The sequence below is a fragment of the Arachis hypogaea genome, chromosome 20 (genome assembly GCF_003086295.3).
Source record: "Arachis hypogaea cultivar Tifrunner chromosome 20, arahy.Tifrunner.gnm2.J5K5, whole genome shotgun sequence".
Classification (NCBI taxonomy): domain Eukaryota; kingdom Viridiplantae; phylum Streptophyta; class Magnoliopsida; order Fabales; family Fabaceae; genus Arachis; species Arachis hypogaea.
In genome coordinates, this window is record NC_092055.1 from 11,884,181 (window position 1) to 11,956,269 (window position 72,089).

Genomic DNA, 72,089 nt, shown 5'->3' on the forward strand with positions numbered 1-72,089 from the left:
ATTAAAAGGAAATCAAAATCCAATAATATTGGATCAACATAAAAGAGGCATACAAAGAAAAATTAACAAGAGAAAATAGGAGAATTAAGACAATACAACAAGGAATTATAAAGAAGACAGGATAAAAACAAGGAATTAAACCTAGATCTAGGAGAATTTGACCTAATCCTAACCTAATTCTAGTGAGAAGAGGGAGCCTCTCTCTCTAGAAACTAACTACATGCTTCCTAGTTTAAAACTAATTGCTCCCCCCTTGCTCAATCTTCAATTCTACATGAAATACTCTCAGAAACGAGTTGGATTTGGGCCTGGGAAGCTCAGAAATCGCCCCCAGCGTTTTCACTTTAATGAGGTCACGTGATCAGCGTCACGCGTGCGCGTGGGTGACGCGTGCACGTCGCTGACCAAAATTCCTCCTCATGCGTACGCGTGGGTGACGTGTATGCGTGGCTTGCCAATCTTCAACTCACGCGTGCGTGTGGATGACGCGTGCACGTGGTCCTTAATTCTCCAAATGCTTATTTCTTCATGAATTCTCCACTTTGCATGCTTTTCTCTTCACTTCTTCCATTCAATACTTGCCTTATGAACCTGAAATCACTCAACAAATACATCAAGGCATCGAATGGAATTAAAGTGAATTAAAATCACCAATTTAAGGGCCTAAAAAGCATGTTTTTACACTTAAGCACAAATTAAGGGAGAATTACAAAATCATGCTATTTCATTGAATAAATGTGAGAAAATGTGATAAAATTCCCTAAATTAAGCACAAGATAAACCACAAAATTGGGGTTTATCATTCAGCTAAACACGCTGAATCATTCATGCAAAGAGAAGAACACAACCCTCACTCAAAGATTCAAATCCAAATAACTTTTGATCCGGAGCTCCGATAGCTGCACCGTTTGTGGCCACGCTTCCGTAGCGACGAGCTCTACAAAGCCCAGGACTTAATTTGGTAATGAAGCTACAGTTCCAGTTTCAATTTCCTCTTCTCTAATTCGAAAATTATGTACTTTAGGTGTTGAGGCTTTTGGTTAATTTGATGTTTTAGGGTTAAATTAACTTGAAGAATTAGTGGACTTTTGTTTGATTGAGGCACATTCAAGGTAAGGATCCTCAAACCCTAGTGAATCCCTTAATTAATTATGATTGGGTATTGAGTGTATATGTATGGATATAATGATGTGAAATAGTTAGTGTGTATATGTGATATGGAGCAAGATTGTGAAGATGGAAGCTTGATTGAGTCTTTGGACGCTGAATTTTTGTGGTGAAGCTTGTAAACTTGCTTAGTTGGGTTATCTTTGGATTATACGAGGAAATCGGCTAAGATATGGTTTCGGTTTCTCGTATCTAAAATATAATGTATCGTGAAAACTTAGATTAGTGACCGTAGATAGGAATTGAATTGTTGACGTTGTTGTTGGTTGAGATTGTGTAATATTTATGTTGGTTAGTGATTTTGGAGGTTAAATTTGAGGCTCTTATGAATTAGGTGTGTGACCTTGTATATGACATTGGTTGGTATGTATAAAGATTAGTGAATTTTGAAGTTGTTATTGGTGCCATATTTGTTGTATTGTTGAGATTACATTTGTTAGAGATAATTGATTAGGCATATTGAAATACTGTCGTGAACTTGAATTATTGAACTAAAATTGATGGAAGTGGTGAATTGATGAGTTGTGGGAGGAATAAGAAGGATTGAAATATGATTAGGCAGTGCTTGATGCTGTTATGGTAAGGTTTGGTTTGGTTTTTGAAAGGTTTGAAATTGGTGTGTTTTGAAAGTTGAGGTTTGTAAACTATCATTTTTTACCAATTTTGGCAGAGTATAACTTGGCTTCCGGACCTCCAATTTTTATCAAACTTATCTAGAAAGAAAATTTGGTTCGAGAGGTTTACACTGTTCGAAGAACGGATGAAAAATTTTTTAAAATGAAAAAGTTATGCGCGTCAGAACTTTAGTGTGCAAAGCTGAAATTCTGCAATATTTGAACATTTTAGCCACCCTGTATAACTCGCGTACGTAAGCTCTCATTTCGGGCTGCACTCCTCGCGTACGCGAACAAGTGTATGCGTACGTGAGAGGTCAAATTTTGTAGGGGTGCGTACGTGAAAATTGACAAACGACGCGAGCTCTCGTTTCGGGTTGCACTCCTCGCGTACGCGAGCAGAAGTCGCGTATGCGAGCCCCTATTTTACCAAAACATTGATTTTTATTTCTAAATGCATTCCTCCAGCTTTCAAAACCCTTTTAACTCTTGTTTAAAGCTTGGTAGGTCGACCTTGAGTAATGAAGTATAATTAGGGTTGTGAGGAAGGTAACTTGTTGATGAAGAAAGGGGTAAAGTAAATGATGATGAATGAGGAAGTGTTGTAATATTATATATGCTGTGAGGGGTGGCTAAGTTCATGATGTATAATGATGTGATGATAAATGAATGAATGTATGGTTGAGATACCTGGGTAGTAGCAAGGATTGTGGTTCGTCTCACTTGCTCCAAGTCAATGCTTGAGATTTGATAATAATGATGATTGTTTTAGACAGAATAAATGTATGTTTGAGATACCTGGGCAGTAACAAGGATTGTGGTTCATCCCGCTTGTTCCAAGTCAGTGATTGTGATGCCTGGGTAGTAGCAACAGTAGTGGATTATTTCACTTGCTCCAGGTTGAGCTTTTACACACCCGCCTGGGTAGTAGCAGCAGTAGTGGTTTAATTCCACTTGCTCTGGGTTAAGCGGGTAGTAGCAAGGGGGTTGTAGCTCATACCCACTTGCTCCGCAATGGGTGTTTCTATCCATGGTTAGCTACCAGAACGTGTCGGGTTGGCTATATAACCGACAGATGATATCATCAGCTATGGGACAGGCATGCATCATATGAATTTGTGTTTCTTGTTTGATTTTGCATTAATTGGGCTTGCTTATGTGATTATTATGCCTACTTGCTAAATTTGCTACTTGCTGTAATTGTATTCTACTTGTGTTTGCTTTGTCTGTATTTTGGTTGTCTGTACTATGGAGTTCTGGAGGAACGGAGGAAGGTGAGAAGCTAAAGGATCAAGTTAGGTTGAGTTAGAATTTTGAACCCTTAGCTACCCCACTTTGTTTATGGCGTATTTATGGTTTTAAAGAATAGTTTTAAGTTTGAATCTTTTGTCGAAAGTTCTAGGATTGCCTTTGGCTTTCTTGGAACATTATATGTTAGAGATGTGGGCAATGTTACCATGCTGAGAACCTCTGGTTCTCATCCCATACATATTTTGTGGTTTTCAGATGTAGGACATGAGGCACCTCGCTGAGGCATACTGGGAGCTTCTTACAGCGAAGACCTTTTGTATTTTGGGACTTATTTTGGATTGATGTATATATGTAGATACTTATTATCTCCACTATTTATGTATATGATGCTTTATCCCTCTTAGAAGTTGATTTGGAGAAACAGGTTATGTAATCTGTATTTTGGGTTCTTTTGAGATTCTCATGTATATATATGTGTATATATTTATATGCTCTGTCCGGTTTTAACTTCGCGAGCCAGGTCAGAAGCTTTGTTATCTATATCTTGGAACTCCATTGTATATACACATGTTTTGTTTTACTCTTACCTTGCTTCGGTTATGCTAACGTTTACGTGAGTGTTGCGCTTTTTGGTTTAACATTTTGTTTTAACTTTTCTTCAAAGGCTCCTTGATAAAATTTTCTTTCAACTATATTAAATATATACTTTTACTTTTAGAGGTCGTAATACCTCACCACCTCAGTTTTATGACTTAAGCATAAGATTAAGTGTGGTAGGGTATTACATTATGGTATCAAAGCGGTTCGTTCCTGTAGAGCCAGAGAGATGGACTGACTATGCTTCTGTGCATACACTATGAGTGTGTCTATGTGCTATTAGGATATCTAACTAATATATATGGCATAAACGTTCATGAGCATGCATTTGGGACTTTGAAGCACTAGACTTGCGATATTGAGACTGATCACCTTGATATCAATTGTTTGGTGTGTATAGGAACTAGATGGCACCTCGTGGACGCGGTCGTGGCCGTGGGAGAGGTCGAACTAATTGTGAAGAACTTGAAACCAATACGAATAAGCCAGTTAACTTCATGGCTGCTTTGGAGAATATGGCTGCTGCGATGCAGGCCACTGCCAAAGCACTTGGGCAACAGATGAACAATGGTAATGGGGGGAATGGCAGAAATCAAAATCAGGGCCCGATGACACTGGCAACTTTATTGAAAGTCAATCCACCGATATCCAGAGGGACCACTAATCCGACTGAAGCTGATAACTGGTTTCAGGCAATGGAATGAGCATTACAAGCATAATTGGTGCCTGAAGATCAGTGCATTGAATTCGCATCTTATCAGCTTATAAGGAAAGCACTGCATTGGTGGCGGGGAATGTGATGCCTTTTGCAGCAGGGCGATAATGTTATATCTTGGGAAGCTTTCTAGACGAAATTTTACAAGGAATACTTTCCTAATTCAAGTATGGACGACTAAAGAACTCGAATTGCTACAGTTGAAGCAAGGCGCAATGTCAGTGGCTGAATATAACTTCTCATTATCTTAATTTTCCAAATTTTAAAATTAAAATAAAAATTATTTTTCCACAAATTAACTCTAGGTTGACTAAATTCTAATTGATCCTCTAGAATCTCAAGCATTTCTTAAGTACTTTTTCCACACAACCTACACTTGGTGCGAACATCGAACTTTTACCCACTTGGACGTTCCTCCGACCAAACCACAAAAATATTTTCTTGTTAAAGAATAACTTAACGTATTTTTTGGCTAACAATAACAATTTCAATATACTTTTTATTAGAATTTCCCTTGTTTAACTAGAATATTCTAAAATGGTGTTAAACATATCTTAAAATATTTTTAAGGATTCACTGATAAAAATTTATTTCATTCATTAAAGTCTTCATTTCAACTAATTAAAAATACATATGCAGATTTTCTTCCTAATCTGCATAATATAAGTCAAAATAGGTTATTTTATTCATAAATGAAAATAAAATTATATGATCATCAAAGTAAATAATAGCAACAACTTCCTCAATTTATTCATAAATATTAGCAATTTATGAGGCAATTTGAAAATGTGGTTGACTTAGATCAATCCTCAACATGTCCAAGATACGTGTGATTTACTCATAGAAAATATATGAATAGTTATATATAAAAATAACTTTACTTGCAAACAAATTTCATCAAATTTTTTTCTCTACACATGATATTAAACAAAATGTTGATATAGACATTTAACAAATTCGTTCCAATGACAATTTGACAAACTTGTTCACAAAAGCTCTATCTACTTTGATTGTTCAGAAGTTAGGACACAAAATTAAAATGCATCAACTAAGAAATATCAAGTGATGTAGTTATCAGAAAAAGTAATACGAAATGTATTTTTTTTAACCGTAATTTTTGTCCTAAACTTGATTTTTTCTTGTAAAATTTTTGACGAGCTAACTTATGCAAATATATTACAAGATAGTGTATTCTTTTTTCTTTATTAATTTTTTTTCTTTAGAGCTTTTCTTTAGTAACATCTTAATGAAGCGTTAGTCTAATACTTGAGAATATCTAAGAAGTGTTACCGTTGAGTTTGAAAATTTAATTCTTGATTAAAGATGATGAATAAACATTATTGGATCATTATAATTTGTTTGGTTTAGTGTGTAGGAGAATAAGTTAAGCAAAAATGGTCCAAGAAGCTTAAGATGCAACCCAAACCAAATTTGGCCCATCTATGCACACAAGATGACCCAAACATTAAGCTAGTACACATATAACTTGGCCAAATATAATTTCAGCTACACAACTCCAATCTGATCCAAGAAAGGAATATGGATAAACTAAGAAAGAAAGAAAGAATTAAGTCCAAACCCTTCCAAGCCCATTCAGTGATCTCAAAACCAAATCCATACAAGTCACTAAGTCATCAATAGGGTAAACAAAATATTCAATTCATTTAAACCCTTTCTCAATTCCACCAAACTCTCTCTCTCTCTCTCTCTCTCTCTCTCTCTCTCTCTCTCTTCTTTTTCTACCTTTTCACATCAAAGCTCAGAAACAAGAAAGAAGAAAATGAAAAGAACTGAAGCTAGATTTTGGTGAAGAACAAAAAGTGTGTTACCAAGTTCAAGCAAGTTTTAGGGCTACAACAAAAGGGAGGATTGCATCCGATTAGAGCATCTTAGAAGCTATTGTTCTCATTCGTGCTACACCAAGGGACCATAAAGAAGTTTGTTGAGCCTCTAGCACAAATCAAGCAACCATGGAGAAAGTGAAGTCAAACATGCTCAAAAGCTCATCAACAACCATAAATCAAACTTGGAGCCAAAGAAAAGATTCACGGTCGAGATCAAAGGAACTTGAAGAAAAAGGATGAAAGAGAAGGTAAGTTTCATGTCAAAGATTTGGCCTTCTCTCTCTCTGTTCTGAGGACGCCGCTGCAAAGTTTGATACTGGAGAAGACGACAGCAAAAAGGTTGAAATTGCTTCAACTTTGGAAGCTTCACTCTTCTATAATAAGGGTGAACGACCAAAGGTGTTGAAAGCAAGAGAGAAAAACAGAGCACTGAGTTCGGTTCTCATAGCTACCTAAGCTATTCTAAGTTCTTCTCCTTCATGGGTCTCATGTTGTATTTTCTTTTTCTCAATTTAGTCTGTCTGAATCTCATTGAAAAAGGCAAACATGGTGAGGTTTGTTAGAAAAAGTCAATGAGAGAAAAAAGACAGTGAGTTAAACTTGGAGAAAAAGTCATAGTTATCTCAGAATTTTTGTATGTTTTTCTGTTTTATATCATGATCCTGTGGGAATTCTCTTACCGGTTGGGTTCGCACTTGGCTGTTGAAAGCTAGGTTGAGTCCTAGTCAAATTCAGATTGGGTTAGAATCTGGATTTGTCCCAAATAGGATTAGGTAGATCCTAGGAAAAATTGGTGAATGTAATCCATTGAAAAACAGTGAAATTTTGTCATAGTTGTGATGAAGACTGGATGTAGGCTACATTGCACTAGGTAGCTGAACCAGGATACATCTATGTACAATTCTCTATTCTCTACTCTATCTCTGTTTCTGTAATTTAGGAAACAAAAAGAAAATATCTCCTAATACGACAGGAGACAAAACAAAATATCTCCTCAAATTCCATTGGTAAAGCTAAGTTAAAAAGTCATCGAAAAAAGAAACCAATACTTAACTCCCCTTATTTTAGCCACTGATAACCATCAGTTACAAATCTATTTTTATAGATATCCTATTATGTAACTATATTATATGAGCATGGGGTGTAGAATTAAAAAACAAATTGTGTTATTATTGTTAAATTCATATAGGTTATTTGATAGATATTTCAGAAGTCTTTTAGTTATCTTTTTATGTTAGTTTTAATGTTTTAAGAGTTCATAAGTCATATATAGCCATTAGTGAGTCTTTAATTATATTTTCAATACTTAGTGGGTTTTATTGTTTAATGAATTAGGAAGAAGTTCCATTTAATTTTCCTAAAGAAGTTTTTAATGGTTAGTCATTGTTTTTAATATACTGGAGCAATAAATATTTAATAGATTATTTAATAGCATGTCATCTATTTAGCACTATATAAAGAGACTCTATTAGATATGTAAGAATCATATTATAAAATTATCAAATATAATTCTTGTGTTTTCTTTTGTTGTGAGAATTTCTTTTGTTCTCGTATAAAAAATAAATTATGATCTTATCAATTTATTTGTGGCGATCATATTGATCTTATCAAGATAATTTGTAGCGATCATGTAATTTTATCAAGAAATCTTGTGGCGATTGTTTTGATTTTATCAAGGCAACTTGTAACGATTAAAATCAAGATTTTTCGTTCACATTTTCATCTTGTTTTTAGTGTGGCATCTATATCATTTATTAATTAAAAATCTAAAAAAAAAAAACTTCGTTTTTTCGCTACAATACTTATCATTGTATTTATTATTTAAATTAAAAGAACAAATTAAAAATATAACTTAATTAAAATATTAAAAATTAAATCATTGACTATAAATAATCTCTTTAATTATTCTCTACATTTTTATTACTTAAAAACATCTCTTATTCTCATCGTTCTCTCCCATCTTCTCTTTTCCTTAAACCCACCCTTTGTTTTCGTAACAAACTTTTAATAAACGTTTATTACTTTATTTCAAGATTAAAAGAATATATTCCTAGAAATTATATTCTCAAAATTATTGTATTTGAAAATGTTATATCTGGGTCCCAAAACTTTTGTTTATTTAGTAGCACAATTGGTTGATAGTTGGTGTTTATATTCCGAAGAATAAATTATAAACATGTTCATTCATTATACATATACAGATTTCAAACTTCCAAATTATCCACAATATCAATAAAAGATAGAATTCTTTAATAATTATATAATAACAATTGAAATATATAATAATTATTTTATAATTAATTTTTATTTTGTCAACATAAGGCAAGGATCGGAACACCGAAATCTTTGAAGGGATGAAGACAATAGCACCCACAATTTTGGCGTTGGCTTCAAAGATCCACCATGGGATCTATGAGAGTAGAATCTGACAGCATTTTTGAGGAACCTTTCCCTAGTTTTTCTTTTCCTCTTGCTGTGTTTCATTTGGGAGAACCTCAATTCTTTTTCTTATTTCACTTTGGACATTATTGTATTTTAATTTTTTTTTACCAAGTAATGTAATTTTACCTTATCTTTGGAAAGAAAAAACATCTAAATATCAAATACCAACTTTTTGGTATGGGAATAAAAATTTCAACTCTTAACAAGGAACAAATTATTTATAAGAATTAGAATTTAAAACTTCAAACTGATATAAAAATAATATATTTCTATAAACAATTTCCATAAATAAATTAAAATCCTTTGAAACAGATGCCCACTTAACAATAAGATAAAAATTAATGAAAGAATAAAATTAAACTCAAAATTAAAATGTTTGAAAATATTAGGCTTAGAATTAAAACGAAGTACAAGAATTGGATAGTTGGTAAAATTGAGAGCCAGTTGAGAGTAAAAATATCATGATTATTGGAAAATTGATACCAAAAGCAAGCATGAGATTAGATTACGTGGTAATGGTTTCAAATTAGAGGGTCAAAATATCATGATTACCGGAAATTTTGGGCAAATAAAAGAACTTGAAAAATAGTAGGTCATCAAACAACCATCGAGCAAAATATTAATAGAGGAAAATTTTACCCCGCCTCTAATTATTTTGCTAATTATCATTTCGTCTTTTATCGATTGAAAAATGATATTACAACTCTTAACGATTAATTTTGTCAGACATTCTACCTCTTTTGTTAATATTTTTGTCCAAAACTAACGAATTTTTTTACGTGTCACGTTAACTGATGACGTGTCATCAAAAAACCATTTTTAAGGGACAAAACATTCATTGTCGTGTTAGCAATATGCTGCAATAAAATAGGACAATTAAACTTTTGAAAAATTTTTTAGGAGACACTTAAATCCCTAACTAATTTAATCATAAACTTATCATGAACTATGAAGTAGGACAAATATCCTTAAATTTCAACAAGTCATTGTACCTGTCATTGCACTTATTATTGACTGTGGTTGGTAATAACCTTAGTTCCTTGTTTCTTCTTCTTCTTATGTTGCAGAAATTTTGTTTGATGACATGTGCAAGAAAGAGTTGGTCTCGAATGGTATTACTTTTACCACTTTGATTGATGAACAATGCAAATATGAAAAATTGATTTGGTTTGGAAGAATTTTCAAGTAATGATCAATCCAGACATTAGGACAAACTTGATCTCGTACAATACACTAATCAAATAATCAATAGCCTTTGCTAGATCTGCGATTTGCAGGAAATTAGGAAACTTGTGAATAAGATGAGAAAGAGAGGTTTAAAATCTAATAAGATCACGTTCACAACACTAATAAATGAACATTGCAAAGATAGGGACATGAAATTCGTATTGGAGATAAAAAAGAAAATAATTGAAAGGTATTGAACTTGATGAGGTAGTTTTTACTGCGTTCATATCAGCACTTTATAAAGAAAAAGAAAGAGAAGGAGGAGCAAGGAGCTGAGGCTGCCGCCAATCAAGGCCAGCAACCAGTGCAGCAAATACAATGACTTGTTGAAATTTAGGGATACTTGTCCTACTTCATGGTTCATTATGAATTTATATCTCTATGTTTGAATTAGTTAGGGTTTTAAGTGTCTATGTTTAAATTAGTTAGGGGATATATTGCTGACACGATAAAAGTCTTTTTGTCCCTTGGAATGGTTCCTTGACACGTCATCAGCTAACGTGACATGTAGACAAATTTTGTTAGTTCTAAACAGAGACATTAACAGAAGTAATAAAATATCTGACGAAGTTAATCGTTAGGAGCTGCAATGTCATTTTTCAATTGATGAGGGGCGAAATGAAAGTTAGTGAAATAGTTAAGAGTTAGGGTAAAATTTTACTCAATATTAGTACCTATTACATTCAAAATTCATTAGTGGTCCATGAATTTCAATCCAATATTCAATTTCAATCTCAGGTGAATTTATATGATTAATGAAGCAAATTGGGATTAACTAGCAATGACATGAGAACCATTAAAAAATAAGAGAAAAAGATAAATAAGTTTTTAACTTTTTAATTCGAAGACACATAAGTTTTTAATTAATTGAAAATACAGAAATGTCTCTAACCTTCTAAAATACAATATATTTAAGTTCTTCCGTCTAAAATATACAAGGACAAATCGATCCTTCGGAAGAATTTAAATGTCTCACATTTTAGAAAAAAAAAATTATATTTTTAATTAGTCAAAAACTTATTTATTTTTGAGATAAAAAATCAATGACCTATTTATTATTTACTCTAAAAATAAAAATCACCAATCTTTTCTCAACACAATTAATCAGAATAACTAAAAAAATTATTATTTTACTTTTTTCGACAATGAGTTTACATGTTTAGGTAAATTGAAATAACTATAAAATAAATGGTGTATTCTAAAACGGCTATGCTACCATGATTACGATAATTATAGTATTTTAAAAAATATTACTAAAAATTAAAGTAATATTTTTTTATTATTTACTGACGCTTTTTAATTTAAAAAATAAAAAATATTATCAAAATATTAAAAAAAAAAACCCTTTAATTTTAACAATACTTGAGTACTCTCTTATCATTGAGTTCTATTGGCTCAAACCTGACAGGCAACTTCAAGATGGGTTAAGGTTCCTGAGGTCTGGTAGTGATATTGTTTGTATGTATGAAGCTGCCATTAGTAACGGTAGATGAGTGGATGTCTTCACTGAGCATTCAATTGATTTACCCGTTTTGGCTGAAGGAGAGCATAGTTGAGAAGAAGGGTGAAGCTGAGATGGAAGCCCAATTTCGAATCTGCCAACCCAATATATTCCACTCCCATCCCAAAAATCTATGCCCAAGTCTAATCAGTCACTTTCCCAGCCCACTAAACCCGTGTCCCATCCCACTGTACCCCTTTCTCAGCTCACTAAATTCCTTTTCTAACCCTCTAAAAGTCCTTTTCAAAATCAAACAAATCCAATAATGAGTAGACCCAATTCTAAAGAATCTACAGCAGCCCAGAATGATGCACCAATCACTGGTAGTGAAACTGGTGAGCTACTTACACAATATGTCCCTCAACCACTCATTGACCCACAACACCAACCTAGGTCTGCTTCAACTTCAGGTCAGATTCAGTGCCCCAAGTTCAGCCTCAAGCACAGCCAGACGAAACACAAGAAGAAGAGGAAATGGGTAGGAGCAAGAGAAGAGTGAGAAATGTCAAGAGATCTCCACCTACAGGTCAAAGCTTTATGCAAAACCCGGATCCAACCAAAACTCCCCGTATCTTTGTGCCGGTTGATGAGGAGGAATATTCAGATGATGATCCTGTAATCCACTATTATGAGTCTGAAGGTTGTGATAGTATTGGAAGTGAATCAGATGATGACCAGTCGACAGCATACCCACAAGGCAATTTCGATGCTCCTATTGGACAAGTGAGACAGGAGGTTGGAATGGAGTTTGAGATGTTGGCTTCATTTAAGAAAGCAGTTAGAAAGTATAACATTGCTATTGGAAGGAGTGTTTTCTTCCCATAAATTGATCCAAAGCATGCAAAAGCCATATGTTATGACGAAAACTGCCCATAGCAGGTTTATTGTGCACATAGAACTCATCCACAAAGCTACCAAGTGAAAACTTTATTGTGCAGTAGAGCCATAACACATCCCAGCACTAACGCAACAGACCACAGAACATGTATTGCATTTTCACCACACCCTAACACAAACTTACACAATTTAGCATTTTGGTTGAATTACTGTGATTTAAATTATACAATTTTTATTGCTTGAATTTAAATTCTTTGTAAACAGGTGGCACCCATTATTCCACCTCTAATGATGCAACCTCTAGGACAATTAACAACAATTAGGCTACTTCTAATTAGACCTCTAACATACATTAGGCTACCTAATATCAAGAAGTCCTCAAAAGAAACACAAAGAGACCTCCACCAACTCTTCTAAACAATATCAAGTTTTCTTAATGAGCAACTCCTTAATAAGGCCTAGTGTGAGCCAAGACACTATAATGGATGCTAGTGCTGGAACTACTATAAGGTTCATGCAATTTATGCCAACCTAAAAAACAAGAGCACCAGCAAATGGAACATCAAGTGACAGTAGCAATTCCATCTTTAATTAGGATCCAATTCATATTAATTTTCTCCTATTTTAAACATAGATTTGAGCAACAAGATTAAGATTTTTTGTGGTTTTGATAGATTACTATGGATATTATATAGACTATGTGTTGCTACACTATCTTATTACTTATTTTAATCTTTTGGTATTAGGATCCTGATGTATAAAGCATGTGATGATGCTGATATTGATACTTATGTGGTTATAATTAACTTAGTTGTACCTGTCAACAAGGACGAAGCTAGAACTTCTTTTAAGAGAAGACCAACATAGAAAACACAAGTAAATATAAGGTAAAAGATAAAATTAGGGAGGGGCCAAACCATTAAAATAAAAGATTTCGTAAGTAAAATTTATTAGTTTAGGGGCCATTGTCCCCCTTCAACTACACTAAACTACGCCCCTACCTGTCAAACTGATATATGCCCTTTGGCTTCTTGGTACTAACATTAGCTTAATGTTAAAATTTTATTTGAGAGAATTTTACTTGTGTTTTGTCTATTATATTCGAACAGTATCAAATTCTTATATGTTTTTAAGTTCATACATGGCTATAAAAGTGAGAAGTTCGAATCCATACTTTCTTGTAGGATTTGGAAATTTTTAACAAAAAAAAACTTCACATAGCAGTGAAATTAACACTTCATATACAATATTGCAAGAACAGAATTAACAACAACTTGATTTCATTACATCCAAAAGTTTGAAGTTAATAAATCCTAAACATCAGACCACTATTGTTACTCAATTCTACTTAATTTTACATACTTCAATAATGAGTATATAGTGAAAATGAAACATAATAATAGATAAACAACAATACACATAACCCACATTCTGATAGTTTTAATTTTTCCTTCAAGCTTCTCTATCTTTATAATGAATTTCAACTTGACTGCATGGTCATCTTCCATTCTGATTACATTTTTCACTACATCATGAGTAGAAAATGTTTAATCATTGTTCATTTCAATTAAAATTCTAGCCAAACCTTTCTACCTACCATCAATTTCATCTATCAAAACAAAATATTTGCAATCCTGACTTTGCAGTAAGAAAACCAAACAATACGCATCATTGTTGGACAACTTTTAAAATCAAAATTACAATTTTTAACAAATATTTTTTCTACTTACTGTCTATAATAGACAACGAATGAAACTTTTTTCAAAATTTATTAATGTGTCAGATGTTATCAACACCATATTTAATTTGTAAAAAATACCTCCGACCTTTTTCTCTTTTTTTTCCCTCGCAATTAAATTTTTGACAAAACTAAAATTCGCATTCGATGTTAGTGAATTCATCTTTCGACCGCTTGATATTCTCTCTTTGAAACTAACTATAGTCTCTCCAAATTTAGCTCGGTCTATCCTTACAAATTGAGACTTAGAATTTTAATTTTGTAACTAAGAAGAGAAAAAAATTTTGAGTGTTGAAAAAAAAATTAAATCTTTAGATTGACATTACTAACACCAATAACCAAGTATTCTGAAAATCGGTTCAAACCGGCTGATCGAACCGGTTGAACCGTGAACCGACACAAAAAACGAATCAATCAAATGCTAAAATTAATGTTCTAAAAATCGGACCAAATCGGCTGATCAGACCGATTCAACCGCAATCCGATAACATTAGCGATTCGGTCAGACATGTAAAACCGTCATTTAGAAAACCGATGAAAAACCGTTGAACCGAATAAGAACCGAAAAGTTGGACCGAACCGGAACCCGCCCGGTTTACACAAAACGGAAGCTCCTCCGTTTCTTTCTCCCTTCCCCCTTTCTTTCGTGTATTCAGATTTCAGAAAGAAATCAAATCACACAACCCCAGCCAAAAAACCCTAGCACTGTAAGCCTACACCACCGCCGCAAGGAGCGGCATACTGCCGCGTCCGTCGCACTCAAAGTTCGCCATCCGTCCGTCTATCTAGCTTCCCTCGTGATCCAAGTCTTCAACCCTGTTCGCTGTCACCGATCGCGGCTGCTTCCTCGAGCTCGCGTCCGTCGTCTTTGTCTGCTCAGCCGCGCTTCCGTCGCCGTTTGTTTGCCGTTCACGTTCGCGTCTTCGTTCAGCTGTCGTCTTCGTTAGCGTTCTTCGCCGTTCACGTTCGCTCGGCGTTCACTGTTCGCGTTCACTCCCCGTTCACCGTTCGAGTTCGCATTCGTGTTCGTTTGGAAGCCACGTTGCTCTGCTTCAAACACTGCGACCAACCCGCGCGCTCCACCTAGCCGTCGAACTGCTCTCTTTTGTCGCCGCCGTGAGTTCCCTAAACCCGCCACCAGACAATACACTCACACAACACCAATACTCTGCTTCAAACTCTGCAACTTCTGATTTCTATTACAATAAGTAACTATTTGATTTGGCAGTGGTTTGGATTATTTCATAGACTGAATTAAAGTTACAATAGTTATGTTCTCTTCTCTATCACATTGATATTAAGCTTTGAAATCTCTTATTTTGTTTTAATTTTACGGCACTGAACATGTTTGATGAAATGCTTTAACCATATTTCTGGTTGGTTTTATAATTTCTAGCTTTTAGAAACTTAGTAAGTTGATTGCATGTGAAATTAGAATAATTGGATCTTAGTAATTAGGAAATTTTAGCTGCACAAATAGCATCTTCGCAGAAAACATATTAGCATGATGATTCCACTTGCATTAGTGTTCTTCTGGTCAATTTTAACTGTTATTTTGAATTTGTTAATTTGCTAATTGTTCTTATGCTGTTGTTCTGTTGTTCTTCTGTTACTTTTAATTTTTTTTTTTGGTTGTGATTTTCTGATCTTGATTTAAGCTGTGATTGAAGGTTCTTTGGTTTTGGTATTCTTAACTTTCCTGTAAGCATAGCTTTTAATTCTTTGAGCATACACGGATCAAATCATTGTTTTCAGCAATGGTGATTTTTAGATTTTTTTTTTTTGGGTTTCTTTGTTTTAAATGTTCCTATTGTTGTTGTGTTTTTGCTGTGATTTAAATGTTCTTTTGATTTTTTTTTCCCGAATGCCCAGTCAGTACTTGGTTGATTGGTTTTGCTCACTAAATGTATTTGATGATAAATTTTAAATTGATAACTCTATTACTGCTTTACTGTCTGTTTCTGTAGTTAAATTTTATTAAAGTTTCTTGAATTTGTACTGCCTATGTTATTGATTCACTGTTCCTTCGTTGCTTTTTTTGTTGTTGTTAATCATTGTGATGAGCTTTGTTAAAATTGGGTTGAAAACTACTAATCTTTCTTCATTTTTCACTGTTCTAACTTCTGTTTTTATTAAAAGATTTGCAATTGGTGATCTTTTGATTTATTATATGCTTCATGTTTTCATTGTTCTGTTCTTATGAAGAAAAAATTTGCAATTAGTGATTGTATGATTCGTGTTTTGATTGTTTTGTTATATAAACAAAATTCTGTTTTCATTGTTTGGTTACACTGTCCCTGTTACTTGTTACCCCTCCCCTCCTCTGTGTTGGATTCTTTTTGTTTCAGGCATTGTTGTGTTTTTGTTTCCGCCTCTGTTGTGTTGTGTGTTTGTTTCGTGCTCTGTTGTGTGTTTATTGTACAACACTATTGTTACGGTGGGTAACCGGAGATTAATGGGCCTGGATGGCGTTGATTGGCCCAAACGTGTGAAGGAGGTGACTTTCGAGTGGATTTGTTATTCAGTGTTCCTCCGTCCGACCTGTACGTGTGAAAGAATGGGGGGTGGTACCTGCAAAGACACTCCAATGCCTAAGTTAGCAAGAGTGTGAGCAGGTTTAAGTGTATTGGGACTTAGAGATACCTGAGAAGTGTCAGTGTATTTATAGTGGTGAACCAATAACCACCGTTGGAGTAGTGCCACTTTTTTAAGGTGTTAACCGTCCCTTTATTTTAGGGAAGTTAAGATATGGCTTGTGGAAGTGGTTAGAGGGTTTCTAGGGGCAGTTACTCATTCGAATGAGTGTTATCTGCCAGCTAACCCTCGTATCCGACTTCTTTGGAACAGGTCGTGCTCAGTACCGACTTCTGGGATAAAGGCTGGTACTGGATGGAGGGCCAACCCTTTGGGTTGGGCGTCTTTGCTTGGATCCTGGGCCCTATTTATTGGGCCAGTTTTTTTGTTTTACTTTTTGACTTAGCTACATTAAGACAATATTCTTTATCTTCAACTTGTGCATTGCAATTCAATCCAGCTATTTTTAATGGAAGTATAATTATGTTAATTGTCAACAAATTTGCAGCAAGTTATTGCATATTTTGATAATTAATTACATTTAGTTGGTGATATTTTACGTAGGGTTTTAAATTTAAAAGATATTTAGGATGTTTATTTATAATTTATTTATTATTTTATTAGTTGGCTTCTGCTTTACATCTTAATTAGCATGCTCAGTTAAGAAAAGAAAATAATAAAGTACATACATATATTACAATTTTGAATTGATAACATTTTATATAGTGTTTTAAATTTGGAAGATATTTTAAGATTTATATTAAACTATAATTATATTTTAGAATGTTTTTATAATTTATTTATTATATTATTCTAAAACGATTTTTTCGATTAAATTACGGTTAGATCGGTTGGACCAGTAAACCAATGACTAAAACGGTTCGATGACTGGTTCGGTTTTCAGAACCTTGCGTAGAATTGAAGGTTAACTCCTGGAATATGGGAAGAATCTCTTGGGTGGTGGCGATAAAGAAAAAGATTGGAATGTTGTTTAGCTTGCTTTTGTAAAAAATAAAAATAACAAACTTTCCAATTTGACCTAACCCGCGAGAAATAAATAAAATAAGGATTTGTTAGAATCTTATGCTCTAATAGAAAAACATTATTTAGTTATATATTTAACTATATATAGGGGGGGCAATGTTATGCATAATGAGTAAAGGGACCTCAAAAAAATTCTCTTTTCGGCCTATCTTATGAACTTTAAGGTGTATAGGGTTTCATTTCTTGATAATTTCAATTTTTTTTAGTAGTTCGATAGAGACATATCCTTATTAAGAATATTAAATGAATATAATCTTTTATAATTACAAAATTTATTTAAATTAGTAATTAATTTTGTTAGATAGATAATGATTTTTGTAAATAATGTGAACAATAGGCTCTAGAATTGAGCCAATAAAGTAAAAAAATACTCCACTTCAAAATTACCTCCTAAACCTACCTTAACATTAGGATAACTATCGCGAATGGAACATCATTGAATAAAAAAAAATAACAATCCAATTAAAAGTAATATCATCTGTATATTTAGGACTTGTTTGGGTGAGTTTCTAAAAAAAGATCTTTTTTTGAGTTATCTTTTTTTAAAAGATCTTATGAAAAAGTAAAAGTAATTTTATGTTTGGATATCTCATACAAAAAGATCTTTTTATCTATCAATTATATTTGGGTATAATAATATAAATATTTTTTTGTTTATTTATTACATGAAAAATATCTTTTTTTTTAAGAAAAAAGATCTTTTAAAAAAAAGATATAAATTATAGTTTCTTAAAATAGATTTTTTTTATTTTTCTAATGCTTTTACTTTTACTACTAGAAATTTGTCAAATTTGCTAAAAAATAAAAAAGATTTTTTTTTATCGAAAAAAGATTTTTTTTATCAAAATAATAACGCCCAAACAAACACTTATTGAATTGAACATCTAACTTATTCATTGTATTGTTTAATATTTTCATTGTCTATCTGTATTTTTCCAATTAGTAATAATCATTTTTCTCATCGTCTCAATCTTTTCGTGTTTGGCTGTTTACTCGGTTTCAAACGTTCGAAAATTCCTTCTCCGTTCCCTCTTTTTTCAAAACTCCCAAGTCCCAAACACAGCATTAAAGACCCTCCTTCGTTTTTTTCAGGTCAGGGAAGTCGTTGCTGTGAGAGAAATGGCAGAAGCAAGTGCCCTTCGCAGGTCTTTATTTCCCTGTGCCTGTATTCGCTTATTATTCTTTCTTCTCTCTCTCTCTCTCTCTCAACTTGTTATAGTTGGCTCCGCATTGTGTTTCAGTCGAATCGAAGAAATTCAAAAGCTTTCTAATGACGAGGAGTTAGATGATTCGAACTTATATCCTTTAATCGAAGAATGCGCTCTTCATGTTCAGGTATTGTTACTATTCTGCCCTTTCCTAATTCTCACTCTCAATTCACTTTCACATTTTCTTTTCTTTTCTGTTCGACTTTGCAGACCAGAGTACACCAGGCTCTTGCGGAGTCCTCGGATTTGGCTTTCTTGCCTCAACAAGATTTCGGTAATCTTTTATTTATTTATTTATTTTAATTATGGAATGTGTCTTGGTGGATTTCGATTTAGTTTAGTTTAAGTTATTCTTGTTATTGTTGGTTTTTTCTTATTTTTTATTTCTTCTTCTTCTGGTTTTTGGAGATGCTTGCATGGAGCATTTGAAAGATGAATTGAACAAGGTGGAGGCTGAAGGCACAAATGAAGCAAAAGAAATAGAGCTTCTAATTGAGAAACATAATTATGGTATGTTGAACCTTTTATTATGTGTCTGAGACAGGAACAGAAATAGAGAGACAATAGACATGAAAATCTTGTTTGGTTCTGGAGATAAGGACAGGATCAGAGACACAAAAATATGTTCCATACTTAGTAAAAGTGGGGACCGAAAATATCAGTATCTGGCTGATACAAGGATCGATGTAAAAAGAGATACTACTTAGGGTGTGTTTGTGAGTTCAGAATTTTGATAGAAGGGGTGGTGGAATAGAATTAAGCATAAAATTGACCCATGGATGCTCATTCACAGTTTAACATCTGGGTTGTCACAATTAAAATGTAGCAAAGGTGGAAACAACAGTTACACACAAATTTAATGTGTCTAGTTCTGAGTAGAACTGCGAATTAGTTTTTACTTATTTTAAGATCACTTAAGAATTTCTCATGCTAGAATTAGGCAAGTATTGACAGGGTTTTTGATCACATTACTCTTGTGGCAGTGACTGAGTATATCTTGGTCAAAGACTAAAATAAGATTTGGAGTTGATTTTTGCTATGCATCTCTTGTCTAAATGTCTAATGCACCACCAGAATTTAATTGTGTTCCTTTCTTCAGATTATAATCTCTTACAGGCCAAGTGTGAACAGATCAGATGTTCATTAGATTACGATACATCAAAGGTTGGTACATGCTTCTCCTTTAAAGAAGCAACTTGTTCGGTTTTGCACTTTGATCCTGGAGGTTATGGGATTTTATGTGCTGCAATAATAATTGTAGTTTGACATTGGCTTCTGTTGTGCTAATAATTATAGGATCAGACGACAGAAGAGAATAGTGAAGCTATTGATTCGTCTATGCTTGCAGATGATCATACAACTATAACTCTCGCAATTCTGGACAATTACTTAGAGGTCTTGATGACTAAGTGTCTAAGCCTCACTACTTTCTGTTTGTTTTCTTCTTGAGCAGTAGTGAGAATAGGATTAATTTCAAAGACTTGGCATTTCTATTATTATCAATTTTATTCTGTTTTTGGTGGTTCTTTAAGCTAGTTTTTAATTTTTATATTAATATATTAAAGAGCATAATCTTATTGTAGTGTTGTCTTTCCTATGTTACAGTATTTACAACTTGAGGATGAGATTCATGAAATGAAGTCAGTTGTAGAGTCATTGGAGGATCTTCAGTCTAAGTTCAAATGGTAAGTTCAGGTCTTTTGTTTAAATTAGATATCTGTATTGTGGATCATTCAGCTTCTTTCTTTGTTTAGGTTTGACGCTATCGACCAGATTGAGGATGCATTAACAGGTCTTAAAGTGCTTGCATTTGAGGACAACAGCATTAGGTTGTCGTTACGGACTTATATGCCAAAATTAGAGGATCTTTCATGCCTATCGAGAGTTCACGATACCTTTGATGTATCTGAGCTGAGTCATGAGTTATTAATTGAAGTTTTTGAGAAGACTTTGAAGTTAAAGAATGTTCAGGTATCAAAATAGGTCAATACTTCTTAATTTGATTTGTTTGTTCCCATCATTGTTCAATGTATTTTACAATTGGGTTCAGCACTGATATGGAGACAAAATGGTATGAACTATAACTATGTTAGCCAAAAGTAACAGTTTGAATGTCACCATTTACGTAAGAGCCTTTGAAATTATGAGATGCTTTAGTCTATCAAATAAATTTTTTTCAGGTTGTTTTCTGTGTCTTTGAAGTGGCCAATGACCAAGCAACTCTGGCTCAGTTACTTAAACATTTCCATACATCCATTGGCTTTGTAGTTATCATTGGTATCTTGTTAAGATTTAGATGGTGACTATTTTTTGGGGTGTGCTCAACTTTTACATTTATACCAGATTAGTGAGTAAATGTTATATTTTGCTGGATATTTAGTATGATTACATCAGTGGACTCACAATATCTCCTTTGACCACAAAAGAGACAAAATTCTACAACATTAGGTGTGCCCAATGATACGAATAAGTAGGTTACTCCGACTTGCTCTCTAATGCATTAATTTATAATCCTATGTTGTTTAACTTTGTCTACTTATTAAATGCAATACTTTAACTTTCGCTACACTCAGATTATTTTTTGTTACATTTAGGCCTAATCAACCTTATGTTTAAGTTTCTCATACGTGAGTGCTACTTTGTTGTCCCAAATATACTTTAAGTACTACTGTTCCATTTCGTCTACTCAACCGGAATCCTTGGTTTCCATATTCATCGAAGTCCCCATAATTTTTATACTGGATCTGAAATAATTAAACTGTGTGATTCTTAGTTGGTATTGGTGCTATTGTTATGTGAAAATCTGGTGTTATCTCACTCTGATCTTACACAAGTAACTAGTTTTGATGGCACCATGTTGACTTTTTATTGCTCAAATATAGGCAATCTAGACTCTTTTTCCCAGAACCTTCAACCTTCCATAAGTCACTCAATCATATGTATCTTCCAAATCTAAAAGCATCTTCAAAGTTATGGCTTATTATCTTAATCCGTGTTTGATTTGCACATTTTTGTATGCCTACCTTGTTTTTATTGTTGAGAACTAAGTTGCTTCTTTTCCACTCATTGGTTCCTTGGACATTGAACAACTTTGTGGACCAATTTTTATCTTTATTGCCAAGATAGATCTATCCCTTGACAAGTTATTATCAGGTCTCACTACCTTCCCATTATCAATATCCATTCTCTTCAAAACTTAGTATTCCTTTAAACTCTCACAGTTTATGATAGAAGGTAAAATTTGCCTGCCTCTCTAGTGGTCATCATATCCATTAGAAATTTGAACAATCTTGGGGCTGTTCTTCTGGTAGTTATATGGTAGATGAAGGAGCTCAATTCTAATATCATGATGTCTCATGTGTTGATTCCTAAAGATTCCTGTTTGGAGTAATATTGTTCTAAAGAGTCTGAAATTATTGATATGCTTCTGTTTGGTTTAAAACAACTAAAAAAAATATTAAGTAGGGCCATTCATCAATTTATTTATCATTTTAACAATCCTTGTAATCTTCGGATGATATAGTGATGTTTTTTGGAATTCATATACAGCTCTTTCCAAACAACGTACATGTGAGTGACATTGTTGATTATGCTAAGACTGTCAGGTTTGCCATTTACTGTTTTTCTTGTTTTTATCAATTTATTATCCCCATTCCTTTTTGGTTATAACTCATACTTCTTGACTATCATTTACCATGCAGTAAGTCGTCATTGCAATGCTTTATAACAAAATTGCAAGATAGAATAATACTGAGCACACTTAGGTCTCTTGTTGTAAAGGATGCTAATAAATCGAGGTTAGATTTTTATATTATCATCTTTTGTTTTTTATTTTCTTGAAGTTGGATTATGATTTGGTATTCTCTTTACCATTTTGTCTCAAAGTAGACACATGCTTGAATACTTGGACAAAGATGAGATGATTGTAGCTCACATTGCTGGTGGAATTGATGCATACATAAAGCTGCCTGATGGTTGGCCGATATTTGCTTCTCCGTTGACATTGATATCTGTCAAGAGATCAGATAGTTGGAACAGAACTTCTCTAAGTTTTCATGCAAATGTTGAGGTGAGAAATTTCATTCTTGACAGTAAGTATCTTTGCGATTTTTCTTATGGAATGTACAAACATTCCTAATGTGATGTTAAAACTCGAGTTTTCACCTCAGCTCTTACTAAATAATTTAGTTGACTCTAGATATTAGAGGGATGCTTAGAGCTGAATGTATTATACATATCTTTTGTTAATAACTACAAAATTCAGTTACTTGGCAAATAATTTAGTCTTAACTCTCAATAATGTTATTTCTCCCGACAAGTGTTCATATGACAACATTATGGTAGCGTTTGTTTTGAGGTATTGGGACAGAGACTGAGAGACTAAGATTCAATATCATGTTTGTTGGTTCAGAGACTGGTACTAAAATTTCTGTCTCTGTCTCTAAAATTTCAATATTTCAGTATCTCCAAAAAGTAGGGACACAGGGGACTAAAATTTTTAGAGATGGAGACTGAAACTTTAATAACATTTTATACCTAAAATATTCTCATTTCAATTAATTAATTCCAATTTTATCCTTTGTACAAATTAAATTAGAATTTTATTCTTGTTTCAATTTCTGTCTCCTACTTTGCACCAAACAGAATACTGAGATTTATTTCAATCTCTATCTCTTAGTCTCTGTCTCTCAGTCTTAGTCTTTTCGTCCCGTCTCTCCACCAAACGCTACCTATTATTGTATTTCAAGATGTCAGCTTGTCCAATTTGAGGGGGTTCAATTCTGAACTTCAACAGTCGATGTTCTGGCGTATGTTATCTTTTCTCTCTTTGAAACAATACCATGTTTGTAAATTTATATTTAATGATACTTAATACATTTTGATTCCTTCTCCCTACTCTTTAAGTTATTGGGTAAATACCAAATTGGTTCCCAACAATTTTTGTCCAATCCCAATTTTTATTACGATGGAAGTCCCTAACAATACAAATTGTGGTACAAAATGGTCTCAGGATTTAACAGTGAAAATCTTCAAGATTTAGAAATGAAAATCCATCCCTCACCATTAAAAAATAGGACATATTAGTCTACAGAAGAACTAATACATATTATCATGTCCGAGAATCGGACCAAATCGGCTGGTTGAAGTGGGTTAACCAGAAATTTGCCACCAATTTGTTTTGGTTCAAGACAAAAAACCAGTTGTGAATAAATCGGTAAAAAACTGAAAAACTTGGTTAAAAATCAGTTCGATTTTTTAGCAGTTAACCTATTTAAAATAATAAAATAAAAAAATTATTTTTTTGAAAAAATGTAGATAAATATATTATTTCATTATATTCGGTTAAATTCCGGTTAAACTTAAACCTTTGAACATCTAGTTTCATCATTTTAGTAACTGGTTCGGTTTTGAGAACCTTACATATTATTGAATGGTGAGGGATGAATTTGTCATTTTAAATTGAGACTTTTTTGTCCTATTTTTTACATGGTTAGGGACCTCAAGTGTGATAATAAAAGAAAAATGTTACCAATGGAAATCCTACAACGCCAGAATCTTAGGGGATCAAAGTAGGTGCTAGTTATTTTGCAGAAGACCATCTTGGCTACCCTTAGCTATCCCTATCTAGGTGTTCAGCCAGTTAGCCTGTTATTAGGGTGGCTTTCCATTGCCATTTGACTTATTAGTGAAGAAACCCAAAAATATGCAACTGCCTCCTTATAAGGGCAAGAGCCCATACTTGGAGCACGAATTCATACGTACGTAAGAAGCCCAGTTGGATCTAGTGTAATCATGTCTTCAACATAGGTATATATATAACTGTCACTAATGAGGTCGCGCTAGTGAAAAACTTTTCTAGGGAACAATATGCCAAACATTTAATTGTCAGTTGAATATTTGAGTCGCAAAAAACAGTTTGCTTCGAGGAGTTTACAAGATGGTCCTTGAATCCTCACAATGGTGTTGAAATCTTAACCTGTACTTAGCTTAAGACTCACAATCTCTCTTGTTGCAGAAAACTTTTTTATATGTGGTCCAAAATTTTTTATAGTAAGTTGTAAACTGATAATTAAGAGGAGCTGTTTTGATCTTAGATACTTTATAGCTGCTCAATCCCTCCATGCGCCTGAGATCCTTGAATGCTCACTGTTATGAATTGGTGGTATCTTAACTGCTTTTTATTTGTTTTTGGGAATGCAGTGATGCACTTTATTACTTAGATTACGCAAATTGCAGAGATTTGGCACTGAAATGTGTTCTCCTCACCTGACAACTTTATTTCCCATTCTAGTGTTACTTGCTTTCTTTTTGTTACCTTTTAGGTTATATTTGGTTGGGTGAAAAATGGGTGGAAATTTTCATGTATAATCTTCATGTGTAATTTTATCCATGGAACTCGTCCGTGAAAAATTGCACCCCATTTTTAACCTGCTACCAAATACTCTCAGCATTATTCTGATTGACAATAAATGATTGGAAGATTTCATGCTGACTTTTGACTTTTCAGAAGTTCGCTAACTCATTAGATGATGACGTTCGCCAAAATATATTGAGCTTTGCTGATGCTGTTGAAAGGATACTTAAAGAACAGTTGCAGTTGGATCTTCAAGCCAGTGATAGTTCTATTCAGCCTAAGGATATCCGCGTCTGATTATGTGATGCTTAAATTCATTTTCTTCTTTGTTGAAGCAAATGGCAACTCATTAGATATGTGATGCTCAAGTTACTTAGATATTTTAGGTCTTAATTTCTTAGAAAATGTATCATTTTCCTGTGTACTTTTCAATATGTTTGGTTCTAAAACGATACACATGGTTTTTTTTATTTTTTCAATGCATGTCACTAGTATTATTACGATGATAGGAATTTGAGAGTACTTTAGAAGATAGTCTTCAAACTGATCTAATCCACAAGACTGTTTGCAACAACTTGTGTAGCAACATGATCAACTTGAAAAGTTGGTAGAGCTACAATTTTTCGCTTGTTTTCTCGTGATGGAACATTTTCCAGAAGAACAACTATCACTTGTACTCTTAACTTTGTCTACGATGTCAACATCTGTATATTTTATGAGCAGTACTTTTTTCATCCTATAAACCATGATCAGTGGTGCTTTTCAAAATTGAGAATTCTGTTAACAACAAAAAACAATCTGTTCAGAATTAGACTGAAAAATAAAACAAATGGCAACATTTATTTAATATCAAGTTTATTGGTAATGAGGTAGAAAAGAAATCCAATCATTTTTTTATAAAATTCACTTTTTATCGAAGGAAAAGTAAAGGGAAACAACGGTTTTTTTTAAACAACGTAAACAACAGGATAAATAAGAAATGTTAATTTTAATTTTTAAAAATCAGATTTTTAATTAATTAAATATAATTCTTGTTTTGAATTTGGCTTTCAACAACCACAAATCCTTCCCCACACATTTGCACCTAGTCCCACCTCTCCTCCCAACAACCCCCTGCCGTCTCTTGCGAACCATCGCACGTCCGGCTCCCTCATGCCTCCGCAACCCCTCACGCATCCGTATTTTGTAGCGCCTCCCCAACCGCCGCACCCAGCCCACCCTCGTCGCACCTCCAGCAGCCCAGCTTCGTCCTCCATTGCGCCGTGGGGATTACCTTTGCGCCCTCACATCATTATCCTCAATTGCGTCCTTCCCTGCTGTCGGTCTTCTTTTTCTCCTTCCGCGACGCGGGGCGCTCTCTACCCTCCATTAATCACATCCAGGGACGGATGCAAGTGTAACGGTGTGGGGGCAAGCGCCCCACTATAATTTGGAATTTTTTTTGAGTAGTATATGATAATAATATTTATTTGCCCCCATTAGATTATTAAATTTGACCCCACAATAATTTTTTACTCAACTTGTGGTACTTAATCGTCAATTTAAAACTTTTATATTAGATATTCGTTAAAATGATCAATTCTCAGATTTAAACAAAATTAGTGTTCTTTTTTAAAAATCAACTCAAAAGAATATTATTTATTTTCTTTTCAAATTAGTTTTAATTTTTACGTAGCCACTATATTAATTGAAAGAACTTTTTTAATTATGAATATCAATAAGAGTCGGCTTCTAATTGTGTTGGGAAGTGAATTTTTAAATAATTGTTTAGTAATATATATAAAAAAAATTATTTTTTAAAAATATAAAACCTAAAAGAATAGAACTTTTAAATTATATATTATTATTTAAATTATTATTTTCGTGTTTTAATTTGTATATTAGATATTTTGAAGGCTAATCATATTTTACAATAACAAAATATAATCATAATAATAATCATGCTATATGTACATAAAAAATAATTATCTGTATAAAATATATATTAAAATATAGAATACACATTGAAAATAAGTTAAACAATATATGTATTTATACATAGATATATAGTAGTTAATGGATAATTTAATATTTAATTTTTTATATACATATATTATTTTTATTATAAAAATTATTATCATATTATATAAATTTTGCCCCACTGCTAAAATTTTCTGGATCCGTGACTGATCACGTCGCACACCTCACGGATGTTTTTTTTTTTTAACTGTACATGGATGTTTCGTTTTCATTATACATTGATGTTTCTTTTAAGTTCAATAGATGTTACTTTTTATTATACATCTATGTTTCTTTTTTTTGCGGTGCTGAGGTCCAGTGTTGCTGACGACGTCGACGGCGTGACAGGGGAGGGAGGAGTAGAGTGGCTGCTGTGAAAATAGGATAATGGAAAAGGTGAAAAGTGTAATTGGAAATAAGGATGAATAATTATATTAGGATTTTTTTTTTAATGTTTAGTGGACTTGGAATGCAGCTGGTTGTTTACATTATTTGCATCTCCCATTATTTACTTAGAAAACCGTTGATCAAATATTCAAAGTGCTTGAATAATGAATTTCGAGTTGTTTCAATGATAATACCATCAACATAGATTTGGACGACCAACAATTCATTATTCTAGTATAAAGTAAAAAGTGTACTATCATGAATGCGGCAAGCAATTGTAGTTGTTGTAGTGGCCACAGCTAGGACGAGAGTTGGATGAAGAGTTAGGGATTTAAGATAAAATAGGTTAAATTAGAGGCGTAGTTTAAAAATTTTTAATAATTTTTTAGAATTTGAATAATTTTGTTAATCAAAATTTATTTTTTATAAATATAAAATTATTTTTGTATTTTTCTGAATAAATTTATCAGAGCCTCCTAAATATATATGGGTAGAATGATAATTAATCTCAAAAAGAATTATAATTCCACTATAAAATTTAAAACAAGAGAAAAATTAGGATTTCACAAAGAATCATCGGACTATGTAAATCTAGCAGGGCATGCAAATTTTAATGGGAACTTTATGAATATAATTTTTTGAAACCGAATAAAAACGTAAATAAATATAACATTTATATTTTTTCATAAAGTTATTAATATATCATTTCACTTGCTTCTAATTTTCGCACTCTTCAATTTTTCTTTTTCTTTTTCTTTTTCTTCTTAATCCAAACTCATGAGTGATGAAAAGGAAATATATATTTTCCTTATTTTCTTTTTTCAACCAAACAAAGCAAAAATAAGTCGATTTGGTCTGAGGTGTGTGTTTCTTATTTTGTATTTTTTGTTTTTAGGGGATTTGAATTTAAACATTTAGGCCTAGGTTTACATGCAGACAATAAAACACACACTCTTAAACCCTTCCTTCGCCGCTTTCCCCCTCTCAGCCTCTTCCACACTGCCGCTTCGCCCTCCTTGGCTTCGCCTCTCTCTTCTTTGTCTGTCTCTGTTCGCTGACGGAGTGTTGGTCATCGCTGCTCATCTTTCATCACTCCAGTTAACCTCGGGTAGGCATTCGATGCAAATGGAACTTTTTGGTCTCACACTTCACACGGTGATATTAGTTTCTGAATTCTGAGCTGCAACTCTTGCTGAACGTTAAAATTTAAATATCTGTTACGTTAATTGTCGTTCTTTTTCCCAGTTATTTAAATAGGAATTTCGGATTTTGATTTTGAGATTTCTCTTTTTGAATTTTAGTGTAGCAATGAACAGGAAAATCGTGAATTGACTTGACAAGTGGAGCATACTTGAGCTCTACAAGTCTAGTTAGACCCTCGAGTTTGACGAGCATATTTCCTATTCAATTTATGTTAATTTCATTTCAACTAAGACAGCATAAAAATAGTGTGGTTGACTAATGGAATAAGAAAAACATGGAATAGCTTAGGAGAAAAGATGGAGGAGGAGAGATTGCTTGCATGTGTTAATTGAGGTTAAAGAGTATTTCACGTTGGTTAGGCTGCCTTTTTATTATGATTTAATATCAACTTCTTCATCAAATCATATTTGATTAGTGTAGATCTCTGAAAGGAATTTAAATCTAGTTGCCTTTTAATTTTATTCAAGTAATTTATTTTTAATTAATTAGTTCAAAATCAAGGTGTTGAATTTTAGTAATTCTTAACTTAATTGAATTCCAATGTGCTTTCCCCCCTTCTTTTGGTTTAAGCTTCTCTCTATTCAATTCACTAGAGAGAACCAAATGGCGATGGAAATAAACCTCGGAAAACTTGCATTCGACATAGACTTTCATCCCTCCGATAATCTTGTTGCTGCCGGACTCATCACTGGTCACCTTCACTTGTTAGTTATTTAGCTGGCTTCTTTCTTTACTTTTCTTTTGATTCTTTTCTGCAATATTTTTTTTTTCAATTTTCGTGTTTAATAACTATATTGGAATTGTTATGTCTTTCTAGATATCGTTTCAGTGTTGATAGCGAGCCTGTGAGGTATAAATTATGAAAGTTACTTGCTTTTCAATAATTTTGTTTGTTGAATACATGGACAAAAATTGGTTTTTTACTTTATTTGGTTATTTGGTTTGTTTGGGCTTGTTTGTTTTGAGTTAAGGCTGTTGGAAGTTAATGCCCACTCTGAGTCCTGTAGAGCTGCTAGATTCATCAATGGTGGACGTGGTAATGCTCATTCTATTGTTGCTTGTTCTATATTGCATATTAAGTTGGCTTAAACTGATTGAAAATGGTTGACGTGATTTGTGTTTTAGCGGTTTTGACGGGTTCGCCAGATTGTTCCATACTGGCTACTGATGTGGAAACTGGAGCTACAATTGCGCGGCTTGATAATGCCCACGAGTGAGTGAATTTAATTCCAATTAAGATATTTTTATGTTATGCTTGCTTATTATGCATATGCTTAACTTTGAAAATTTTATTTGTGTCATGCAGGGCTGCTGTTAACAGGTTGATAAACTTGACTGAGTCAACTGTTGCCTCGGGAGATGATGATGGCTGCATTAAGGTAATTGTTTTGGGTCATTTTACATTTTGAGCATGTGTTAATATTCATGCAGTATCCAGTATGTTTTATGATATTAGAAGACTAATAACTGATAAGTGATAATTTAGTCACTATTCACTAATATTCAAAAAATTACTGATCTTAATCAATTATTATCTTCTATGAAGATCCTATGGTCTTCGCAAGGATAGAGAATATGGTGTCCTACCATTCCACTTCCTCATTGTAGTGTAAATATTTGGTTTGGAAATTGTACTTATTTTTTAATGCAAATGTATTGGACTTTTGGAGTTGAAAGGATGAGTGCTTTCTCTATGCTTTTTATTTGGGTTATCCTCATTGTAGGTATGGGATACCAGGGAGCGTTCTTGTTGCAATACATTTGACGTCCATGAAGATTACATTTCAGACATGACTTTTGCATCTGATGCAATGAAACTATTAGCCACAAGGTAGTGAATTCAGTAGATTTATTCAAAGTCCCTATGTGAGATATATATATACACACACACACACACACACACACACTTTTCACTGGCATCTAAATGCTATCTAAAATCTTTTTGCCTTTAAATTTATTTTCATTGTTAAGTGGAGATGGGACTCTATCTGTTTGCAATCTACGGAGAAATAAAGTAAGTTGTATATTATTGTTTTCTTTTTCCTTTTAAAAATTAAATGCTTATTGTTTGTTGCGTTTGAATTTTATCATCGCTTCCTGCTTTTGGATAGGTCCAAGTTCAGTCTGAATTTTCTGAAGATGAGCTATTGTCAGTTGTTATAATGAAGGTATCCTCGTCATAGTTACTATTTGATGTATCTTCTGGGTTTTGACACTTATTTATTTATTCTTGTTGATGAGTTTAAAAACTTAGAAATGTTAATATTAATATGTACTTTAGGTGTCCTCTTATTAGACTGGACCTGCTTATTTTTAAACATTCTTAGTTATTATCATGTGTGCATTTGGCATACTTCCTGATGGAACAATACAGATGAGGCTAATTAATATTCCCTCAATATCATTGTATAATATATATTGATGAAATTGCTGCCATAGTATTATGGGAGAGACTTAATCCTATGTTGATTTTAGCGTTGAAAACTTCCATCTTAAGTAGCTTCAAAATGGCCAAAAGGTGGCCTGGTTGTTTTGAAGAGCTATTTTAATTGACGGAACTATAAAACATGGATGGGAAAGGAAATAGATACTTTTTTCCTGTATTTTAGAAAACGCTTCTAAAAATTATTTAACAATATAAAAGAAATTTGAGGAATTACTTGTATAGAGAAAATTGTTTTTATATTGTTGATGTTTAATTCTATTGTGATCAGAATGGTAGGAAAGTTGTCTGTGGATCACAGACTGGAGTCCTGCTCTTGTATTCATGGGGATGCATCAAGGATTGCAGGTATTGGAATTTAGAATAAAGAAAATCGCAACCGGTTATGTTAGGAAAATTGTTTATGACAGATATTAATTAATTGGTTATTATATTTCTCATGACTTTTAGATTCTTTCTCTTATTGATGCTCTTGCTTAATGGCTCCAATTCACAGTGACCGATTTGTTGATCTATCACCAAACTCTATTGATACTATGTTGAAGGTAAGTAGATTTGGACTATTTCAGTATCACTTTCTACCATGTTGACCTCGTGTAATAAAGTTTTGAATAATTCCTTTATAATCTCAGCTTGATGAAGATAGGATTATTACTGGATCAGAGAATGGGATTATCAAGTGAGACTTTACAATATGAAAATTATATTTCAATTTCTTGTTTCTTTAGTACTCCATTCCAAGTATATATATGTTCTTTGTTCAGCCTGGTTGGGATATTACCTAACAGAATCCTCCAGCCGATTGCAGAGCACTCAGAATATCCTGTCGAGTGTCTAGGTAATATGTGGTCTCTTTCTCTTCTGTCACCATTTCAGCATGCTTACTATTTTTGCCCTTTTTTCCGTCTTTCTTTTCTTGCTCCTAGCTGCAAGTCTGATCCATGGTGTTGTTTCTGCTTTTACCCTCATTTTCCCTGCAGCATTCTCTCATGATAGAAAATTTCTTGGCAGTATTGCTCATGATCAAATGTTAAAGGTACTTAATTTCCTTAATTCTTTCCCCTCCAATATTAATAGTAATTTCTTGCTCGACTTTAATTTTTTGCTCATTCACGCTAGCCACTAAGAATGTCTGGTTAAGTTAGAATTTTAGTATATTTAAGGAATTTCCACTTCAGTCCTCATCATGAATAGGCAAATATTTGGTAACGTTTACTTCAATTTGGATAAATATTTTCCATTCAGAAGCAGACAAATGATGAGATCTTTTTTCAGCTTAAGGAGTAAGGCAAATAAATTTATGCCTACAATGACATGGTATATAGCTTAATGACCTTTTGGTTTGAGTGTGGAGCTATCTAGCTGCAAACATTGTCAGCAGATTCCTCCTTAATTGGTCTTCTATTCCTCCTTAATTGGTCTTCTAGTCCTTCATCATAATATTGTGAAAACTAGTTGTGTATACGTGTATGTTCTGCGGTTTGTATAGAGTATACAGATGAGTTTAGCATCTTAACTTTCATAAATTTCTTTTCCGCAGCTATGGGACTTGGATAATATTTTACAAGGTTCAGGAAATTCGCAAAGAAATCGTGATGGAGCTAGAGACAGTGATGATGATGATGAGATGGATGTTGATACTGATTCTTCCAAGTTTAACAAGGGTATGTTTTAATAAATTCAAATGATATGCAAATTTTCTATATTATACATCATATACTTCATTTTATGTTGCTACCATTGCAGGGACCAAGACCAAGAGGAAGCTTGGTAATAATGAACATGCCTTAGGCAGTTCAAACGATTTCTTTGCAGATTTATAGGAAATTATTCATTATTCAAATGTGAGAACGTGCTTAATCTTGTTTAATGAAAATGGCTTTCTTGGGTGCATTTTGCATCGTTATAATTTTGTTTTTATTTTTCTTTATTACATTGTATCATTGTTAATTTAACAAGCAGTGGTGTTATATGTGTTATTCTTCGGTATTGTGTTAATTTTTCCTCAACATTTTAATAAGTTTTTTGTCGAAGCTTGGATACTCTTCGAATTATGGTCTTAACTAAATTTAGAGCAAGTTCAGTATGAAACATTTATTTTGAGCCAAGTAATCTTTCAGTTGGAGGGGGTTGAACATGAAAGAATGGTAAACGATTTTTTGCTGACTAAAATATTGGATTAAAAAATTTGTGATGTCATTTTCTTTAGATAGTTAACGGTTCGAACGGTCCTGTCTGTCAGATGCGGCTTTTTAGCCAGTTGACATGACCCAAAACGATGTTTGTAATTATGAAAAATTAATTATTTAGATTTTGTCCGTTCTGGATAAGTGCACTTTAAGATAATATTATTATTAACTTATGAAGTCAGATTCAATATATTAGGGGAAGTTTCTAATTCACTAGCATAGAAGCAGTTTTTATTCAAAATTTGAATTAAGCCTAAATTATAGGACGTGCTATATGCAGGAGCAGTTATCAATATGGAGCGTTAAACTTTGAGTAAAACAGATATCTATTTAACTTTTGAAATTCACAAGAGGTGTGGGAACAGTTACAAGAAATTCAAATTTTTCGCAAGTGGTGTACAAATGGTAACTGTTAGCTGACATTAGGTTAGTCTATAAATAGAGCTTTAGGAAAATATTGGAATCAGTTCAGTTCTTTTTGGAAAACACTTAGAGACTCAAAAACACTCTCAGCCTCCCTGGCATCACAGAGTAAAACTGGGAATCTTAAGTAATTCCTCTGAAGTCTGAACTCAAACTTGTATTTTATTTTCTATTTTTAATCAAAGTTCTTTACTTTTTATTTGTTCTTCTTCATCTTCTTCTTTCTTTCTCTTTTAATTTCTGTATTTTACTTTGCTTCTGGCACCTTGCATGTTTTCTTTTCATCTTTAATTTTACTTTCGAAACTACAATTGAGACCTTGAGATACCCACAAAAGGAGTCGTTTCCGCTCCCTAAATTAAGATTGTGAAACAAAACTTGAAAATTGTTGATTTATTTGTTGTTAACAATGGAACAAAAATTTGAGTAAAACAAATTAGCACGCCCGGTGGGACCTTGTCAATAGATTGTAATTGTCAAAAGAAAAACCAGGAGTTTTTGAGTTTGCATGTGGTTGCGCAGTGGTAAGTTCGTGCGTCCAGAGCCAAGGAAATCAGCGTCAGCTGACATGTCAAATACTTCTGCATCATCTTCTTCTACTTCTAGTGATGAGATTAGAGGAAATGAATCCGAAAATTCTCCTGTGATTTCAAACGCAGAGCCTACCTTGATGTCAGTGAGGCATGATGGCGTTGGCCATGCCCATACAGGGTTAAATGCAACTCACATAAATACCGTGGGGTGGCCGCCATATGGCTTGCCACCGGGGTATGTCCCCTCCATGGTGACACAGGGATTGCCTGTACCTCTCTACTCAACTTTTCAAAATCCTATTTATCAAAATCCATATGGCATGTCAAATGTACATGTTTCTAGGGCGTCAGGTTCACACTTATCACAACAAAATTTTTCACATTCTATTAATACAGGAAATAACAGTGCATCTAATTCTACTACATCCACTGTCACTAGGGTAGAAAATTCTAGACCTGTATTTCCTGACATGTCAAGAGCAATGCCTGTTAATCAACCTAGTCAAACTGTGGGATCTTTAGCAAATATTAGGCAACAGATAGATGAAAGCCACCATGATCTAGTAAACATATTAACTCATCAAATGGTGATAGTTTTAAATCCTCTTTTAGAAAACACAAACACTAGAATTGAACAATTTAATAGGCAAGTCAATAGAATTGCTACTGTGGTAAATTTAGAAGAAAATGACAACTTGGGTTTAAGATTTGATAATGTCAATCAGAACGGTGGAGCAATTCCTAATTATGATGTTCACATGCCTAGACATGGTCAAAATGCTGACGATATGTTAGAAAGACTTAGGCAAAACAACTTAGGGAGCATTATAATCTAGCAAGAAATGTTGAACAAGTTTTAAACTGTTTGGGATTTAATGTTGGTTGCTTAAATAGGCCATATTTTGTGTCTGCTTTTCCTGAATGTGTCCAATAAGCAGAGCTCCCAAGGGGTTGGAAAATTCCAAAATCCCTTACAAAATTTTCTGGAGAAGAAAATGAGTCTACAGAAGAACATATTGCTCGATATACTGTTGAAATTGGGGAAGCAGCTTCTAATGAATATCTCAATATGAGATACTTTCCTTCTTCTTTAACAAAAAATGCATTTACATGGTTCTCCAACTTGAGACCAAATTCTATTCATTCTTGGGCGCAGTTAGAAAAAAATTTTCATGATCAGTTTTTTCGAGGTGAATTGAAAGTTAGTCTTACGGATTTATTCTCTGTCAAACGTGCAGAAGGAGAATCCATTGATACTTATTTGGCGTGATTTAGAAACATGAGAAATAAGTGTTTTACTCCAATTCCGGAAACTGAAGTTGTCAAAATGGCTACTAATGGGTTAGAATTTGGAGTTAGGAAGAAACTTGTCAATCAACATACTTTAGATCTTTTCCAGTTAGCTGAAAGAGTAAGTCAAATAGAACAAATTAAAAAAGAAGAAGAAAATTTCAAAAAAGGTTCTAAAAAGGTTGCATATGTGGATTGTTTTTCCGATAGTAGTGATTCTGATGAGAAAGAGGTTTATATTGCTGAATTGCGTGGGGGTCCTCCTTATGTATGCAAATCTTTGAAGCCTGTTAAACGAAAAGAAAAGGTTTTTTTATATTCTAAAACTGAAAATAAGACTTATTCTTTTGATATTTTTAAGGCAGATCAAATATTTGAAGTTTTATTAAAAGATAAACAGCTTATTTTACCAGAAGGAAAAAAGATGCCTTCAGCTGATGAAATAAAGAATAAAAAATTTTGTAAGTTTCATCAGGTGTTCTTACACACCACTAATAATTGCGTCCGTTTCAGGGATTTGATACAAAAAGCAATTGAGGAGGGAAGGTTGAAGTTTAAAGATAAAACTACTATAAAGGTGGACACTGAACCATTTGCTGCTGACTCAAATTATGTTGAGCCATTCAACTTGTCAGTTAACATGGTAGAAGTTGATGCCACAATGGTTAGTGCTAAAGATGAAAATAAAGACCTGAGGATCTTTGAGCAAGACAAGAAGCCAATTTATCCTCGTGCTGGTGAGGATTTGTTAGATTTTTTGTTGAGAATTAAAGAATCTGATAGTACCATCGCCATGTGTCCAAAGTACAATGTTGTTTTTGACAAGGAAGCTGCAAAAGAGTTTGAAAAGTACAAAGTTGAAGAGAAAGAAAAGGCTGAGTTGAGAAAGAAGATTGCTGAAAAAGAAAATGAAACTAACGAGCTAAAGCAGAAGATAGTCGAGGGAAAACAAAAGTTAGGCGGTCAAACTCCTTTGAACAAGTGTGTCAACAATACTGGGGTACAACCTGTCAACCAGAAGATGAAGACTGTGGTCATGATTGATGGAAAACGTGATGGATTTTCTCAAAAGACAAGAGTTCCTCCCACCAAAATTTCAAACAATAAATGGGTCCAGAATGTGAGAAATATGCAGAATCAACCTACTGCTTTTGCAAGAGGAAAAAATAAATGGGTGAAGCTTAGACCTTTTAAGCCCAGGTACTATGAGTCTCAGTTATGGAACATGAATCATGCACAAGACAGAGGTAGTATATATATTCCAAAATATGCATATTCCCTCAAAGTCAATTTATTCTTGTTATAATCCTAACATGCAGCAGGTTCCTAATTATTCTCCTTGGCCCAATTGTCAAAATGTTCCAAAGTATTCTCCTTTTACAATTTTTGGGCAAAAAGAGAATATACCTGAGTATGTTCCTTTAGATCCATACAAGGAACACTGTGTAGATTTTCCTCCCCTACCAACCATAGCTAAGTCTGTAGAAACAGGCAATTCTTCTAATCACCCTAAATGCAATAAAAATGCAAAGAAGAATCTTCCTGGAAAGAAAGTAATGGTTGAACACAAGGGAGAAAAGGATGAAGATTTAATTACTGATAATTTTGACACTAGTTTTGATGACAGCTTAGAAGCAATATTTGGTGTTAAGCAACCTATAGCTGTGGTGTCAATACTGTTTGAGGAGTAAGTCAAATTCGGGAAGTAGAGTCATTAGAAGATGATTGTTATGATGTCTTTCCTGGAAGTGAATGCTTGTTACTAGATGACAATATGTGTGGTGGAGGATTGTTCGAGAAACCTACTGAAAATGACAAGGAGCATTTGCGTCCATTGCATATCAAGGCTCGTGTTGATGGAAGGATAGTTAATAAGATTTTAGTTGACGGGGGAGCTGCTGTCAATCTCATGCCTGAAAGAATGATGGGAAGGCTTGAAAAGACTGAAAAAGAGTTGATTAAAAGTAGCATTGGGGTAACATATTTTAATGGAAGGACTTCTTCTGTTAGAGGTGTGGTTCTACTATCAATTGAGGTTGGTTCTGTCAATAGGCCAACTCTATTTGTTGTTGTTCCTTCTAAGGCTGGTTTTAACTTGCTTTTGGGACGTGATTGGATTCATGGAATGGGTGCTATTCCATCCACTCTACATCAAAAGTTGATTTTCTGGAACGAAGATGGAGGAGTGGAAGAAGTTCCTGCTGATAATAGTACATGTTACTATGATGAGATGCATGTGGAGTTCAGGATGTATAATCCTGGAGTCAAGCCACTGACAGTTGACACCAAGGCGTTTAATCCTGAAAGTTTTGAGATGTGTAAAATAGATATGAATGGTTTTATTTAAAAAAAATGCATCAAGTTTAAAATCTTGGACAAAAATAATCTCTCATTGACATTTGGGTATGTACTTCATAAATACAAAAGCCTAATTGACTTAGAAATTCTATTGAGTCTCTTAGCGCTTGGAGTCAAAACTATTAGAAGGTTAGTGTGGAGATTTTATAGGATTAGAAAATTTATCAAATTTAATTGGCACCTGGAGTTTAACATATGAAAAAAACGACTTCACAAAGTTAAGATTTTGTTACTTCTGAAGTTAGGAAAATTGTGTCAATTAAAACAATGAAAGTGTGTGTCAAAAAACTCTTAATTGAAATATTAAAGGTCAAAACAAAGGTCAATTGATACACATTTAATGTGCCGAAATTAGAACAGATATCATTTGACACACTTAAAAATTTCATACAAAAGAATAGACCCCATTGACAGTTCAACTATTAATGTAAAAAATTTTATAGACTTAGAAATTATGTTAAGTCTATTACTAGTAAGCATTTAATCGGTCAAGCGGATGTGTCTAAAATGTCAATTGACTCTCAATATCAAAAATAAGAAAAATGTCAATAAACAACTAAGTTTTCTCACTTTCAATCATTGCATATCTTCAAGTGAGAAATCTTGGGGGCATCTTGTTAGGCAAAAAATTATTATCACTTAGGAAAAAATAATTTGTTTTAAGTAAATAAATATAAGATAATATTATTATAAACTTATGAAGCCAGATTCAATATATTAGGGGAAGCTTCTAATTCACTAGCAAAGAAGCAGTTTTTATTCAAAATTTGAATTAAGCTTGAATTATAGGACGTGTGACAAATGAATTTTTGCCGGTATAGAAATTATCAAATGATCAATCGTAGTATAGTCTAAATCGACGCAAAATCCTTCATCAAACAAATCTACAATCTATATCCGAGAGTACTAGTCTCCCGAGTCGTTCTCCCTTGGAATTGCCAAAGTGTGCATCTTATTGATTTAGTAAGCCTTATTGGAATTCTTTGAAGGTTTTTAGCAAAGTAATGAGAGACAAATGGCTTAGGGTTGGCATTAGAAATTCTATCCTTATAGTCTATTCAATGTTGACGACAATTAGGCCTTGCTTCATTTAGTTATCCCCTAGGTATAGGGGGAAGTCAAATGAAAGCAATCAACTTGAGTCACAAGTCCTAGCTTCACCTTATGGGAATCTAGCTTTAGTGCACTCCAAGCCAACTAGCAATCCCTAATTCCAAATCAACTATTGATACAACTATTCAACTTCTTCCAAGGACCAAACCCTATGCCAAGTGTGAAAATTCTACTCCATAACTAGTGTTGTCATTTTATCAAACATGTGATGAGCAAGAAGGAAAGTCATAGTAAAATGAGAAGGAAAGTCGAATTGAAAGTATTGCAACACAAAGATCTAACAACAAGTCTCAAAGAGTAGCAATGAAAATCCAAAATAGAGATGAAGTCCAAAATTACAAAGTTGAATTCTAGATCTATGAGAATTGATCAATTGTATCTACTACTTGAAATTGGAGAAGAAAATCTATGACATGAACAAAGTGGAGTGAGAATTGTAATGGATCTCACCAAAAAGTCATTGAAAATTCAGAAATTAGATGAGGATGAACCCTAGTGAAGCTTGGAATCTCTCTCTTCTTCTCCCAAAAAGTGTAACTAACTCTCCTCTCCCCAAAAATATCTAGATCTAGAAAAATGAACTAACTAAGTGTCCTTAACCCTTGTTCCTTTGGTCTTCTTAAGCTTTTCCCGCCAAGGTGTTTCTCCAAGAGTGGGATCCTTAACTGCCTCCACGCCTAAGTCACGTGACTTCTTAAAAATCATATTCGCAAATCGGCGCGCACGCGCAAGGTACGCGCACGCGCCGTTGAGACGTCTTGTAATGTGCGCGGAGGCGTGATGTACGCGTGCGCGCCCATGAAGATCCTGGCTTAGCCGCTTCTCAAGCCGGCTCTTGGCTTTGGCTCCACGTTGCCCTATCCGCGCGGGCGCGCAAGGTGCGCGCACGCGCCCATGCGGAAACCTCCAAAGCTTAATCCTCATGCTTCCTTCCTTTGTACCCGTCTTCCTTCTCTCTTTCGGTCCATTCCTACTCTATATCCTGAAACCACTTAACACACAAGTCACGGCATCGAATGGCATCAAGAGAAGATTAGAAATGTATCTATTTTAGTGCGAAATAAGCATGTTTTCATTCATGAGGCGAAACTAGGAAAGGAATGCAAAATCTTGTATTTTCATATAGAAAGTGTGTGGAATCATTGATAAAACCCCTGAAATCATCACAAGATAAACCCTCAAATTGGGGTTTGTCAACCTCCCCACACTTAGATCCTAGCATGTCCTCATGCTTAGAGAAACGCAAAGAAACACAGAAGACCGAGGGATTGCAAAGTATAAGACTCATGAAGTGCAACCTACTTATATGCATGCAACTATGACTAGTGCCACTATCCACTTGGTTGGGAGCAAATTAGCTTTCTTAGGACATATGCGAGCACATGGGGTACAATGATGGTAAAAGCATAGGACTTGCCACTTTCTAAGCATCAAATGCAATATGTGCAACCTTGCATGAGGAATGCTCGCGAGAGCCGGGAATCAAAGGATTGAGCATCGAACCCTCGGCGGAAGTGTTTGCACTCTAATCACTCGGTATTTGGGGTTTATTCTCTCAATTCTCCCCTAATCATGCTTTCCAAGAATTGTTTTTCATCTAACAATCAACAATTATTCAATGCATGCGTACAATTATCATGAGGTCTTTTCCTTAGGTTGTAATGGGGTTAGGGTCAAGGTAGGGTCATATATGGCTAGTGGACTTAGGATTTGAATCTTTGATTAACTTAAACTTTCCCACCTAACCTATATAATGACCTATACAATTAAGTACTATCCTAACTACCCATTCCTCACTTTTCCACATACTCATGCATTTCTTTTCGTTTCACAATACTTATGCATTGATTCCTCTTGAGCTTCACTTTGGGGCATTTTGTCCCCTTTTTATTATTTTTTTCTTCCCCCTTTTTTTTCTTTATTTTTCTATTTTTCTTTTCTTTTCCATATTGTTCTTCTTTTTATTTTGTTCTTTTGTTTTTTTCTCATTTTTTTTTATATACAAGAGCGTCAATGCATAAGGTTTTACATTTGATCAATTCATGAGTATGTACCCAATTCCCAATATTTTCAATAATAATACAAAATACCCTTTTATTCACCCAATGTCCCAAGGTTCCCACACTTGAATGATACTCACACACACTAGCCTAAGCTAATCAAAGATCCAAATAAGGACTTTTATTGTTTTCCGCTTTAAGGCTTGTAATGTGTTAAATTAAGAACAGAGTGGGTTAATCGTAGGCTCAAATTTGGCTAACAAAGGAAGATAGAAGGTAAGGCCATTTGGGTGAGTGAGCTAATGAAATGATGGCCTCAATCATATAAATGCATGAATACACCAAATAATGGACATAAAGAATCAAACAAATCAAGGATCACAATCATAGAAAGAGAATAATGCACATAAGAAGGAAAAATAAGTGGTTATAAGATGTAACCACACCATTAGGCTCAAATCTCACAAGCTTGTGTTCTTAACTTCAAACCCATGTTCCAAAATATAATTCTTCATGCAACTTTGGCATCAAAGCATTTAAAATTTGCAATTCCATGGTTGCCCCAAAGTGTTGGTTTCCTAAGAGAGAATTTCATTGTTCCAACCAAGCAGGCTTATCATGCGAATGGTGCCGACTAAGACCTAATCATGCAACCTATCCTACTAAAACCTAATCATGCAACCTATCCTAATTTATTCAGATTTATTCAGATGTTACCTGCGGAGATCGGTCGGCCGACCTCCCCACACTTAAAACTTAGCACGGTCCTCCGTGCTAGAGGTTAGGCGCACTGGTTGATTGAGCTCCGAGTGTGCCACATCTCCAATGCCATTGCTATCACCGCTTGAAATTGCGGTGGAGGTGGAGATATCGGGTTCCTCCATAGGTGGGGTGATTATGCTTAGAAGCCTCTTCACATGAGCATAGCGGCGTTGGTTACGCCTCTCATAACGGTCTAATTTGTTGTGAAGGTCCTCAAGGCGTTGGGTGGCCGATTTTTGTGATGTAGATGAAGTGGTAGCGTGGCCAGTTGGTGTGGGCAGTTCAATGTCCATGGTGACTTCCGGAGGCTTGAGGCATCTCTTGGTTGGAATGATATCACCATCAACCGGTATTGAGGTTCGCCTATCTTTATTCTCCCGGTTGACGCCGGCTTTCGCAACTAATGCCGTCACTAAAGCGGGGAATGGTAGATTTCCCTTGGCATGAATGCGCCCCATGGATTGGCGGATGGCACGCGGAACATCGACCGGTTTCTCGGTCAAGATGCACCATATCAATAAGGCAAGCTCGGCGGTGATGGATGACCCATGCGTGCTTGGGAGCACGTAATGAGCTAGAATTTGGGCCCATGCCGTGGCTTCTTGAGTGAGGTGGCGGACATCTAAACCCTTGGGTCTTCGCTTTATGGTCCCCCGAATCCAAAATGCGTCGGGTAAAGCAATGACGCGGAGGATCGCGCTCCAATCGAATGCGCGGTCAACGCATGCAGCCAAGACTTCTTGGTAGGCGTCATATGCATCCGTTGACGGTGCAATCCCAAGGACTTCTCGGATGGTTTCCACTGTGACCGACACTTGTTTTCGGCGCACAAATATTGATGTGAGATGAGGTGAGTGGAAGTTGGAGTAGAATTCTACCACCCAAGAGAGATTGGCCTCCGTTGGTTGCCTCAAGAGGAACCTCCAATGCCTCCGGTCAATGTGTGGCATCACAATCGGACTGAGGTGAGCCGGTAAGACTAGGAGGGGTTCCGGATGGTAATTCCTTTCAATCATTCTGGAGTAGACAAGTTCGTAGTAACGGTTGGGAAACTTGTTTGAATCCTTAGGAGGGTTGTCCTTCTCTAGAACGTCAACGGGGCCCTTAGTCTTCTTCAGGAGGGGCCTGGCCGTTAGTTCTTGGCACACTTTATTGGAAACTGGCTTCTTGGGGCCTTTCCCTTTGTCCTTTTTGATGACCATCCCTCGCGTTGTGCTAACGCGGCTCCTATGGCATAATTCGAAGCATCACACATGATTTCAAAGGGTTGAGTCCAATTGGGTCCTCGTACAATAGGGGCTTGTGTCAATGCTACCTTGAGTTTGTCATATGCTTCCATACATTCCTTGCTCATCTCAAATTCGGTGTCTTTTTGTAGTAATCGAGAGAGAGGTAAGGCCACCTTGCTAAAGTCCTTGATGAATCTCCGGTAGAATCCTGCATGTCCAAGAAAAGAACGGACTTCCCTCTCGGAGGAGGGGTAAGGTAAACTAGATATGACATTTATCTTTGCCGGATCTACGGAGATGCCTTCCTTTGATACTATGTGTCCCAAAACAATGCATTGTTTGACCATGAAATGACATTTTTCAAAATTTAAGACAATGTTTGTTTTGGTGCATCTTTCTAAGACTTTTTCAAGGTTACCTAAGCAATGCTCAAATGACTCACCATACACACTAAAATCATCCATGAAAACTTCCATCGATTGCTCTAGAAAGTCCGCAAATAGGCTCATCATGCATCTTTGAAACGTTGCCGGTGCATTGCATAGGCCAAATGGCATACGCTTGTAAGCATACGTTCCAAAGGGGCAAGTAAATGTAGTTTTTTCTTGGTCTTCTAGAGCAATATGAATTTGGAAGTATCCGGAGTAGCCATCAAGAAAACAATAATATGATTTACCGGCTAACCGATCAAGCATTTGATCAATAAATGGTAGTGGGAAGTGATCTTTTCTTGTGGCCGCATTCAATCTTCGGTAGTCTATGCATACTCTCCAAGAATTCTGCACTCTTGTTGCTATTAGTTCACCACTTTCGTTTTTGATTGTTGTCACTCCGGACTTCTTTGGCACTACTTGGACCGGGCTTACCCATTTGCTATCCGAGATAGGATAGATGATGTCCGCTTCAAGTAGCTTAGTGACTTCTTTCTTCACCACCTCAAGAATGGTTGGGTTAAGTCTCCTTTGAGGTTGTCGGACCGGTCTTGCTCCTTCTTCAAGAAATATGCGGTGCTCGCATACTTGGGGGCTTATTCCCACTAGATCCGCCAAACTCCACCCAATTGCCCTTTTGTTTTTCCTCAATACATTCAGCAATTTTTCTTCTTGTTGAGGAGTTAACTCTTGTGCAATTATCACGGGTAGCTTTTGGGCTTCATCAAGGTATGAATACCTTAAGTGAGGTGGTAGTGGCTTCAATTCCATCTTCTTGTCATTCCTTGAAGTTTGAGTTTCCGGATGGTTTGTATGGTGTGTGGTATTTAGTTCGCTCGACTCTTCATTTGCTTCTTTGACCATGCACTTCTCATCTAATCTTGCAAGATGCACTTCGGCTACTATGTTATCGATTGGGTCACACCGAAATAGAGAGTGGTTCTCCGGTGGATGCTTCATTGCTTCCTCTAGGCTAAAGCTTACAATTCTTCCATCTATTTCAAATGAGTAGTTCCCCGAGTAAGCATCAAGCTTAAATCTAGAAGTTCTCAAGAAGGGCCTTCCAAGTAGGATAGATGATGCTCTCTCGGTTTCGCTTGACGGCATTTCAAGGACATAGAAGTCAATCGGAAACACCAACCCCTTTATATCCACCAATACATCTTCCGCAACACCTGCTACGGTTATTATGCTTTTATCCGCTAGGACAAATCTTGCCGTCGACCTTCTTAGTGGTGGCAACTTCAATACCCGGTAAACGGAGAGCGGCATGATGCTAACACATGCTCCGAGGTCACACATACAATCTCTAAATTGAACTCCATTGACGGTGCAAGTGACCATACAAGGGCCCGGGTCATCACACTTCTCCGGTAATGTTCCCATCAAAGCGGAAATAGAACTCCCCAATGGGATGGTTTCCAATTCAAGAATTCTATCCTTGTTTATGCATAAATCTTTGAGGAATTTGGCATATCTAGGAACTTGATGGATGGCATCAAAGAGGGGGATGGTTACCTCAACTTTCTTGAACATTTCTACCATTTTGGGGTCGAGTTCTATGCGCTTTTTAGCTTTCTTTGCAAGTGTTGGAAATGGAATTGGTTGAGCGATTTCTTCTTCCAAGGTTCTTTTGGCCTTGGTTGTCTCCCTTGTTGGTTGGGCTTCATCCTCAACTATGGCTTGTGGTGTCTCCTCTTCTACTACCTCTTCTATATCTATTCTCTCTTCCTCTTGGGTGGTTGTGATAGGACTTGGATCCTTTGCTTCCTTTTCTTTTAGTTGTGTACCGGATCTAAGGGTGATGGCATTGATGCCCCCTTTTGGGTTTGGTTGAGGTTGAGAGGGAATGACACTTTGGATTGGGGGTTGAGGAGTTGGGGTCGATGGTGTGTCCATGCGTGCAAGAAGAGCTTGTAATGTAGAGGTGAGGCCGGTGAGGCCGGAAGCAAGTGTGTTTTGTAATTCCTTTTGGCCTTGGATGATGGTCCGGAGTGTTTCATCTTGGTTGGAGGGGGTGGTTGCATATGTGAGTTGAGGAGCTTGTGATTGGTTGGGTGGTGGTCTTTGATGTGGTGGTTGATATGTTTGGTAGTTTCTTTGTGGGTTTTGTTGATTGTATGGTTGATTTTGTAAGTTGTATGGTCGGTTTTGTGAGAAATTTTGCGAGTTGTTATTCCATCTTTGACCTCCTCCATTGTTGTTGTTATCCCTATTCCCTTGTTGATGGTTGTCTTTCCAATTTTGATTATTGTGTCCATTTCCTTGGTTGTAGCCTCCTCCTTGATAAGGGTGCCCTTGGTTGGGATTACCTCCTTGGTAGTACCCTTGATTAGGGCGGTCATAGAAATTATGGGTGGCCGCCAAGGTGTTGTCTTCTTGAAGGTTTGGGCACTCATCCGTGTAGTGAGAGTAGCAAGAGCAAATGCCACATACTCTTTGAGGGACCAATTGTTGTTGGTTGTGTTGTTGAGATGGTGGAGGGTGTTGTTGATATGATTGAGGTTGTTGTGGTTGTTGTTGGTTCAATTGGAGTTGCCTCAAGACGGATGTCATCTCATTCAAGGATTGAGTTAGAGCGGTAGCTTCACTACTAGTTGATACCTCGTTCACGGTCCTTGGACGGTTGACTCTTCGCCTCATATGTTGATTGGATTCGGCTAAGTCAATAATAAGTTGCCATGCCTCCTCTGCGGTTTTATATTTGGACAAAGAGCCATTGCTAGAAGTGTCCAAGAGGGTTCTATCTTGCTCTCGCATCCCTTGACATATGTATCCAAGCAATACTTGAGTATCGAGCATGTGATTAGGGCACGCATCTAGTAATTTGCGAAACCGTTCCCAATACTCATAGAGTGGTTCCGTCTCACCTTGCACAATACAAGACATTTCCTTCCTTAGCCTATCCATCTTTTCCGGGGGCAAGAATTTATCCAAGAACCCCCTTCTAAGTAGGTCCCAATCGGAGGTAACTTCACTAGAGAGAGTGTAGAACCATTCTTTGGCCTTGTCCTCAAGAGAGAAAGGGAAAGCAAACAACCATATAGCAACTTCATCGGACCCTTCCCGTCTAGTAGTTGAGCATATGCGATGGAAGTCCTTGAGATGTCGAATAGGGTCTTGTGCGGGAAGCCCGTGAAACTTGGGTAGGAGATTGATCAAAGCGGTCTTCAATTCAAAATTCGCATTCAAATTGGGGTGAGTTACATGAAGGGCTTGAAGGACATAATCCGGTGCACCCGCTTCCTTGATGGTAACTCTCCTTGGAGCGTCCATGGTATTAGTACCTAAAACAAAAGAAGAATTGTTAGTGAGATTGATGGGAGTATGATTAATGCCTTCTTTGAGTGACGGTTCAATGTTCACTTGTAGTAAGGTGGTTGAGGTGGTGAAAACCTCTTCACCTTTTCCAAATCTTAGCCGCCTCCGAGCTTGTCTAATATGAAACAAAGTTCGTTCTATTTCCGGATCAAAAGGGGCTAAGCTCGGATTCGGTTGTGAACGCGTCATGCAATGAAGGAGAAATGGAATTCATTGTAACGATAAGGAGTTAGTCAATTGAGCAATTTACAATGAAGTGCAACTATGTACATATATACATGCTTAATCCAAAACAATAACATGGCACACTAAGCAAAATTCCCCGGCAACGGCGCCATTTTGACAAATGAATTTTTGCCGGTATAGAAATTATCAAATGATCAATCGTAGTATAGTCTAAACCGACGCAAAATCCTTCATCAAACAAATCTACAATCTATATCCGAGAGTACTAGTCTCCCGAGTCGTTCTCCCTTGGAATTGCCAAAGTGTGCATCTTATTGATTTAGTAAGCCTTATTGGAATTCTTTGAAGGTTTTTAGCAAAGTAATGAGAGACAAATGGCTTAGGGTTGGCATTAGAAATTCTATCCTTATAGTCTATTCAATGTTGACGACAATTAGGCCTTGCTTCATTTAGTTATCCCCTAGGTATAGGGGGAAGTCAAATGAAAGCAATCAACTTGAGTCACAAGTCCTAGCTTCACCTTATGGGAATCTAGCTTTAGTGCACTCCAAGCCAACTAGCAATCCCTAATTCCAAATCAACTATTGATACAACTATTCAACTTCTTCCAAGGACCAAACCCTATGCCAAGTGTGAAAATTCTACTCCATAACTAGTGTTGTCATTTTATCAAACATGTGATGAGCAAGAAGGAAAGTCATAGTAAAATGAGAAGGAAAGTCGAATTGAAAGTATTGCAACACAAAGATCTAACAACAAGTCTCAAAGAGTAGCAATGAAAATCCAAAATAGAGATGAAGTCCAAAATTACAAAGTTGAATTCTAGATCTATGAGAATTGATCAATTGTATCTACTACTTGAAATTGGAGAAGAAAATCTATGACATGAACAAAGTGGAGTGAGAATTGTAATGGATCTCACCAAAAAGTCATTGAAAATTCAGAAATTAGATGAGGATGAACCCTAGTGAAGCTTGGAATCTCTCTCTTCTTCTCCCAAAAAGTGTAACTAACTCTCCTCTCCCCAAAAATATCTAGATCTAGAAAAATGAACTAACTAAGTGTCCTTAACCCTTGTTCCTTTGGTCTTCTTAAGCTTTTCCCGCCAAGGTGTTTCTCCAAGAGTGGGATCCTTAACTGCCTCCACGCCTAAGTCACGTGACTTCTTAAAAATCATATTCGCAAATCGGCGCGCACGCGCAAGGTACGCGCACGCGCCGTTGAGACGTCTTGTAATGTGCGCGGAGGCGTGATGTACGCGTGCGCGCCCATGAAGATCCTGGCTTAGCCGCTTCTCAAGCCGGCTCTTGGCTTTGGCTCCACGTTGCCCTATCCGCGCGGGCGCGCAAGGTGCGCGCACGCGCCCATGCGGAAACCTCCAAAGCTTAATCCTCATGCTTCCTTCCTTTGTACCCGTCTTCCTTCTCTCTTTCGGTCCATTCCTACTCTATATCCTGAAACCACTTAACACACAAGTCACGGCATCGAATGGCATCAAGAGAAGATTATAAATGTATCTATTTTAGTGCAAAATAAGCATGTTTTCATTCATGAGGCGAAACTAGGAAAGGAATGCAAAATCTTGTATTTTCATATAGAAAGTGAGTGGAATCATTGATAAAACCCCTGAAATCATCACAAGATAAACCCTCAAATTGGGGTTTGTCAACGTGCTATATGTAGGAGCAGTTATCAATATGGAGCGTTAAAATTTGAGTAAAACAGCTATCTATTTAACTTTTGAAATTCACAAGAGGTGCGGGAACAGTTACAAGAAATTCAAATTTTCCGCAAGTGGTGTACAAATGGTAACTGTTAGCTGACATTAGGTTAGTCTATAAATAGAGCTTTAGAAAAATATTGTAATCAGTTCAGTTCTTCTTGGAAAACACTTGGAGACTCAAAAACGCTCTCAGCCTCCCTGGCATCACAAAGTAAAACTGGAAATCTTAAGTAATTCCTCTGAAGTCTGAACTCAAACTTGTACTTTATTTTCTATCTTTAATCAAAGTTCTTTACTTTTTATTTGTTCTTCTTCATCTTCTTCTTTCTTTCTCTTTTAATTTCTGCATTTTACTTTGCCTCCGACACCTTGCGTGTTTTCTTTTCATCTTTAATTTTACTTTCGAAACTACAATTGAGACCTTGAGACACCCACAAAAGGAGTCGTTTCCGTTCCTTAAATTAAGATTGTGAAACAAAACTCGAAAATTGTTGATTTATTTGTTGTTAACAATGGAACAAAAATTTGAGTAAAACAACTAGTACATTTTTCATTACACCACAAGTATTGGAGCGTGATTCCTCAATTTTGACTTGGTATTTGGCTCTATCCTTCTTACTCGCTCACTCTTGATGTCTTCAAACTTGGACTTTGTGTGCGCAATCGAGTCAGTGCTGTGCATGTCGCTCTTATTCCCTCTCCGGTGACCTCGACGGCACTGATAATTGGGATGATATTCTGGAAATTGTCAAACTAAAGTAGGGAGGTGAGATCAGTGATCACGCCGAAGCCGTTGGCAAATTGAAAGCTGTGTATGCTGCCAAGGGAATGTTGAGTGAGATTCGACAAAATTTAGTGGATCTTCATAACCAGCTGCAGCAACAAGAAGAATAATCTTTTTCGCTGTAGATTTGTTAGACAAAAATGCTATGATCATTGACCAGGAGGTATTCACTTTCGTCTTCATTTAATAGCAAGTCAGTTTCATTTTTTCCCAGAGTAGAAACATTGGTAGCCTTGAGAATCTGCTCTTTTTTTGTGGTACTCTTAACATTGTGGTTTTGTCTTTTTAGCGAATAGTGCAATGTATTTAAATATGACGAACGTAATATGGTCTAAGATATGAAATGAACTCAAATTATTCTTAGACTAGAGAGAGAGAGAGATTTTTTTTTTTAAACAATTTAACTTGTTGCAAATGCTCAAATTTTAATGTTGGAGGCAAAACATGTGTTTTGTATGGATGCCTTTCTAAGATAAGCATAACAGTGTTTCCTATCTCTCCCAAAATATACATCAAGGCCTCTATAGGCAATTTTCCAAAATAAATAAATACATACATATAAGTTTTTCAAAATAAATACGGAGAGATTCTAAAAAAAATTTAAAACATAAGTCCAGTAAGCTTCACCATCTCTCAGATGAACCACAGTTCACTATTGAGCTCCAGGATCTGCATCTGAAAAACAGAAGATATACACGGAATAAGAACTCCCGACCCATGGATTTTCAGTACGGTAAAGTGCTAAATAGATACTGCATAAGGAAACACGAACTCACTAAGTAATCTAAAACTCCATATCTCATCATATCCATCCTAAGTTCTGACCAATCCATATTTAGGTAACTATCATAAGGGGATTCTAATTCTAACTCAACATTTCTCATACTTTCACCACTCTCCACAGAATAAATCCAAAACCAGAACCAGCTCCCAGATAATTCGACTTAGCAATCCTATATCAACACATTAACTTTCCGCCCGTAGCAAGTGAAATCACTCCACTGCATTAACCCAGGAGCTCAAATCATCCCATTCAATATTTACCTTTATTATTCAACCATTTCGTCATTCCATCTCAACAAGGACAACCTTCAGCATCAACCGATACCAGCATGAGGGACTTTTCAGTTATACAGACACAAGCAAGGCAGACAAGTAATATACAAATCGATGCAAGTAAGGCAATTAGCATATAATCATGTAGCATGTACAATTAGGCAAAACAAGGCAATTGTAGCAAACCCAAATCATTTAAACAAACGAAATATGATGTATGCCTGTCCTATGGCCAATGAACTCATTTATCAGTTGTATAGCCAAACCCGATATATCTGGTAGCTAACCCGGATATCATCTCTCAACATGAAGGGAATCCTCAACCTCCCATTTAGAGAGAGGCTGTGATGTAACGATAGAGAATCCTCAACCTAACTCATTCACACCACACCCATGAATCGAATAGAAGGGAATCCTCAACCTTCTCCATTCAATTCTTCGATAGCAAGAGAGGGAATCATCAACCTCGCTTGCCCACCATAACAAGAGAGAGAACCCTCAACTTCCTCTTGTTCATCTCAGCAAGAGAGAGAATCCTCTATCTCAGCTTGCAAATCTGTGAGTAGGATCCAACCACTGTCCTCACCTTTTCAATTTGAAACTCGTTTCAATTCAACACAACTGACATTCCCGATATTCAAATTAATAATTACAGAACTAAACCAAAGGGAATCCTCGACCTTCAATCCAACTCTCTGGTGCAACAAGTGAGAAAATCCTCAACCTCATGCTCGTCCACCCCAAGAAGAGAGGGAATCCTCGACCTCAACTTGTTTATCACAGCAAGTGAGAGAATCCTCAATCTCGACTCGCCTTTACGTGAGTGAGATAACACCACCGTCCTCACAACATGAATCTCATTTCCTCTTCAATCATAATCACAACATGAGAGAGGGAATCCTCTACCTCAACTCGCCTACTCATTCATTTCTTTAGTCAATTTCATATTCAATGAGTAACTACTCATAAGCCCTCATCATTAATTCAGTTTCTTACTCCTCAATCTCCTTCAATATTAATATCACTCTATCCACATATTTGTACTCATTTCAAAACCTAACACGAGAGAGGGAATCCTCAACCTCAACTCATCTATTCATTTGTCAATTATCAATAGCTTATACTCATAGTTCATTTTCATTTAATTCACTAACTCAACTCCTTTGATTTCGTTCCTAACTCCTCTATCCTTAAATACATAGGCTCTAGACCTTTATCGGGACTTATATATGTTTAGGAGGCTTGAGAAATGGTTAAGAACTTAAAAATTCACTTTTCCAAAAAACAGAGGTGGTCGCGTACGCATGCACATGCTCGCGTACGCATGAGTGTAAATTTGACAAAGTCACATACGCGGACCACCTTCCGTACGCGGAAGGTTTGGGCAATGGGGTTTGCTCGCGTACGCATGACTTTTGTCGCATACGCAGGCCATACCAGAACTTGAACAAGCCGATATGTTATAAAAACCAGTTTTTCAGCCCAAATTTCAAACCTTCATATCTATTTTCACAAAATTTATTTTTCAACCATTCTTGATTTGTTGGAAAGATTGATAAATGAATTTTCATACAAATCTAGTTTTGTAAAATTTCCAACTCTGAGGACCGAGATATGGCCTGCCGAAGTTGGCAAAAAATTAGCTTTAACCAAAAACAGCATTTACCAACTTTTCCAAAAATTCACAAGCAAAAACCATTTTCACTTAACAAATTGACCTCAAACCAACTCAATTCACATATTCACTATTCCATCAATCACTCCAATTTCCACGCATTTAATACCAATTTTTCATTCAATCTCATACAGCATCACATAATTCAATCACTACTTACCATTCTTATCTTTTTTCGGCCCCCGGCCTAAATTTTCACGGTCCCGACCCAATATTCATCAATTCAATATATAGACATCAATTCCAACAATATCTCAACTACACATATCAATTCCAACCAAATATGCAATTCAAACCTAATCCTAGGGGCATCTAGCCTAGAATTTCATACTATATTATACAGTATTTAAATGAAACTTAAACCGTACCTTAATGACGTCAAAACCAAACTCTCAAACTTGAAGTCCACCAAGTCCAAGTTCCAAATTTATCTCCGCCAAGCTCAAACACCACCAATGCTCAATTCAATGCCTCAAGTACTCAATCTACACTAATTTCACATAATATGCACAATACTCAAACTCTAGAATTTCATAAAACTTCATAATCAAATGGAAAAAAGTGGCTCTTACCTTTACCCACTAAAATTGGTGATGATATCTAACTAGAACTCAAGTTAGAGCTCTCCCTAAACACAAGAATCACTAAGTTCCACGAACACACAAGCCAAAAACGTGATTTTTTTTTCACCAAAATCAAAATTGAAAATTGGTGAGGAAAAGGCTTACCTAATTTCTTAGATAGAATAATCGGAGTTCTAGATTAAAAGTTATGGAGTTTTAAAGATCAAAGGGGGTTAGGGTTTCTCTCTTCTCTCTCTCTCTTCTCTATTTCAGCGTGTTTCTCTCTTCAAAAGAGGGAAAATGTATTGTTTTGTGCTGAAAAGGGGGGTTTATATAATGTGGGTTTGGGCCCACTTGGACCCGGTCACTCGATTTAGTCCGTTGGTGTAACTTTAGGTTAAAACCTTTAAGATTAGTGTTTTTAATGCGTTTTAAATATGTTTACCTTCTATATTATGAATGTTAACTTTTTAACTTTCTTTTCTCATAATTAATTTTTTCATCTACAGTATCAGGCAAATCTAAGCTGGTACTGCCGACCAAATTTTTAGTGCGTATTTTTATGCAAAAAACTATATTTTTTCTACTCAAAAAATCCTCTAAGTCTAAATATCATTTTTAAATTTTTAAATCATGATTCTAATTTTTTTTATCTCCGTTGATCCATATTTAATTAAATATTTATTTAATTTTTGTTTAATCAGAATTTTATAGGATTCACCGAAAAGAATAGCAGTAAATGAGAAAATGAGAGTCAATGAAAAAGTGTGCGCACAACAGAAAGGAGAAGAGAAAGGGGTGGAGGTTATGAGAGAAGGAGGTAGTGTCGTGGTCGTCGTTGTAGCTCAAAAAAAGACCTCTCTCTCAATGCTTAATCCTCTATTTGTTTTTTTTTTAATTTCCATTCAAATTCGTTTTTCTTTTCTCATTCAATTGAATTAAGTTAACTCTAATTTCATCTTCCTTTTCATGATTCTAATTAATTTTGTAATTTCCTGATTAAATTTGGATTATCCATGCCATTTTTGGTAATTTTCATTTGAAAATTTCTTGAATTTGTGTTTTTACTTATCAATTTCACTATCATATTCGGTTGATTGATGGTTTAATTAACAGAAGAACAAAACTATTTTATTGTGAAATTAATTTGGTCCAAAAATTAAAGTTGAGATAAGAAATAATCATTTTAAAAATAATTATAATGTTAGAGATTATTTTTAAAAAATAATTAAAAATAATGTTTATTTTTGTCTTAAATCATATGAATGAAATCAGTACTTATCCTTTATTATTAGGTTTAAATATCTATATGATTTTTTCATCTTTGTTACCTTACATATGAGTATGTAACTTGGAGCAGAGCATTAATATATGATAATTAACGTAATACCAAAGAGGCAATATTTAAAATTATTTTATATAACATAATATTTATAATTTTATATACATAATATTTATAATTATATATTTATTATATTTAAAATTGTATAATTATTCTAGTGATAATTAATAATGAATATTAATAAAAAAATTTTGGATTAATTTTTTTTTGTCTTTCAAACAATATTAATCTTTGTCACTTATTTTATGTTACTTCGGTGTGTAGAGGTAACAATAGAGTGGATAAAGACGGATTTTTGCCCTATTCAATTTGGTCATACTCTACAATAACTCGCATAGAATTCGTCACGCTCTTACTCGCAAGTAGTAAAAAATTAAATTCTAATTCACCTCGTCTCTATGCACCCCTACCTGCTCCTTATATTTATTAAAATCCAACAAATAAAATTAAATTTCAAAATTTATATACCTATCATCGTATACATAACATAAATTACAACAGAAACTTAAATAAAATATAATGTTATTAATTATTTTACATATATTATATATATACACCATTTTGGCCCTCATCGTATGTATCACCTCTTGTGCGACTAAGATATTGTCTGCACTAACCCTTCTTGGGACGAAGCTTGCTTGAGTATTAGACATGATAGCTCCTAGAATCGGCTTAATCCTTTCAGCTATCACCTTGGTAACAATCTTATAGCAAACATTACATACACTACAAGAAAAAAGGTCTGTCGGCACCCTTTTTTCTTGCCACGCTTTTAAAGTGTGCCCAAAAGTGGTCTATGGGCACGCTTTTGCGAGGGTGGCCACTGATTTGGGATTTGGCCACGCTTTTTTTTGTCACGCTTAAAAAGCGTGGCCATAGAGAGAAATCGGCACGCTTTACGAGGGTGGCTACTAATTTATGATTTGGCCACGCTATTTTTTGCCATGCTTGAAAAGCGTGCCCATAGAAAGAAACCGACACGCTTAAAAAGCGTGGCTAGTTAGTTTTTCAATGGTCACCTTTTTAAAGCGTGCCCATATCTTATGTTTATATGGACACCTTACAAAAGCGTACCGATAGAGTTCCCTCCTTCCAAAATTTAGTTTCCCACCCATTTTTTTCACACTTCACTTTTTTTTTCTAAGTTTTATGTTTTAACCCTAGACTAGAAGTGTTAGTTTCAAAAATCACTTCTAAGTTCTAACCCTATCTGGCCATCACTCACCCTTCTCATCTCTGCAACCCTAACAACACCTCCCAACAACGCCCTCTCCCAACAACGTCGCTGTCTCCCTCTCTCAACCCGTCACAACCCCTCCCTCCAACCCGTCGCAGCACCTACATCCATCCCTCCCTCGTCGCTCATGCCCCACGCCGCCGTCTCCCTCTCTCACGCCTGGCGCCAACCATCAGCACCAATCGTCAGCGAAACTCATCAGCGCCAACCCGTCAGCGCCAACCGTCATTTTGCTGATCGGTCTAAACTGGGCAAAGTTCTCCGAGGAAGGGACTTTACGAATAATAGAGATAAGAGTTTGGTTCACTCTAGTAATGTTTTTGGGTTCCTAAAAATCATTTGAACATAACTTACTAGGGAATCTGCCACAGTATCCTAGGAATGTTGAAAGAACTTTGCTGTGAGTCCATCACACCCGGGAGCCTTCCAGCTACCCATATTGAAAACTGCATGCTTTACTTCCTCGAAAGTAATGTTGTTGTTTAGGTGGGCAAGGTTATCTTCTGCCACTCTAGGAAATTTATCTACAATAGGAAAGTTAGAAAACACCAAAGTGTAATTATCAAGAGCATATAAAGATTTAAAAAAGGATACACCCAGGTGTTTGAGTTCTTCCACATCGTCAATCCATTCTCCTTCATTGTTCTTGAGCGAAGTGACATAGTTCCTTCTTCTTCTCCTATTTGCTTTTTGATGAAAGTATTTAGAGTTCTTGTCCCCAAAATTGATGATATTACACCTAGATGTTTGCATCCAATAGCTTTCTTCTTGAACAACAATCTTTTCGTATTTCCTCCAAAGGTCGTTATGGAGTTTCTCTAAAAATGGATTATTGTTAAAAGAGAGACTTTTGTTAATTCCATCAAGTCTGAGGAGGATTCTTTGCTTCTTTCTAAAGATGTGACGAAAAACCTCTTTATTCCAAATCTTAGCTTTATCCGTAAATTTATTAATTTTAGAGACAAGATTTCCCTGCTTGATCCAACTGTTTTTAACTAATCTTTGGTAGCCTTCATGAAAGAGCCAAGGTGCAAGGAGCCTGAAAGGTTTATCTCTTCTTCTCGTCTCTAAGTTATTGAAGTCTAAAAGGATGGGAATATGGTCAGATTTCAACTTAGGGAGATGTTTAACACCGGCTGATGGGAAGAGATCATTGAAATCCAAGTTGCAAAGAAATCGGTCTAGTCTTCGTTTGACTCTCTTCCTCTGTCAGGTGAAGGGGGCTCTAAAAAACCTAGGTCCTTTAGGCCACAATTCTGAATACACTCTTGGAATCTTCTTGAGTCTTGAGAAAGATTGAAAATGCCCCCTATTTCTTCAAGGGAAATGATAGAATTAAAATCCCCACCAACGCACCAAGGTTCTTGGATAGTCGCTGCGAAATTTTCTAACTCCTCTTAGAGGCTACTTCAGGTCCTAGGTTGTGGGCTGCTGTAGACACAAGTGCACTACCAGTTTTGATTTTCGTTGTCTTTGATATTCAGATGGATAAATTGCTTATGAACTTCTAGAGGTTCGATATTCCACTCTTTCTTGTTCCAAAGGCACTAAATGCCCCCCGCAAAACCTTCAGCTTCGCTTCTACACCAAGATTCAAAACATAGCTTGCGGATAATCACCTTAACTTTAGATCCTGAAACATGAGTTTCAAGGAGAACACACAAATTCAGATTATACTGATAGGTTAAATCTTTAATAATAATGGAGAATCCTTTAGCAGTCACCCCTCTATAATTCCAAATTAAAATATTCATGAGAAAAACTATGATGGAAACAATTTCAAAAAAAAAAAAAACTCCCTTAAAAAAAAGGATTCATTGAGCCTTATTTGGTTTGCTGTTGATGGCTTGAACGTCCATCCCTACATTCTAGTAAGCGACTTCTCCTTTTTGGAGATCAAGTTCTTTCATGTTTTTGTCCTTCCTTTTGGAGCTGGACTTACTTGGGTCTAGAGGTTTGATCCCTTCTTCCCTGCTGAACTCATTATTATACCCACCTCCCATGATACTAGTGATGAGCACTTTAGTTGTATGATCTAAAGAGCCCCCTAGGAGAGTTGGTTGTACATACTCAGCTTTAGCAATCTCCTTGTTTAGATAAGAAAATTGCCTCCAATATTCATGAATTTTTTTCTTTGCCTTTTTTATTCTTTTGGGAAGCTTCATGGCTGCTTTGGTGTGCTTCTATAATTTTATCTTTATCCTAATTTCTGAGGATGCTTTGGATGATCTTGGACTTTTGACTGAAATGCTTGATTTGCTTAACGGTGGGTGTTACTTTCTTACTTATTGCTGTATACTTTCCTTTAATGATAGGAATAGAACTTTTTTGCCTCTGTTGATTTTTTTTTGTATATGGTGAGTATTTCTATTTCTGAGATTCTGATTTGTTGCTCTTTTTTTGCTAGGTTCTGCTGGACATGCATCCTTGTCATCTCCTGAATTAATAGCTTGGGTCCCATTTGAGGGTAGCTCTTCATTGGAATGATTATCTTCTTGATTTGCCTCTGCAAGGATGTGAAACCTTGAATTTTGGAAACCTTCCTTTCTTTCCTTCTCCGAAAAATCAGCTTTGGTTTTATTCCTTCTTTGATATCTCTTCACAATCATCCATGGCCCAAAAAGGTTACCATTTTGCTCCTCATTAATGCTTTCCTGATTGGTGGCCATATTTTGGAAAACTTGCTTGTTTTGGTGCCTAGCCTCAGGTGTGATTGGTGGGTCATTCGTAATAATTGATGCGAGATTTTCTTTTCTTTCTAGATTCGATTGCTAATTCTGCATGTCCTGATTTGTCTCTTGACCGTTAAGGGATTCCCGATGGCCAGACCGGGTGCCATCTGTCATCCTAGCAGCAGCTTCAGTGGTTGTTCAGATCGTCCTCTCGTTATAATACTCTATTCTGTGCCCATACTTACCACAGTTGAAACAGATTTGGTGTAATCCTTCATAGGCAAAGTTGAACTCTTTGCCAAGGGCTGTGATAGTCGGAACCATCTTCTTTTGCAGATCAATTTCCACGCATATCCTTGTGAATTTCCCTCGAGAGTGTATGGAGGTGAGTTCATCCACTTTGAGCATTGTTCCGAGAGCTTTCTCAACTTTTAAGAGAAATAATTTATTGTATAATTTCGCAGGTAGGTTGGGGATCCTAACCCATATTGCTACTTTCGAAATATCTGTCTCCTGTGGCAAGAAGAGTGGTCTCCACCTTTTCACCAAGAGATAATGATCAGCTATCATCCAAGGACCTTCAAAGAGTGCATGTGCATAGTCATCTTGATCTGTGAACCTGACCAAGAAAAAGTTACCAGCTAGATCCATGACTTGTATCGCTCCTTTTTTAATCCATCTCCTCTGTACCATCTATCAAGAACTTGAAGGTTAAAGATTTTTCCAAGCGGCTTAACAATTAGCAATACTCCAAGGTCTACACCACTCGTCATACTCTTCCAGAGAGGCATCAATGTTGGGCTTAGGATCGAAGGGAGCTTCATCGTCTATAGAAGAGTCCATCACTAATTCTTCTGAGTTATAATCTTCTGAAACCATTTCTACAATCTCTTGTGGATTTAGTTTTTCGAAGCCATTCTCCACTACCATGACACGGTAGGATATCTTGGGCTTCATGAATTTCTCTGAATCACCTTTGTTCTCGGTTTGATTTTTACCTTCTGTCTCCTCTTTCTACTCTGAGGCGCTTCCTCCTTTTTCCATGTCATTCATTACCTGTTCTTCTATGTTACTTTCATTCATCTTTACTTTTTTTGTACTCCTTGAGACCAAATCTTCTTCTTCTGGCGAACGTTTATCGAGGTCGAGGGAAGAGAGTCAGAGCACATTGAGAGAGAACCAAAATTCTAACTTTTGTTGGTTTATAAAACTGTTATTGTTTGAGATTTTTTTTATGTGTCGCAGAGCATTAATATATGATAATTAACGTAATACTAAAGAGACAATATTTAAAATTATTTTATATAACATAACATTTATAATTTCATATACATAACATTTATAATTATATATTTATTATATTTAAAATCGTACAATTATTTTAGTGATAATTAATGAATATTAATAAAATAATTTTCGGCTAATTTTTTTGTCTCCCAAACAATATTGATCTTTGTCACTTATTTTATGTTACTTCAATAGGAAGCTGTGTGTAGAGGCAACAATAGAGTGGGTAAGGACGAATTTTTGCCCTACTCAATCTCGTCCTACTCTACAATAACTCACATAGAATCTGTCACGCTCCTACTCGCAAGTAGTAAAAAATTAAACCCTAATTCGTCTCGTCTCTACCCACCCCTACCTGCCCCCTATATTTATTAAAATCCAACAAATAAAATTAAATTTCAAAATTTATATAACTATCATCATATATATAACATAAATTACAATAGAAACTTAAATAAGATACAATATTATTAATCATTTTACATATATATATATACCATGACGGATATCACGTAAACCGACTTGCCCCTGCTAAAAATCCCCCCGAACAGATAGGGGTGAGGTGGCTATACGCGAGTTCGGATCGTGTTTCCATCCTTTGTTGCGTGCCGTTAATGAAATGACTTAACGGATGTAGATCTATTATAACAGGTTAATTTTATGAGAAACTCTTGGAGAATTTTTAGTATCTTTGGCTATCATTTGACAAACACAAATACTAAATTATCTTTAATGAATAAATTTTATTAATTCATATGTGTAAACTCTAGTAAAATATGGGTGTAACCTATATTAATTTTATGTATGTAAATTTTTTGATAAATATAAGTACAAACTATATACTTTTTATATGCAAAATTCATATAAATATAAATATAAAATATTACTGATTAAAAATATGAGAAAAGACAAATAGGTCATTGACTTTTTTATCCGTAGGCATTTAAGTCTTTAAGGATTTGAAAATACATTTAAGTGTTTGACCTTTTCAAAACTTAGACATATTGATCTCTCATGTTCATTTAGATCTGTCAGACTCAACAAAAAAATTAAACGTGACTTCCGTTGTATTGACCTGGTTGATACGGATGCACATGTGAGAAAATTTTTAAAATTAGACAAATTAGACTTAAAGATCAATATATCCAGATTTTGAAGAGGTCATGAATTTAAATATATTTTTAAATTTCCAGAAATGTCTGCTAACCGAAAAATCAAAAATCGATTTGCCATTTTTTTTTTAAAATAATAATACTTGATCATCATGTAACATTATTCTAATTTTATTCCTCAAAACGACTTTATTGAAATAGACCAACATTTACGTCTCCATGATGGTCAACTTAAAACAGTGCGTTAAACCCATTTTTATTTTATCTTTTTGTTTCATTAACAATGTTGACTTCTAATTTTTTTTCCCCAATTAAATTGATCGTCTTTAAACTTCAATACGAAACATGCATACTTTTTACCTTTTACACTAAAAATATATAGGAGGTGATTCGTTATAATCATCATGGTATAATATAAGAAGAATATCTTAGTTATTCCATTATTTTCAAGAAATAAAGTCTACAACACACAATAATTTCGTTAAATTTTGTATACAATCTTAAAAAACCAAAATGAGTATTTTTAATTTTTTATAAACAAATAAGAGGGGTAATAAAAACAAAATACAAAATCGAGTTAACCTATTTTAGTGGTTAGTTTAAGAAAAATAAACTTTTTTCCAGTGAAATAAATTAACATTTATGTTTTCACATAAATATAAAGGTAAAAATTTAAATGGAGTCAATTTTACATGAAGTTGATAATTGATAATCGTTAATTAATTTAATTGATTTGACTAAATTTTTATCTTACATTATCAGTTATCAACTTCACTTAAAATCGTTAATTAATTTAATTGATTTGACTAAATTTTTATCTTACATTATCAGTTATCAACTTCACTTAAAATTGATAATCGTTAATTAATTTAATTGATTTGACTAAATTTTTATCTTACATTATCAGTTATCAACTTCACTTAAAATCGTTAATTAATTTAATTGATTTGACTAAATTTTTATCTTACATTATCAGTTATCAACTTCACTTAAAATTTACTGCACTTGGATTTTCATCAAATATAAAATTCAGAATAATTTCTCCCCTTGATTGGTCGTTGATGGTTCTTTTCATTGTCCACTACCTCATTCTTTTTCTTCTTGGCTTCATATTTATACAAAGCTCCCTTGTATCCTCCGAGAGACGTGGGAGTTCATTACTAAGAACAAGAAGTGGCAGTTGTATAGACATAGAAAACTTCACCGCCCTCATGGGAAAGAAAGTAAGCCAAACCGCCTTAGCGAAAATCTCTAAGATAAATCAGAAACAACAACAAAACAATTTCAGCAGTTTAATTAAGGTGTTGAAACCTAAGGTCTACATCACTGACAGCTCAAGCTTCAAGAAGTTAGTTCAAGAACTAACCGGTAACAATAACGAAACTGCCTCAACAACAATAACTACTTCGTTTCCACCGCCTTTGGTTGACGAGAATTTGAATTTGAATTTTCTCTCTACTAGTAGTAAAGAAGGAGCAAGCAGGAATTCATTTGAGATGATGTCATCGTTATCATCATCATCGTTGATGAATAACGAAGAATTCAAGTGTGATTGTGATGAGATATGTTTACAAGACATGGTTTTCGAAGACTCGGCGATTGCCGATAATCAAAGTTTAGAAAACATGTTCACCTACCACTGCCAGAATCTTGAATCGCTGCTTTTCGATGATACCGATCCAAATCAATTCCATGACTGCTATGCACAAATTGAGCAGCAACTAGATGCGAGCATATACGACTATGAGTTCTATGAAATCATATAAAAATTAATATATATCTGTAAATTAAAATGTTTGGATGAGTTTTTGTTTCTTGTTCATGAGCCTTGAATCATACTCACATATATAACTATTATTTTGTATATAATGCACTATTAGGCAAGGTGCTCCGATTTTCATCATCATCTTAATTATCTTAATCTCCATCATCATCATCATCGTACTCAATGATCTTCATCATTTATTAAACCAAACCTCACATAATACATTTCTTAGCCCAAACTCATCTAGATTCTATATTATTACGTTAAAGACAGTTTCAAAATCTCAAATACAAACTTTTTGCCTTCAAGCTATCCACCAAGTAGGTCTGGCAAGTAAACTTTTCTAAAATTGTAAAAATATAAAATGACTTCAGAATTGTAAAAATTTTGTCATAAATCACAATTTTCTGAACATCCTAGCTCCAGAAAATGAGGAAAATCGAGGGTCTCCTGTTTCCATATTAGTACCAAATCTTATTTCTTTGTAAAATTTCTAAGTGACTTTGCACTAACCTATTTCTTTGATAGGGGAATTCTAGACATTAAAAATTCATGGTGGTTTTGATCCCATATCTTTATAAGCACCGGAACTTATTATAAATTTTAGAAATTAGTTGTCCACTTGTGAATTATGTAAAAAAATCAGTCTCTGCTTCTAAAATTTATTATAAACCACATAGTTAAGGAAATGATCCACAACTTTTTAGTATAACACTAGATATTTTAATATTCAGGCGACACCTGCCTTATCGCTTGGCCATACCACCAAAACGATATATATATATATATATATATATATATATATATATATATATATATATATATATATATATATATATATATATATATATGAAGAATAATTCTAAGAATAGAAATAATGCACATAAAAAAAATAATATTTTATAATAAGAATAATAAGGTAAATAATTATTATAACGTTTTGGCTGAAAATAAGGATTTTGATAGAAAAAAAATCTAATAAATTTCTATTTTTTTTTGGCCAAATTTTTCATTAAAGGATTTAACTTGTATGAATCGCTATTGGTTTGATATCGATAATGGAAACCGTTTTAGTATAATAAGAATACATCTATACCCACGATTGAGAGGTCGTTAATCTATAATCTATATTTATTTCTTTAATTTAGTGTAACATATCCAGCATACGGATACAAATGGATACACGCATTTAGGGATGTCAATGGGGCAGGGCGGGGGCGGGGGATGCCTCCCTGCTCCCCATCCCCATCCTCAGATTTGCTCCCCATCCCCGCCCCATTCCCCGCCGTGGGGGAATATTGCTCCCCATCCCCATTCCCCACGGGGCCCCATTCCCCGCGGGGACCCCATTCCCCATCTACATAATAGTTCTAACTAATTATTAATTTCCATATGAATAGAGCTGCAAGTATCTATTTTATACAAAAACTGCAAGATTTTATACAAAAAGTCTAAATAATACGATGGTGACTTCTCTCGAAATAACGCAATAGGGGGACGCAACGACGAGTCAAAGGACAAAGCAGTGGACGAGGTAAGAGACATGGCAACAGAGAGGAGAATGGACACGACGGCAGAGTTATAAAAAAGAACGCCGCAAATAGAAATTACGACGCGATAAGGGTGATGGCACGGTGAGGTGTGACGATTCGGTGAGAAGGGTGACGAGGGGGTGGCTGCAGAGAGGTTAGATGGAGTATGGACAGTCTTAGGGATCTCTGAATTGAAGAAGGGTTATGCAAATAAGGATTAGGAGTTTTGGGTTTCTACATATGTGTGTGTGAGAAATGACTAAAAAACATATATGAGAAATAAACTATTAAGGATAATTTAAGGAATTCATAAATTTCGGGGAATAGCGGGGACGGGGCGGGGATCCCCGCTCGGGTCCCCACACCTGCTTCGGGGGAATTTTGTCCCCCATCCCCATCCCCGCGGGAAAAATTCCCCACAATCGGATCCCCATTCGGGGCAGTCCCCGCAGGGATCCCCGCGTCTCGGGGAATTTTGCCATCCCTAAGGTCACGCATAGATGCGCACACTATTAACTTCTATTCTGTATTCTGAGGCCTTGATACTAATTCAATTATATATCCTTTAGATACAAAAAGGAATCGAAAAAATCGTCTTATCGTCTTATATATACTTTTATCTATATAATTATATATATAATTAGTATTTTATTTTTTAAATCGACCATTTTTTTTTTACAAAAAAATAGTATGATTTGACATCAGTATCGCAAGATGTTAAGAAAATTTAGATTATTGTATATACAAAATACCTAATTTGAAATTAGTATCATTACTATTACAGATCAAACAAGATATCTATAAAATATGGGAGGAGGAGAAGAACGCTTTTAACTTATGAAAAAAATTTATTTCTACCAGGATTTTCACAAGAAAAAAAAAAAGAAAAAAATCCGGCTTGGTTGAATTTCAAGTATTAAATTTCACCAATAAGATACGAAAACTTATCACACATTTGAAATTGCACCGAAAAGATTATTTATCTCAAAGAGGTTTACAAAAAATTTTGGGAAAACGACAACTGCTACTATCTTATTTGTCAAATAAAAATAAAATATACTATAACAAATTAATAAATCAATTGGATATTTGGGAGTCAATAATTCGTTAACTGGATTTGAAGAGTCATTTTGAATTATTCAATTTTTTAGGTCTTGAATCTTGACTAATTTTTTTTTTCTTTTAAAATTCATGGAAGAATAAATCAAGGAAAAACCTATGAATGGGACAGCAAAAAGAAAATATCTCATGGTAGTCAATATGGGACCTCACCACCCATCAAATTGACGGGTTAGTGTGAGCTTATCCATGCGGTTATGCACCCTTCAAATAAGAATCTATTTTTTTGAAAGATCCCGGATTTCGTGCTTTGGTGAGTCTTCGAGACCTTTTCGATGACCTACGTTGTGTTGAAGGGATATCTACATGATCCAATCGATTGCGTAAAGCGCGCGGTAGCAATGGAACCGGAGAGAATATACAGAAAAGACGGTTCTATTTCTATTCTATTAGTATTCTATTAGTATTAGTTTAATATTAGATTAGTATTAATTAGTGTAGTATTAGTTAGTGATTTCAGTTCATCAGTGAGTTCTTTCTTTCGTGATGAACTATTGGCACCAGTCCTACATTTTGTTTCTGTTCTGTGGACCAAAGAGAAAGGGAGCTCAGCAACAAGAGGGAAATGATCCACAACTTTCTATTATAACACTAGATATTCCAATATTCACCCAACTTTGGTCCCACATGATTTTAGAATGGTGACGTCTGTGGTGAATGAAGAGAATCTGTGGCTAAGGTGGCCAAGCAGGAAGAGGCAACCTGTGAACGACACCTGGCCTGAAAGGGGTAGAAGACCATATCCGTTGACTCTGCTGACATACGGTGAAATCGCTAATGGAGTCATGGTAAATATTTTCAACGCTAACCATGATAATTAACAAATAAATTAGTGAATCATGGGAATAGTATGTAGTTGGATTTTTTTAATGTTTATGGGGTGAATAGAAACAGAAATTGAAAGATAAAATTAAAAAATTCCCAAATCTATGAGCTGTATGAACAAACATTCAAAGCATTTGGGGAAATTAGGGTTCAATCTTCAGTTCGGAGCTCAGTTGCGAGTGGTGGGGTGAAGGCCATCTTCGACGCCCGCTTCTGGAAATGGATTCATTGAGGAAGGTTTTGGAGAAGGTTAGCGTCGTTGGTGGAGGCGACCTCACCCGACAGCAACATCAAAATCAACATATTCGCCGGCACCTCGGAGAGAAGAGCGAAAATCCTAGGCTTTGCTTCATTATCGCCTTTCCTCTGTCTCCTTCTGTCCCCCTCTGTCTATGTCTCTCAAGGCTAGAAAACCTGAATCCTGGCATCCGGCGCTGGCTCCCTGCCTCCTCCAGTGGCCCTCATCTGTTTTCCTATCTGTTGCTGGTGCTCTGATTTGTGGAGTATGGGTAATGTTTGTCCTTCATGTATGCACTAATTTTGGTGATTTTTTTGGTTCAAAATTAGATGAATATATGCAGTTGTTCTGAATTTGTGAGATTGTTTTGTGTCAAAAGGCTCCATTAGGCATACGATACACTGATTTTGTTCCAAACAAACTGCACATACATGGTAAATTTGAATTCCAAAACGAAATAAATAGAACTGAAAATTAAAAACAGTTATAATGTTCAACATCAAGATGATTCCTATAATCAATCACCCCAAAAATAGTTTCTTACCTGCTCCTTTTGATGCTGCATCCTCCAAATAATTGATTGGAACAAAACTAGATCCTTCTGACTTTATCAATAATAGCACACATAATAGATATAAGAGTATACATAAGAGTACCAATAATAGTACACATAATAGATATAAGATTTAACCATAGCCAAATTTTTCATATGTTCGTATAGAAAAATCAAATGACAAATCTATGCATTTGAAATAATAACAGTGTGCGTTAAGTACAAACTATATGCGCCAAAGTGAAATTTATATCAGTTTTCAGCAATTTTCCTTCGGTCACCATTACACAAGTGTGTTGGTAGCAAGTGTTTTGCTTTTGTTCTGTTTATTTATAGGCAGGTCGCTGAAAATTCGTCTTGAACTGTTTCAATAAATATGTTTTTTAGCCTACTCTAAAATGAAAAGAAAATGGTTTTCCTTCTGAAATACCTTTAAGTTGGATGTTTTCTTTAACAATTTTCGTCATCAAATCTTACAAGTGACATATTCTAGCATTTGCAACGTTTGAACTCCTACCAAAAATGGTTATTGGAACAAAAAATCTGGAATTATCTTTTCCATTTAAGGTCAGATGTGGTCAAATATTTTATCTTAAGTTACATATTTCATTCTCATTCTATTTTATACGATGATCCTTCTGTGTACAGTTGTTGATTTTTGAAGTAATAAGTTTTAGGGGTTAATATTCAACACTTTATTTCTTTTATTATGACCAATGATTGTTGTTGTATATTAGAATTATTAATAAAGCTGTGAGTTATGATTGTCATATTTATGTGTGAGCTATAAAGGATTGAAAACATGCTATTTCTTCCTCTAATGTGATGTAGGCATGTATAGGTCTTGGCTCATAGTTGCATTCAAGCAGTGACTGGTTTAGGTCCAGGTAGCGTGACAAATGATGTGAATGCATGTCTTGATAGTTTTTACCTGCGAACTATATTACAATAAGTGGAGCACTTTTCCTTAAAATTTTTTAAACAAATGTTATAGTACTTTTTATATGATGTGTACTTGTCAATTTAATTGGCTAAAAAGTTTTGAATCACTCAGTCATAATTGGTTAGGATCTACTATTCAGTCACAACTATGAAACTTTGGTTAATGCCTAATTGTATAGCAATTGTCTATATTTAAGTTATCTCTGTAATTTACTATGCATACGACATGCTTTGTTCTCGACTAGTTTCATTATTTTTTACCCTAGGAATGTGTGAGAGTGAACTGGATTTGGCTGATGGCAGCATGTTAGAGTGGTCAGGCCAATGAACTCATGGTTGGAGCATCGATTCAAGTGACGAATATGATTCAAACAAGTTGGAGGAACTGCATACTGACGAAGGTGATAGTCGCCATGTAGACAGCGAATATCAAGATTGCAATGGTGGTGGATGCAATGTAGATGCCTCAACAGAGGATCATGGGAACTCAGGGAATATCATCGGTGAACAATTCAACAGTCCATACCCTGTGAATGGTTCTGTATTGTTATCTGCAAAGTTTACTGGGGTTGAAGATGCCTACACAAGCTATGTGGCGTATACGAAGGATATTGGTTTTGCCGTGCGAAAGGGAGATTCTGTTAAAGACTAGGGGGGATATTGTCAGAAAGTTTTTCTATTGCAATCAGCAAGGGCTGCAGGAAAAGAAGCACTATGAGAGGGTTGACAGAAAAAGGCCATATAAACCAGAGACGAGAACAAATTGCAATGCCAAGCTTGTTGTGTTTCTGGACAAAAGTTGTGGGAAGTGGAGGACAAAGGCATTAGTTGAAGAGCATAATCATGACTTGGCATCCCCAACATTCACTAATGTAATAACACTGCATAGGAAGATCACAGAAGGTCACAAAGCGCATATACATAGCATGCATGAAGCCGGTTTCCAGACAACTCAAATGATGGGCTTCTTTGCCTATATGTGTGGTGGATATCGCAATCTTAACTTCATAAGTAAGGACTTGTATAATTATATGGATGGAGTTAGGCAATCTAGGATCGTGGAGAGAGATGCAGCCGCAGAAATAAACTACTTGAAGGCAAGGCTGAGTTGGATCCAATGGCAGTTATGCAATATACGTATTGCGCTGAGAAGCACCTTGGTCACATGTTTTGATCTGATGGTCAGATGCAGTATGACTATGAATGCTTCGGTGATGTGTTGGCATTCGACTCGACATATAGAAAAAACTTATACAACAAACCTCTTATAATATTTTCAGGCACCAACCACCACAGACAGACAATTATTTTTGGGTTCGGTTTGCTAGAGGACGAGAAGATTCCGTCCTAAAAATGGTTGCTAAGTAGCTTCTTGGATGTAATGAGGCACAAGGATCCGAAAGTGATTGTCACAGATGGTGATGAATCCATGCGAGAGGCCATTCGAAGTGAATTTTCGAACGCAGCACATCGACTATGCACCTGGCATCTTGCTCGAAATGCTATTGTGAATATCAAGGACAAAAATTTTTGTGCTACGTTTGAGACTGCTATGTATGGTCACTTTGATGTGGAAGAGTTTGACAACTATTGGGGGACATGGTCACGTCATTCGGTCTAAAGGACAACGATTGGGTTGCAAAGACATACAAAAAGAGAGAGATGTGGGCAAATGCTTACTTGGGTGGGAAATTTTGTGCCGGCATTTGAACTACTTCTTGGTGCGAGGGTATTAATTCATCATTGAAGAAATTTATCAAATTCGGGAATTGCTTACTTGAGTTGGTTGAAAACCTAGATCGAGTTGTTAAGGATTACCGGAACAACGAATTCATTGCAGATTACAAGACTCTTTAATCTAATCCAGTGATCACTACGGGTCTCGAAACCTTGGAAAGATCTGCGAGCAAGTTCTACATGAGGGAGATATTCTACGAGGTGCAAAAACAAATCGAGGGGGGTTGCGGCATTGTTGGTCTTACACAGGGACAGTTTTGGTAGCACCAAGAAGTTCATGTTTAGAAAGTTTTAAAGGCCCCATCATGTGTACTCGGTATTCTTGGATAGAAGTTCTGATAAGTATGCATGCTCTTGTAAGTTGTGGGAGAGATTAGGGATTCCTTGCTACCATATATTTTGTGTCCTCAAAGAGCTAGAGAAAGAAGAGCTTCCGAGCCAATTGGTGCTTCATAGGTAGTGCAAAGATGCAAAAGTAGCCGGCAGCAACAGTAAGGATGCGGCATCGGATCCCACGGGAGGATTTTGCGTTAGATACGGAGCATTGTGGAGTGCTTTCCTATCGATGTGTTTTCAAGATGCGCAAACTACAGAAACATACAACACTCCTATGACGGAAGTTGCCCGAATGTCAAGGGAGTTTGAATCTATTTGTGGCATAGGACAAAGTGTGCATCGTGTTCAAGCAGGGGTGGATCAAATCCACATTCGTTACCCAAAGGTTATCAGGTCGAAGGGTGCACCTCGCGGGAGCATGAATGGCAATAACGGGAGGCATTACCAGAGGTGCTTCAGATTAGGCCATGATTGAAGAAATTGCATTGCCATGGACGACAATGTCGACGATGAGGTGTGTATGTGTTGATTAATTTCGAGGATTCTCGTTTGTTGTTTTCATCCCATTTGGTAATGCTTCACGTCGTTACTTGTTACTTACTTCATGATATTTATAGTGCAATAAAAAGATTTAACTTCAAACCTTGATTTGATAAGCAAGATATCATTTTGCAAGATGGTGGATCCAGCCATAGGGGAGTTCATTCTTCCGAAAAAAGGTCATGATGAAATTAGTTGGATTGCCATGACTGCATGTGAATGAATGGTTCACCTAATTAGGATAGAGTTACATTTTATTTACTTTGGTTATGCACTTTTGATATTCTAGTTGAGTTGACATATTAGACCTTACTATGGTCATTTTTTGTGCTGTGAAAACGGTTCGTATGTTTTGTTTTCCTAATGAATGAGACTTGTTTGAATCAAGATTGTTGGTGCTAAGTGCAAATAATTTATCCAATTCATGTTATGGCTCATGTGTTGTGATGTTAGATGTTATTAAGGCAGGAGGTTGTGATAACAGTTTTAGGGAATTTCTATGATGCTTCAATGCAGGAACAAGCATGGCATGATGTCCTTGTATGAGTCATGGTTGCTTCAATTTCTACCAAACCGAAACTGGAAAACTGATTTTTTAACCATCGCAAATGCAATTCACTCATGTCTGCATCATGCACCACTTGGATCTGTATATTCGATGTCATAGTTCCATCTAAGTAGATCATCTGATTGCATCATCTACCCTTATTGTAAGACACGAATGCTAACATAAAAAATTCCTTTGTTTCTTTTCGGTACTATAGACAACTTTCGTTTATTTAAATTTTAGATACATATTAATTTTGTACTAAATTGAGCATAATTTTTACAATATTTTAAAGAAACAAAGATTTGGGAATATTTTTGAGATTAATGGATAATTTTATGCAAATAACCATTTGAAAGGAAAAATTGCAAATTTTATAACATTTCAAGTCTTCTCCCAGCTTCCTGTAGCGTACAGTGCAATAGTGTATATACACTACAATAACATGCACCTAACACGCGTGACAAAAAGAGTGTTCCATTTAAAATCAATCATGAATGAAGAGAACTAGAGGAACTAAACTACTTAGTCTGATATATATTTTCGGTTTTCCATCTAGTTGTAAAAAATGAAAATATCATAATAAGCATCATATGATCGCAGCCCAAACATTGCACCGTTAACCTCCCAATTGGAGATACACATCATATCCCAAAATATTGCTCTTACAAAAGTCATAGTGGAGCAAATTGTTCATTTACCTCAAACAAAAAGAATGGTTTCTTAGGCTAAGTATGCCTCTTGGGTTGCTATGACGGAGCAGTTGTGAAACTCCTCCAGTATTTTAGTGCTGCTTTAAGGGTTTCTATTATGTTATCGTTGTGATACTTTAAGACCATGTCGATTGTAAGACGCATTCTGCTGTAATCGGTGACCAACTAAAATGCCTGTAGTATTCCCAACACGCTTGTAGGTTAGGATAACAAGTAATGCAACTTTAGTTCATACGATAATTCATATAAAATCAATAGGAAGTGAGCTAATTCTATATAATTTTATGTAAGGGAAGTGCAGATTATACCTTAACATCGTAGTCATAGAACAAGTGGTACATGATAATCCATTGTCCTACAAATATGCCACAGTCATTGTTATACATGTTATTGGCCACGTGTTTGAAAAGAAGACATAACAAGTACCTAATCAGATTTCAAGTTTACTTAAACAAGTGAAGTATGGTAATAGTTGCAACCAGCGAATACAATTTTTAATTTGAGATAGGTCTAAATTATTTACCTTTGTGGAAGTTGTTGGGCAACCTCAAGCTCTTTTATCTCAAACTCACTGCATTCTACTTTGTCCGTGTCTGCATTAGCATACCAAGCACGGTCCTCCAGAAGGTCATCCAGAAAGATTGACTGAGTAACAATAATCGTGCATTACACTTAATCATTTCTTCTGTAACGCTATAATTTGGTTGGGAATTAACAATTATATAACTAAACTCGAACGGTCCCGAATTAAACTATTCAAACAAACATTTATCACAAACACAACGACCTTAATTTCAATTTTAACCTGTTA

General features: G+C 35.4%; 2 protein-coding genes across 5 annotated transcripts; both read left to right on the plus strand.

Moving 5' to 3' along the window:
- The first annotated feature begins 14,581 nt into the window (after nt 1-14,581).
- LOC112783218 (uncharacterized) lies at nt 14,582-25,688 on the plus strand. 3 transcript variants are annotated; one of them, XM_025826035.3, is made up of 13 exons: nt 14,582-15,049; nt 18,644-18,696; nt 18,793-18,886; nt 18,970-19,033; nt 19,168-19,269; nt 19,859-19,923; nt 20,056-20,154; nt 20,365-20,444; nt 20,514-20,730; nt 22,309-22,364; nt 22,461-22,556; nt 22,648-22,828; nt 25,268-25,688. In XM_025826035.3, exons 2-13 carry the CDS (start codon nt 18,671-18,673, stop codon nt 25,409-25,411), a joined length of 1,224 nt encoding a protein of 407 aa, XP_025681820.1. In that variant the 5' UTR covers nt 14,582-15,049; nt 18,644-18,670; the 3' UTR covers nt 25,412-25,688. The 3 variants fall into 3 exon arrangements, with proteins under 3 accessions (XP_025681820.1, XP_025681819.1, XP_025681821.1); XM_025826034.3 differs by having other exon boundaries at nt 14,584-15,049; nt 22,645-22,828; XM_025826036.3 differs by lacking the exon at nt 14,582-15,049 and adding an exon at nt 18,529-18,556 and having other exon boundaries at nt 22,645-22,828.
- A 2,537-nt stretch (nt 25,689-28,225) lies between these two features.
- LOC112784479 (WD repeat-containing protein 55) lies at nt 28,226-33,124 on the plus strand. 2 transcript variants are annotated; one of them, XM_025827704.3, is made up of 16 exons: nt 28,226-28,607; nt 29,273-29,406; nt 29,520-29,552; nt 29,674-29,738; nt 29,828-29,915; nt 30,009-30,081; nt 30,427-30,533; nt 30,674-30,716; nt 30,814-30,870; nt 31,417-31,493; nt 31,642-31,690; nt 31,778-31,824; nt 31,910-31,983; nt 32,126-32,181; nt 32,686-32,809; nt 32,892-33,124. In XM_025827704.3, exons 2-16 carry the CDS (start codon nt 29,306-29,308, stop codon nt 32,966-32,968), a joined length of 1,071 nt encoding a protein of 356 aa, XP_025683489.1. In that variant the 5' UTR covers nt 28,226-28,607; nt 29,273-29,305; the 3' UTR covers nt 32,969-33,124. The 2 variants fall into 2 exon arrangements, with proteins under 2 accessions (XP_025683489.1, XP_072085953.1); XM_072229852.1 differs by having other exon boundaries at nt 29,296-29,406.
- The last annotated feature ends 38,965 nt before the right edge of the window (nt 33,125-72,089 follow it).

Coding starts and splice junctions, on each gene's coding strand:
- LOC112783218 (XM_025826034.3), top strand. CDS start 18,671: ATGGCAGAAGCAAGTGCCCTTCGCAG. Junction 20,731..22,308: donor TGAAGTTAAAGAATGTTCAG/GTATCAAAATAG, acceptor ATTCATATACAG/CTCTTTCCAAACAACGTACA. Junction 22,365..22,460: donor GATTATGCTAAGACTGTCAG/GTTTGCCATTTA, acceptor TTTACCATGCAG/TAAGTCGTCATTGCAATGCT.
- LOC112784479 (XM_025827704.3), top strand. CDS start 29,306: ATGGCGATGGAAATAAACCTCGGAAAACTTGCATTCGACATAGACTTT. Junction 29,553..29,673: donor GTTGATAGCGAGCCTGTGAG/GTATAAATTATG, acceptor TTTTGAGTTAAG/GCTGTTGGAAGTTAATGCCC. Junction 31,825..31,909: donor TCAGAGAATGGGATTATCAA/GTGAGACTTTAC, acceptor TTCTTTGTTCAG/CCTGGTTGGGATATTACCTA.